We start from the raw sequence: 72,089 nt of genomic DNA on the forward strand, positions 1-72,089 counted from the left end.
CAACCTCTATGGAAAATAATATAGACATTTCTCAAAGAAATAAAACCAGGATTACGATTGGACCCAGCAATACCTGCCACTAGGCATCTACCCAAAGGAAAAAAAGAATGTTACATCAAAAAGACACCTGCATTTGTACGTTTATTGCAGCACTATTTACATTAGCAAAGACATGGAATGAACCCAGGTGTCCATCAATGGTGGATTTGATGAAGAAAACGTGGCATATATATATCACGGAATACTATGCAGTCATAAAAAAAATGAAATCATATCTTTCAGAGCAACATGGATGGAGCTGAAGGCCATTATCCTGAATGAAATAACCCAGAAACAGAAAATCAAATGTCACATGTTCTCACTTATAAGTGGGAACTAAACAATGGGTATACATGGACATACAAAGGAAAACAATAGGTAATGGGGACTCCAACAGAGGGGAGAGTGAGGCGGCAGTGAGGGTTGAAAAATTACCTATTGGGCACTATGTTCATTAGTCAGGTGATGCACATACTAGAAGCCCAAACTTCACCACTACGTAATATATTCATGTAGCAAATCTGCATACGTACCCTCTGAATCTATGAGAAATTTTATGAAGTATGCATATTTGAAAAAGACAATAACTTTTCCACGTAAAATATTACATAAATACTCACTACCTACACAGTCGGAATAGCTATAGGTATAAACAGCTGAAATTTGTCAGGTATAAATGAAGGAAAGGACAACTGAGCCAAAGGGAATAATGTGTGAGAAGGCACAGAGGCGGGAAAGAATAAAGTGTGCTATGGGAAGAGTAAAGGATGCTCTGTAGCTGAAGCAGAAGGTGGGCAAATTTGGGAAGAAAGGCTGGGATAAGGCTAAAAAGTAAGTAGGCTACGAGGCTTCCGAAAACTCCTGAATGCCATTTAGAGGTGTTTGGATTTCACTTTAAAAATCTTGTTATTCAAATAATATGCCAAAGCAGTTTTAAGCTTTATCAGAATTATATGATTTTTATTGTTTAGATTCTATTAGTTTCCATTAATTATGTTAGATGAAGGCATTTTGTGCATAACTGGTCACATATGGTTGAAAATGTTTACTTTGACTCCCACTATGGGAAGAGTAAACGGTGATTAGATTACACAGCTCAAACAGCTGAAGAAAAGGGTGAATGCTGTGAGCATTAATTTTTATCCTGCATAAGCAGGATGTGTCCTTCATTTAAGTGATGTCTGCAGGTTAGCACCTATGCTTTATGACATGCAAAGAGGCACTGTTTATGGCCAACAAGGAACAAGTATTATTTAGGGTAGCTGGTTGCCCAGAGAGAAATTAGATGAAATGAATAAGGCCAGAGAAGGGCGCTAACTTTGCTGAGTGCTAACTACATTGGCCTAGTCAGTTGCCTTACATATAGCATCTTGTTTAAGCCTCACGAGAACCCTGCAAGGGGTGTTATTTTCTCCATTTCAAAGATGAGGTGACTGGGGTCAAAGAAAAATTCAAGCAAATGGCCACCTAAATGCTTCTGAAATGTCAAAGCAAAATTTCACTTGTTATTTCTATAAGCAAATGCCATCAAGTTATTGAAAACTAAACTTGAGCATTTAAATTAACCCTAAAAAAATCATAAAGTTTAAGGAACTTTTCTCCATTTAAGGTGTTATTACTATATTTTAAGAGAAGAATTTGTTTTTGAAAGAAAATAGTTTGCATTTGCTGACCCTGATGATGAAATCTTGCTGCACAGATTTGGGAGGACTTCGTCTTTCTATTCATGCTCCTACTCTCAAATAAAGTGACTACCTTAGGTTGATACATTCCAGTGAGGGAGACCAGTTGGGACAAGGCCTAGGCTGCTCTCCTACAAATTTGCCATGAACAGGAGCCAAACTCTAAGACCTGATTCAAGTGGCCCAGCTGTCACTGGTGACACACTCAGGGGCTGGGCCTATCATGTTCTTATACAACCTAGTGAGTCAAGCTTTGGAAAATAACATTGTCCGGGAGGAACGTAAAAGTTACGTTATTTGTGACAGTTCAGTAGACTAATCAATAATTTTAATTTTTATCAGCCATTTTCACCTTTCTATGCCAGAACTTGTTTCATAAAAATGAAAATGTAATAGAAAGTGCATGCCTCTATAATATGTAAAATATCTAGGCAAAATTTTGCAATTACTTTGTGGGCAATTTCTCCCTCTTTTTTTTTTTTTTTTTTTTTGTAGTGCAATAGAAATGTCACATGGTAACTTGTAGAAGATTTGAGTTAGTTATATTACCTGATATCTTGCAAAACAAAATGCAAAGTCATGAGTAAAATACAGTTAAATTTTATATCCTTAGCTCTTTTAAGTTTATAATGTTAATGTGCAATCCTAGATGAAACTTCTATATTGGACACTATTTCCCCACCAATAACTTTTGTTTATTTAAATATTTTCCTCTCTCTTACTCTCTCTTTCTCTATATGTGTACAGTCATTTCCTACAAATTGCCCAATATATCAACTTTTCAATAATGGCACTGTGAGAAATGCTGCCAATATGCTAGAAGATAATTTGTAGTTAATCATTGCTCACTCTTTTTTTTTTCTGGCATTATTTATCTCAGTGTATACCTAACAGTTTTCCTTTTCAAGTGAACTCCAGAAATCTCAAAGTCTTGAACACACAGTTTAGAATTATCTGTTTATTGACGGAGAATTTTGAAATGTATAGGCATATATGCTGGAGTAAATCAACTAAGATGCAGATAGTAAATTTGTTGATGAGGTTTTTGAAAAATGTATTTGCAGAAAAATTTAGATAAAGTTTCTGAAAAACTTATTATGGCCTAAAATTACATGATGTAATATAAATTGTCTTGAAATTCTATTGACTTCTTATGAGAAAGTATAATGCAATACAAATCGTCATTTTAAAGGCCACACATCTAAAGCTATTAAATATTTCACTTTGCAAAGTTTACCTAGAATTTATTTGAAATTATGTGCTATTGTGCACGTTTAAAATTAATTATAAATAGCACCTTTTTTAACAAAAGTATCCTTCTATGCATAAATAATAACATGAATTTCTAGATCGTTCTTGGTATAAATGTTATTGTCTTCTCTGTATGACTATATCAAATAACATGAAATTTATTTACCAATCTTCTAACCACTCATACCAGAAAAAGAATATTTTAATGATTGAATGGATTGGTTTACTCATACAAATAATTATACATTTTATAAGAACTATAAAACATCTCCATTAACCACTGCAGTCTTTCTGATCAAACAGTGACAGATAGGAGCTCAGAGTTTAAGGGCATTTGTTTACTATGTTTGCTTGGATTTTCCGAACTGCCTTAGTTCCTGATTCCACACTGCTATTGTGTGGATCAAATAATCCCTTGTCACAAAAATACCCTGGGGAATGACTCCCCTGGCGTCCAGGTTATGAGTGTGGTCAGTCATTCCACATGCCTTAGGGATGAGCTATCTTTGCCATGACGAGCGATTTCCTTTTCGAGTTTTGTAATCCCCAAATACTAAATACTATTATCAATAAAAGTTAATTAAGGAAATGTATATTGAAATATTGTTCAAGATAGCACTGAAATTAGGTTTATCTTTCCTCATTGTCTTTAAAAAATTACTGAATTAAAACAGGAGAAATTTTACAATATACTCTTAAAATTGTAAATATCTACTACTGACTTTTTTGATATGAACCATAACCAGACTTTTAAAAATATACTTTTGTCATGTGGACACACTAGATATGCCACTTTTATTCTCCTTTGCATGGTTCAATGTATAAGCAAACAACTTAGGAGGGGGAGAAAAAAATTAAAAGTCATTCTGTAAATCTTTCCCTCTTTCTTTTCTTGCAATCTCTCATTGTATCTTGGAGAGCAAGACCACAGGTTTTAAGAAATATGACTTATTTTATGTTAGTGGCCTTCCAATACTTCAGAATATTCTTGATTTTTCATGAACAGAGGTACAGCGCAGGGAGTGTGGCTAAATCAGTCCCAGTCTCCAGCTCCGCGTGAACCTGGGATCCAGACATCTCCTGGATACCCGGAGCTCTCTGAGATCCAGCCCTCGGCTTCCTGCAAACCAAAAGGATCCGCTAGGTTGGGAAATGCCGCCTGGTGCGATTCCAGAGAGGGCCATCTCTTTAAGGATAAAGGACTTGGAGGGCCTCTTCACCCTCCCAGCCTGCTCTGGACTCTTTCTTCCCATCCTTTGCTCCTAGGATTTTAAGTGTCGCCTGCAAAGGGAGTCAAACTTAGGGGGCAGGCAAACGAACGAGTTCTTTCCAGCCTCTGTAACCGGATCGCTAGAGCGAAATAAACTCGCAGAAGTGTCCAGAGATCGTAGCCAGACCGCCAGCCTGCGCTTGAAGCAACTTTTAAGTGAGGCTGCAAGAGCCGCCGGGATGTAGATTTTAGTTCGTGGCCGAGCAAAACTACGACACCTTGTCCCTGCCCCCACCCCATCCCCAAGAATGCATGGAGGAAGTAGAGAGGAGGAGGTGAGGGCCGCCTGCATTTCTGCACGTCGGCGCCGGTTAGAAAGCCCTGCAGTTTTGAAAGAGAAGAAGAGGAGATGGAGGGGCCAGGAGCCACGACTCCTGGGAGAGCGCAGGGAGGGGCGTGGGTGCCCCTTCGCCCACCTCCGCCCCCGTCACCTCGACAGCTGTCCCGCTCTTGGAATTCATTGGCTTCCTCTACCCGCCCTCCCAAATACCACCCCAATCTAGTTTAGCCCCCCGCCCCACCCTCGCTGACCTAATATGGCCATGCAGCCTGCGGGGGGGAGCTACATAAAAGCGCAGGCTCGCGGAGACTCTGCACCACGCAGGGGTAGAGAAAGCAGGAGCCGTCCAGCGCGGAGGAAGGCGACCATGGCCAAGGAGTGGGGCTACGCCAGTCACAACGGTGAGTGCAGGCAGCCGCGACCCGGCCAGGAAGGGATGCCAGTCCAGGAGAGCCCTGCCATTGCACAGAAATGGGCAACTTTAGAGACTGCAGTGGAAAATGTAGGAGTAGGATAAGACCTAACATTTACTGAGGCTTTTCAACTGCCAAATTCTGCTGCTTCTTTTTTTCCTTCGTCTCATTTAGTTCTCCCTAGTATGGAGTTTTTATTTCCCTTGGAGAAAACTGAAGTGCAGAGAAGTTGGATCACTTGCCTAAGATCTCATTGCCTCTGAGAAGTCAGACAGCCCGAGGTCAGGTGTGACTGGCTCTTATTCTGTTACACTGGGCAAGCACGTAACCTGAGGGTGGTGCCGGTGTGAGAATCTCTGCTCTGCTTAAGCTTCTCCCTAATCCAAGGCAAAGGAATATGGGTGTGCTCTGAAACCCACAACATAATGCTCAAATGTAGGTGGTCAATATTATTTTATTCCAACTGTATGATGGAAGGTGGCATTGGTTAAAAAAAAATGTGATAAAGTTTATCTCAAAAATAAGTCTTTGAGCAAGCAGAGTGAACACATTGAGTTAAATAGTCTCCATGTGTGCTATTCACAAAACTACCAATAGGCCTGAAATGAATTCTAAGTCTCTTATTGCCCAGTCTGAAACATAAGACCTTTTTGAAATCACTGTCTAGCCTCTCTGTATTTTGCTGGTTTAGTCAATTAGAAAGAGGCCTTGGGTTGTGCCACCAAATAAATACATCCCCTCGACTTTATTTCCTAGGTCCCGACCACTGGCATGAACTTTTCCCAAATGCCAAGGGGGAAAACCAGTCGCCCGTTGAGCTGCATACTAAAGACATCAGGCATGACCCTTCTCTGCAGCCATGGTCAGTGTCTTATGATGGCGGCTCTGCCAAGACCGTCCTGAATAACGGGAAGACCTGCCGAGTTGTATTTGATGATACTTATGATAGGTCAAGTAAGTATGACAGTGAGGTAGAATCACATGGATATTTTCAATGTCATATTGACAAGATGTGGTTTATGACACAGTACCAGAATTAATGGGGAGAGGGAGCACTTTATCTCTTAAAATGCAGATGACATTTGACTTTGCTTTAGTCATGAATAATTATATTTATGTATTGAAGAGAAATGTCGCACCCTCCAAACTTGGTCTCTGTGAAAACGGCCCCATGTCTAAGCTAAAAGTTGGCAATGCATTCCCGAAATGGAACATGATAGGACAGAGATGACAATAAACTCAAATGAGTATTCTTCAGCCTATACCTGAGGGTTCTTGTGCTTCTTGTCCATGGTCTGGAGAACCAGGCTTCCACTCTAAATTGCGTAGATTCCATTCTACAAAGCCAGATATACAATAGAAACCCTAAATAGGCACTTTATTCCCTTGGTGCCTGTGAGGTGACCAATCTAGGGGAGAGAATAGGGCCATTGAAGGTGTCAAGATGACTTGCCTTCAAGCCTTCAGTGGGGTTCATCTGATTAATCATTTTGGTGAGTATTTTTGAAATATCTGACAATTTCTTCTTGAGTAGTAGTTGTGTGTGAGACAGCAACTGAAAAATACATGTTTAGAAAAAACAAATCTCTTTATTTCACCTACACTAGTAAGCAAATCAGTAAAATAAAAGAAGGCTAGTCAGAAATACTTTATTTCACGATAAATGAGGTAAGAAAGAATCTTCCTTTAATATTTTGGTGCTTGATGTACAGCAAAATAATTCCTTATAGCCCCATTTCTAATAAAGTTGTATTTATTGATATACATAAATGAACATTCTTAATGGTGTTGTCATGAAGAATGATATTCATAATTACTACCTACTAGGAGGTTCCAAGTTACAGAAATTTAAATTTTCTTAAACAGTGGTTTCGTATTGCTATTGTTTCCTTTTTTCCCCTTCTCCTTATATATTAAGTACCATTTTGAAAGCAACATAACAAAATTAACATATCTATTAGGTTGAACCATATGAAAATGCCATTTTTGTGTGCAAAAATAGTTGAATATTGTCAATTTCATATAGTTTATTCTAATAAATTGGACTCACATGTCCCTATAATAACTGTTCTGAGTGGTTGGACAGGAAAAATGCAATGAATTGAACCACTCCGCTTCTACATGAACAAACTCATATAGGCCTAGCCTCATTGTTTGAGGTCTATGTTTATGGCTTTCTCTGGGCCACTTATTGTGGGCAACCTCTTCCAAAATAGCTATGCTCTGAATTCTATTTTGATCTAGCTTATATTGCCAAATCTTGATCTTAGGGTTTCTGCATAGTTTCCAATATACTTTGGAAGACATTTGAACCTCTAAATCACTCTGCAATGGGTTGAGATGTTTATCAACAAGCCCAAATTAATGCTGCTGAGAATTATCTAGTTTAATCATCCACATTGATTGGTTTTCTGGGAAATTTCTGAATTTTCCATTTCATCTCATTTGAACAGACACAGTCTAAATTAGACATAGATGAAAGTTCTTGCTCGTTGTCTTAAAGAAAAGTGTAGTTGGAAGCAACACGTGGAGAAGAAATTCACATTTGCTCAGTGATCATCGTGCAGGCACTATGATGAGCACTTTAAGGTGCTTAATCTCAGTTAATCTTCACAGCAGCTCTGAAAGTTTGGTATTATTATCACCTTCTTAGAGACGTGAAAGTGGGTTCAGAGAAGTTTAGCAACTTGCCTGAGATCACAGAACTAGCAAGGGGTGAAGCCAGCATTAGAAACCTACATCCACCTGGTTCTCAACTGTCCAGTTCTTCCCACTGCACCACACTACTGACCTGTTCTTTGGGTGTATGCATCCTCATTTTCTATCTGTTGTTTTAATTTTACTTTCCTAAATGTTAAAATGATGTTTCAATAATAATGAAACAAGCAAACAAAATAAGAAAGACAGAAAAGAACAATCATTTATCTTGACATATCCCCAGACTTCATTTTGTGAGGAGTCCAGTGTCCTGGGAGTGGCACCATCCACCAGCAAACTGACCACATTTTGTCCATTAAGCCTTGGCTCTAAGAGCACTTGATTAAAGTAGGGCTCTGTAAAAGAAGCATGAATTCACTGTTGACCAAGCTTATCTGAATCACAGTGCTGAGAGGGGGTCCTCTCCCTGGACCTTACCGACTTCGCCAGTTTCATCTTCACTGGGGCTCTTCGGATGATCATGGCTCTGAGCACACCGTGGATGGAGTCAAGTACGCAGCGGAGGTAAGAGGAACTGCCATAATCCATTCTCAGTCTCATACAGTGAAAACTGCAAAATTAAAAATAAGAACCACAGCAACAAAGCATCATCCACTGCTTTTGTTTCAAGTCTATAGTTATGAAAAGAGCTGTACTAGTTTTAGCTAAACTGAAGCTGCCGAACATTCTAGGCTAGACAGGTAAAAGGGTATAGGTGAGTTGGCATCAAACATGAAGATTTCCAAGGTTACGTTAAGAAACTGGGGCGAGTGCAGTGGCTCACACCTGTAATCTCAACACTTTGGAAGGCTGAGGCAGGTGGATTGCTTGAGCCCAGGAGTTCGAGACCAGCCTGGGCAATATGGTGAAACCCTGTCTCTACAAAAAATACAAAAATTAGCCTGGCATGGTGGCATGCACCTGTGGTCCCAGCTACAAAGGAGGCTGAGGTGGGAAGATCACTTGAGCCTGGGAGGTCGAGGCTGCAGTGACCCGTGATTGCACGACTTCACTCCAGCCTGAGCAACAGAGTAAGACCCTGTCTCGAAAAAAAAAGCCCTAAAAGTTAGAAATTGGATAGCTACTTAATAAGAAAGCCCGGCGTCCTCAATGGAACTGGAAAAGGGATAGCTAATACTTCTTAAATGCTTACATGTATTAACTCATTAGATCCTCTTAGCTACCTTATGAGACAGGTTACAGATGAGGAAACAGAAGGCATAGAAAAGACACATAATAAAGTCACACGGCTGGTGAGTGCTAGTGCTCTACCTGATATAGACTGGCTTCAGAGTTCATCATCTTATCCAGTGCCCTATGCTGCCTATTTTATAAGAATATAGTGCTCTAGAAATAGCATTTAGAAATTCTGAATAATGCTTATGTTCCAATCTCTTAATGAACCGTGTGCATATATATGTGTGTGTATATCTATATATACACACGCATACATATTTACACACACATAGAGATATGTGTACACACATACCATTTAATCTAAGCACATACTACTCTCTGTCTCAGTTAACTCATTAAAGAAAAATATGAATTGTAACTCAGATCAACGCATCAAATTACAAGGGTTTAAGACAGGCCTCTGACATGTTCTCTTTATAAAGCCAAACCAATAAGTGGTGGCAATTGCCTTGGAGGTGAGGACCAATTCATTTTTCCTGCTTTACTCTTTTCCAAAGATAGGGTCTGGTTAACATAGGGGCTGTGACAGAAGCTCAGAAACACTCTATGAACATGTTCTTAAGCAGAATCATTAGGCACCTTAGTTCTTGGTCAAATTAAATTCTGCGAAACCCAAAGTACTTCACTGTGATCTTTCTGTTTCTTTACAGCCAATCTAGAGAGCCATGGCAAGATAAATTAAGTATTGAGAATGCCTTCTAGACATCTTCCCCAACCAAATGGGGAAAGTTGAGTATATTTCTTACAGATGCAGGCAAGGCTTTCAGTTTGACCTTTGCACATGGGATTATTTCATACTTTTGGTCTTGAATAAAACATTTTTTAACTGCTGCAAATGATTGTATCCTCTTGCCATTCTCTGTAACTCAGCATAGAAAGTTTGATTAACCTAACTGGTGCTCATGTTCTAAATTAAGATCAGGTTGCCACCAGGTTTCAGAGCTCTGGTTGATAAAAGGAGATAAATAAATAATTTTATATGCTTTTTATTTGAGCCACTAGAAATGTTACCAAAATATTACATGCTACTCTTTCAAATGTTCTCAGCTTTTATGAGAGTGCTCAGCAACCTTAGCCTGTACAATGATTGAGTTTATTGTGGATAATGTTGTACTTATTTCCATATTCCAGGAATTTACCTTCTAATCTGTCTTATGGTTTCAGCTTCATTTGGTTCACTGGAACCCGAAGTATAACACTTTTAAAGAAGCCCTGAAGCAGCGCGATGGGATCGCTGTGATTGGCATTTTTCTGAAGGTAAAGTAAAAATTGACTATATATTCTCTTCCAGACTTTATTTCCCTACTAATGCTTAGCATAGTTTGAGTTTCATTTCCTCATTTTTACCTTCCTCTTTCTATATGCATTTTATTATTCATTCAACTAATCAAGATATTTCTGCTAAGATCAGCTCAAAATGTCTTGCTTTTCTCTAAAAGTGTATCTTTTACCACACTCCAGGACCCCTAGAACTTCTAAATTTTCCCCAGATGTGGGATGTGTGTGTGTGTGTGTGTGTGTGTGTGTGTGTGTGTGTGTGTGTGTGTAGGTGTTGGGGACAGAGCCTTAGAGTGAGCTTATTACGGTGGTGGTAAGGGCAAAGGTGGCATATATTCATTTTCTTTTCTCACTGCTCAACTTCAATTGCACTGGAAACCAGAAAAGTCAGTGTTGGGAACCATATGATTCCAAGTCCCTGGCTGGACATCCCCTCGGCTTGAGGTGGTCACCACTCACATGATCCCAGGCTAAGACAGCACATGGATTGTGTGTGTTGTTGAGCCAGCCTTGCTTTAAAGAAGACTTAGTGTCATTAACACATGAGGTTAGTGGTAACATAATCTAGATTTCAAGCCAGAGGTGAAAATCTGGCTTCTTTCTCTTTGAATGACCTAATTTGTTTTAGGTTCTTAATTCATTGGGTCATTTTTGGTACCTGAGCACAGCAGAGCAGGAGGTGGAGTAGGTCTGAGACGAAAGACAATGAGTTTAGTTTGGGATACATAGGGTCCATTTTGGTTCTAAATCTGTTTTTTAGAAAAGTGGAATGACTTTGCAGAGAAGGTCAAAGACACAGAACTAGATGAATGTGTAATTTTGCGGTCCTGTACTTCAGAAGCCTGGAGTCCAAATTTAGATCAGAAAATATATACTCTAAAATCTTGAGGAAAAATAAACTTATGTTTTTGCCTAGTACGAGATATTCTGGCAGATTTATAAACACTAGTTGCAGATGGATGGATCAAAATCAGCTTTGAAGACAATCCTAAACTATGGAGAAGTAAAAGAACTATACTTGGATTTCTATTTTCTTACAGATAGGACGTGAGAATGGCGAGTTCCAGATTTTCCTTGATGCATTGGACAAGATTAAGACAAAGGTAAACAAAAATCATTTTCCCTCCTAAAACATAAAGCAGATTATGCAGATTTTCTTTACACATTTTCAAGTATTTTTTTCACCTAAAATCTGTTACTAAGTTTGATGGATATGCTAAGCATACATATAAAAATAAATGCTATTATATTTGTATGGCATACAGTTTTTAGAGCAATTTCACATATATCAGTTTTTTTTAATGGTCATAGTCATCCTGTCAGATAATCACTTTCTCAGTGGAGTAAGTGAAAGTCGGAGAAGTTGAGTGGTCACTGTATCCTTGCCCAACACACACACACACACACACACACACACACACACACACACACACAGCATATATGCACGCATACCATCACGGAGCTACTGAATGTCAGCTAGTGCTGGTCTTTTGAGTCTTGGTGATGAGCTTTCTGGGAAGCACTTATACATTTAAAATCTTCACAATAGACTCATGTAAGTAACAGAAACATTTTAATTGTTTTTTTTTGTGGCCGTTCTAATCAAATATTATTGTGTTTTATTAACAGAGAAAGTAAGTATTCCAAGTAGCTCATTCAATAAAAATGCAAGCCTGATATTTTTTGGTATCATCAAGAACAAAACATTAACTTATATGAAATAATTCAATTAGACTTGAGATATCAGTTTCTCCTTTTTCTTGAGTGACAGAATTATAGTTCTACTCACAGCTAAAACACTAAGGAACACAGTATGACAGTGATTGTGTCAGATCAAGTAATAATGTGCCAACCAGCTTCCCTGCTTTGATCTTTATTTCTGAAAGGCTTATACTTTGTTTAGAAGTTCTATTTTCTCTATTGCATTTGAAATCCATTCTCACAAATAAAGTGATGAGGGCATTGGGGTCGGTGGGCATGTGCATGCATGCACTCACTGCACCTGCAACCTGCTCTTACCCAGGGCAAGGAGGCGCCCTTCACAAAGTTTGACCCATCCTGCCTGTTCCCGGCATGCCGGGACTACTGGACCTACCAGGGCTCATTCACCACGCCACCCTGTGAGGAATGCATTGTGTGGCTGCTGCTGAAGGAGCCCATGACCGTGAGCTCTGACCAGGTGAGCAGCTTTGTGAACACGTGGGCTTATGTTGCTGTCTGCCTATGTAAGATACAGATGCTAAATCAAAAATACATAACTACTAACTGGATACTCATTGAACAGCTCTATAGCTAGCAATTTCATGGTCTGCCCTGGTTAATTACAACCAGCCTGCTCAGCTTTCTAAAACTTGGCCCCCAAAGGGTACCAGGAAAAATGCAACTCATTGAAAAGTAGTTTTAATAGAGTAGTTTTATGCTCTATAAACACTTTAAAGGGTTTAGATTAATATGAGTCTTTGTTAATTTGGATGTTGCCAAATACTGAGCACTGGTAAGGAGATGGGATGCTAAATACAGACCTGGAGAAGAGAAGGGTGCTAATGGAAAGGATTTAACAATTTTGTATGCTATATATTATTTCTGCCGTTTTACAGATACATAATTCAAGGCTCAAAAGTTCAGTAATTTGTCCGTGATCACACAGCCAAGTGCAGGATTCTAATCCCACCTCCAAACTGTTTCCAGTACTTTTTGGCATCTCTTCTCAAGGTTCCCTTCTTACTGTTCGATCTAAAGAGTGTCCTAGTAACATTCATTAAAAACACTATCAAGGAAAAGCTGTGTAGGAGAAAATAAGTGGGCAAGAACATGGAGAAAAACAGATTGAAGCAAGTAAGCAACACAGGGACTCACAACCTAGAGCATGCATGTACTTTAATAGTAAAATCAGTTTCCCAGTGTGTGTCTCTTGCATAAGGCAACAGCTTTCATATTTATGTCAGTTGTAAACTCAAGTTTATAAAGACATTTTTATTAAAAGATCAGATATAACAACCTTGTTCAGTGATATAACTATTTTGAAAGAATGAAATTTTTTCAAGGAGAAATCTAAAAATATTTTAATATAGAATCATAGTGTTATTAATCAGAATTTCTTATTTTCTTATCCTTTAAGAAAGAAAAGTCAATTTAAAATTGAAAATGTAGTATGAGTTTGATTTCTTTTTGCTCTTAAAATAATTGACTCCATAAACTTATACAATAAAGGTCTATTACATTTTATTTACACTGATATATGGATGTGGTCATCCTCTCCAACAAAGTATGTAGTTCATACTGACCCCTGAAATAAAAAATAAATGTTTCAGATTCAAGAGGAAAAGGTTGTGATCAGAGGGCATAGTGATCCTGTATAGAATGAAGAAAAGGGCTTTACAAATAAAGAAAAAATGTGTGTCACTCTGGAGCTGCTAGCTAAATAGCTCTGGACTGGACACTGGGGACAGGTTGTGTGGTTTGCTTGTTGTGTTTAAAACACTAGTATTGGCCAGGCACAGTGGCTTACGCCTGTAATCCCAGTACTTTGGGGGTCCGAGGCGGGTGGATGACCTGAGGTCAGGAGTTCGAGACCAGCCTGGCCAACATGGTGAAACCCCATCTCTACTAAAAATACAAAAAATTAGCCGGGCAAGGTTGTGAACACCTGTAATCCCAGCTATTCGGGAGGCTGAGGCAGGAGAATCGCTTGAGTTCTGCGAGGTGGAGGTTGCAGTGAGCCAAGATCACACCACTGCACTCCAGCCTGGCTACAGAGCGAGACTCCGTCTCAAAAAAAAAAAAAAAAAAAAACCAAAACCAACAACAAAAAAACCCCCACCAGTTTACACCTCTTTGTCACATAGTGTGTCCAGTTGATCCGAATGTCTTGTTAACAGTCTGCCCCCACCCTTTGCAGATGGCCAAGCTGCGGAGCCTCCTCTCCAGTGCTGAGAACGAGCCCCCAGTGCCCCTTGTGGGCAACTGGCGACCTCCACAGCCTATCAATAACAGGGTGGTGAGAGCTTCCTTCAAATGAGGCTGCTGGATCTTGCCCTCTTCAGGAAAGGAAACCTGCCGTTGGAGAGCTTGGTTCCTTGCCTCCTTCTGGTGCTCCTTACTTCAAGTGTATTTCATTTTTTCACACTGAGCAATGAATATGAGAGATGTGGTCACCAAGAAACCAAAGTTACTTTTGACAAGATCTAATATGAAAGCATAGATTTCACATTTGATCTCTGTAATAATCATCTTTCCTATAAAAGCAGCATTTTTAGTAAAGTTTAGTAAAGTTTCAAAGAAGAAGAAGATGTCCAGAGATGGAAGAGTAAAGATATTTTAAAAATGGCTAGCTATTGGGCACCAGTTTTTCTGTTATCTAAAATTTTACAGAACTTCATTGTTTTTATTTTTATATTATGAGTTGTCCATCTTAAAGAAATATGAGTAATTCTACATGTAGTAGAGGTGTATGAAGATCATATAACAATTAAACATAAGCCAGAAATTAAAATGACTATGGACAGCAAGAATTGAGCTAATGATATGTTTTAACTCTTAACACCAGCAAGAAGTCAGTCATTTATTGAAGTTTTAGCTACTAAGATTACTTGGTTTTGATTACCAATGAAAAGAAAACACAATACAATCAGGAGTTTTCAAATTTTTGATTCAGTATTTGAATTTCTTCTTCATAAATGTAGTTGAATTTATCCTAGTATTTTTCTTTACCTGAAGGAGGGCCATTTATTTTTAATTCCACTACATTTTTCTTTGCATGATTATTAAAATAAAAACTGACTCTGTTGTCTTTCTCACTGGAGGCTGGAATGAATGATCACTAGAACACAAAAGAGTGAATGATGACACTTGAAGTCAAAGCAGTTGTACTGATCACCAGAACCAATAAAGACATGAATGGAAAACGTTGAGTGTTGTGTTTTTTTAAATGGAAAGCCATCATAAATGACAAAAATGGAGTTTAACTAAGAGCAACAAACTTTGTAAGTTTGTTTTTTTAGCTGAAGGATGGCACTAAGGGCTGAAATTCTGAGTTTGGATGCTACATTCGTCAAGGAAGGCCAGAAAAAAAAAATAAAAAAGCAATTAGTGAAGGCCTTCTGAGGAAACTGCAGACCAGAAGAGGAATGTATGGCCATATATCTGATAGTGGGAAATACTTTCCAGAGGTCTCAAAATTGGTTTAGGATTCTGGGGTTCAGACTAGTGCAATGGGTTTTAGGGGCATGAAATCAAGTCAGACTGTAGCTTTTACATCCATATTTTTAAAAATTGTGCCTTTAGGATGATGCTGGCCTAACACTGCAAAAATCCATATATTTAGACCTTTAAACCATTTAATATAATATCTTTAGACATAAAGTCTAAGTTTACAGTTAGTGGCTTTGATAGATCTTTCATCACCTCACTGGCCAATATGTTAACTTACTTTAGAAAGTGACAGGAATAAGTTCATTACCCTAAAGAATGAAATAATATTGGGTCAAGAGAGTCCTGAGATGCCAGAAGTCAAATCACGTAACAGAGTCCTATGAGGCTAAAGTTATTTAACAGATTACCACCCAGGTGAAGTCAAGCCAGGTTGGTCAGTGCGAACTAGAAATGTTAATTAAATCCCTTGAAATTAGGAGGTGTGGAGCTTTGATCATGAGTGAAAATACACAAGCTGATTCTCTCAAGGTACTTACTTAGTAATGCTTATGCACTGTAAAAGATGTATCCAGTATTGACTCTATGTGGGGGAGGAACATATGACTTAACGCCAGCTACAAATGGTCCTTATTCCAGTACACAAGCTGAACAAGGTTAGAACCGTTTTGAGGGAAAATGCCCCATCAGAAGAGGCTATCTTCATAGACCATATGCCCTATGAGGGCACAAATATGCGTCTTGCATGCTGACGTTCACCTTGTTGTCTGATACTGTGTCTGGCACATAATAATTACTCAATTAATATTTGTTGAATAAGTGATGTCATGAATATAGATGAATTCGGGTAAAATACGTACCTTCTTGAACAACACATCACATGGTTAATAGGAATATTGTTTCTTGTTTATCTTAGTTTAAATTTCCTTGGAAAATGATCTCACTAGCTTCAAGTGGGAGCTTTCTAGTAGAACATACTTCTCCCCCTCCCTCCAGTCTGAGTCATTGTCAATGCTCACAATTATCGCCCATCTTAAAATTTCCTCACAGCTTCTCAAAGTGCTAAACTCAGAGTTCTGTGATATGTGATATTGTAGATGTCCATTAGAATATTAAAGACATACTGTGTCCTTATTCAGCAGGGGGATCATTTTCCTGATCATAAACAGGCCCCCAAACAATTGCATTTCAGATACACACAGCCTTACAAAGGGGCATGGCCAAGAACTGCTGTGGTAAAAAGATTTCAGCATCTGCCAACTTTTGTTCTTCAGGGTATAATCATTGTAGGTATTTTAAAATTTGAAAATAGGGCAGAAACTAATTTGAATTTGTGTTTCATAATATTCTGATGATCGTATCATTAAAAGCCTATGGATAGAGCAGAATTAACAAGAATTTATCTAACATAGGGTATTGCTAGAAGTATGCAAATATATATATTTACATATATATATATATCTTTTTTTTTTTGAGATGGAGTCTGACTCTATTGCCCAGGTTGGAGTGCAGTGGTGTGATTTTGGCTCACTGCCACTTCCGCCTCCTGGGTTCAAGCGATCCTTGTTCCTCAGCCTCCTGAGTAGCTGGGATTACAGGCATGCACCACAATGCCATGCTAATTTTTGTATTTTTAGTACAGATGGGATTTCACCATGTTTTCCAAGCTGGTCTCAAACTCCTGACCTCAGGTGATCTGCTTACTTCGGCCTCCCAAAGTGCTAAGATTACAGGCATGAGCCACCATGCCCGGCCAAGACTAAGGGTGCAAATATATTGTTAATATAATACCTGCCTTTTAAATGAGCAAACAGGATATATTTATGAAAAGGCAAATAATTTCAGGAATATTGATCCAAAATTCTTTAAACTGTACAGTCAGTGAATATTTATGTAGATGAGTGAGAAGTATTCTACATAGAACATGCAGAACTGGAGCTCTCAGGGTTTAACCATAATCATTTATGTAATTAAATATAGTTGAAATTGATCAGCTATTAACAAGCTTGGATACATGTGGAAAAAATTATATGACAGTTATTAAGATGAGAATTGGCACAAATAAAATTGGCCTAAGAGAAATACATACGGTCTAAACCCACATCAAAGACCACACATAAAGAAAATTAATTAGATTCTAGGTTCTTTTCTAATGCCTTCTTATCTGATATTAAAGACGAGCTCCAGTTATGAGCAAAATATATTATTTTAGCAGAAGAATAAGTGAGAAGAGGTAAGAAAAATGAATGATAACTGTGAATTTCAGATTTTTAAAATTTCATATTTGAGGTATACAAATTTAATGATTTTTTTAAAACCTACCCCTAAAGTCATTCTTAAAGTCTTAAAATGCAAATGGAAAGCAAAATCATGTTTGAATGTTATTTTCACTTAGGTCATTAGATGGCAGCAAAACATTTAAAAATTTCGTGTCAGTCACTAGATGGCAGCAAAATAATTACAAAAATGACTATGACATTAAAAGCCATGCTGTTCTTTATTCACACTAATTGCAGAGCAATAAGGTTTAAAAATTGTTTTTGGCAGCCTATTTCTGTTTTTCAAATGTTTAGTATTAGCCATTAATATCTATGCAAAAGAAAAGACAGTGAAGGATTCTTACATATTTTTGAGTCTTTACAGCGAAAAATAAGGCCTGACGGATAAAAGAATAGTAGGTATTGAACTGAAACTTAAATAATGGGAAATTAACATTTTAAAGCCCTCTTCAGTTCTCAGGAGGACTAGATTGAAGTCACACAACACTTGCTGAATGTGTGGCATCAGGCAAGTTAATTTCTCTATGCCTCAGTTTCCTCATCTGTAAACAGGAATGAGAGTAATACCTGCCTCCAGGGAGATTTTAAGAATTACTTGTAAACCACTTAGAATGGTCCTTCTGACATAACTCGCAATAAGAGTTGACGATGATCCTTTATTAATTAATTTTACATCAACCAAGAAAAAATCGGATGCCTTATTCAATACCTAAAATCATGTTTCTTTCTTTAGGTATCCGTTAGTAACATCATGAATCCACACCTCATCAACAGGTAATATTAAAAGAGTTTCTATAACAGGCTCACCTCTGCTTGTTATTGGGGAAAATGGTATTTTAAACAACAATAAATTTTGTCCCATATATATAGCAGGCAAAACAAGATGTGGTCACATTGGAAACCAGCACATCACTAGAAGCAGCGATTCAGAGGAGGACCAGATAACTTTTCCTGAGGAAGCTTCTGCTCCAGGAGTTCTGCCCCTCTCCTGAGAAGCATATGGAGTTAGCAAAACATCCAGAAAATAAACCAAAAAGGAGAGTTGGAAGAACCATAGCATTCATTTAGTTCAATATTGATTTTCAAATGTTGGCAAGATAGAATCCCTTGGAGTGCAGTGCGAAGTGGAAAAATCTATCTTAATAGTAAATACAGAAAGTCTCCTGCCATGAAATTAATTTTGGACTTGTCTGAGCATGCCATAAAGTCAGAATCCTAAATGAGATGCATAAGTCACACCTGAGGGAAGAGCTTGTACTTTGGGGGTGATTCGACTACAAAAAAGGAGATAAAACAGTCTAGGCATAAAATCTAGCATAAAGGAATTAAGTAGAGAGTTAAAGAACTACTTTAGATGTGAAGGTGTTTAGTAGGCACTGCCACTTGACAACTTGACCGCGTAAGTAATCACAGGTAATCAGCAGGAGTTAAGAGCGAATCTAATGGTGTAATCACAGGGGACCATGTGCACTGCAGCAGCATAAAACCCAGTGATTTAGAAGCTAATTTTAGCCAGGTTAGAATTGACTCTGCGCAGTAAACAGGAATCAGATCCTCCCTTGTATTTAAATCTTTCTCAGGTAGAGGAGACTGGAATTCCAGGGAAATATTTTGGCCATTAAGTGTACACATTTTCTGTTCAAACATGTCCATACATTTCTATAATATGTACTCAGCTCATTTGAAATTTGGATGGTTCCAAATGCATTTGTTCAAGGGAATTCTTACCCTAAAAGGAACCTGGCTCCCATGGAACTATAATACAAATGGAAGTGTTTGAAAATACTGCGCTCACAGAATTTACACTTCTGCTCTTGTGAGATCAGTTTACAGCAAGATCTAAGGCATCACAAGGGGCACGTGGATGGATCAGGACCCCAAAGAAGGGGGCCTATTAAGGGTAGGAAAATTGTACAAGCCAAGCACAGCAGATGTAAGGGCAAGGCCAAGTGCTGGGAAGAACTAAGAACTGAGAAGGCTGCACATCAGTGAATATATAGGAGCTCAGATTCTCACACTGGGAACTTTAGGAGTAACAACAACACTTTTAAATTATGTTGTTGGGGTGTGTGTGTGTGTGATAAGTAGTGGTGACAGGGAGGTTTTATGAAGGTAAAGACTTTATTGGTTTCATTACACTATTGAAGCCCCAGCACTTAACACAGTATCTGGAACCTAGAATGGAGCTCAAAGATGTTTGTTGCATGGTTGAAGGAATGAATAGATGGATGGATAAATTGATAGAGGGATGTATGGATGAACAGACAGATGGTGCAATGAAATTCCTAAAATACTGAATGCCAGTCTAGGTCCATGAGCTACTGGGAGCTGTGGCCTCATCTTAGGAAGGCCAGAGACTGGCTTCTCAAAGAGTTCTTGCAGAAATATACAGATGTCTGTTGCTGCAACACAGGCTTCTCTATAAAAAGAGTGTGCATGGAAGAAGAGAAGCAGCTTTACATATATCCAAAGCTTATCATTTGCAAATTTTAATTTTAATAACTAATTTCACTTAGTATAAAAGAGACATGTTTTAGGAGATATAACAGCAGAGTCTCTCCCCACATATTTATCTCTTTTAGCACTCATGCTTCTAAAGTGCAAGTTGAAGAGGTAGATTAGCAATGAGTCTGTGGCATTAGACTCTGATGACACTAATTGGCATGATTCATGCTGGTACTTGAACTTACCCACTCTCTCTTTTCTCTAAGTTTGCCCTAATTTTCTCATTAGTGACTTTAGTTCTCCATTTCATTCAGTTTTGTGTAGAGATGCTTATGGCAAGTTCACATACGTAATAAAGATACCTCTTCCTAACACAAATCTTTGTTTCACAGTCATGATTAGCAAAGTATGATACTTTTGAAAATCCAAAAAGCATTTCCAACTGACACATTCCAGTCCATACCAGCCAAATAGATGGTAAATTCAGGTAAATTTCCTCCACAAACAATATAGGCATATACACCCCATGTATGTTCAGGTACCGATAATTACTACCTTGAGCTTTATAGGAGAGCTGAGAATTTTTTTAAAAAAAGCTTTACCTCAGACAGTAAATTACTAGAAGTCACGGTCAATTATGATGGTGGTGGGTTGGGGAGTGGCAGGGTGGAATAGTAAGTACTTTGTGGCTTAACTTGTAACTTGGTATGTAAATTTCAGAGAGCCTATTATAAATATTTCTTAATTAAGAGAGTATTTTAATGACACCTTATCTGAGAAGGTCTAATTCATTCCTTTTAATTTGTTTTCTCTAACAAAGGGCCTGTTGTCAAGATTGTGAGGTGTACTAAGTCTCTTATTCTTGGGAGCTTAATTGATATGAAACATTGATTAGGCCCCAAGAGGAGTGGAGAGTTGCAGAGGAATTATGAAATAACCACAAGGCATAAAGAAGAAAGTTTATAGCTCCAGGGTAATGCTTTCAGCTGGGCAAAAGTATTCACTATTTGGTATATAATTTAAAAAGTATACACAGATGGCTAAAGAAAGGCTTTTTTTTTTTTTTTTGAGACACAGTATCACTCTGCTGTCACCCAGGCTGGAGTGCAATCAATGGCGGGGTTTTGGCTGGGATTACAGACACGTGCCACCATGCCTGGCTAATTTTTGTATTTTTAGTAGAGATGGGGTTTCAGCAGGTTGGCCAGGATGGTCTCAAACTTCTGACCTCAAGTAATCTGCCACCTTGGCCTCCCAGAGTGCTGGGATTACAGGTGTGAGCCACCATGTCCGGCCATAAGAAAGGCTCTTTTTGAAAAATTTTCATGCTTTTCAAAAGTGTTTATGTGTCAAGCACGGAAGAGATAAAAGCAGGTTAAGGAACTACCTAGAAGCATCAAGGAGAAGAAAAAAATTGAAAGATAAAGGCGACTTCCAAACATTGCTCAAGAGAAATGATACTAGACATGGCTGTGAATACTGAAGGAAAGGGCTTATCGGGCACAAGCACAGTGCCCAACACACTGGGCATGAAATACATGTCGAACAGTGATATCAGTGCCATAGGAAAGAAGGAACAGATAGCAGGACTGAAGGTACAGGCGACCTGCAAAACACGGTTCTGGGTCACCTGGGTCTCTGGGTCAGCAATGGACTCCAGACTCTTTTTGAATGATGTAAGGCCCCTGGGACACAGTTTTTCCACATGTTCCCAGAACATTGCATTTTTAAAAAATAAAGTATATATTCACAGTATTTTATTATTTTATATATTATAAAATATAAACAAAGTAGAAAATTTTAGAGGCTAAAAAATTAACTATAAGTAGGATTTCTCATATTTTCTTCCTGTCATGGAGCAGTCATCATGTGCACCCCTGAAGTGTGTGCAGGGTCATGTGGGGGGCAGCTGGTGCAGAGTTGAATGCTAACAAAACAGGCTACAGAGTCTCCTGCCAACTGGTCCACTTTGTTCTGTCCTGCGGTTTCTCACCAGCCATGCTGGCTTACTGTCTTATTCACTGACTCACCGAGTGGGGATTAACTGAGAGTGGAAGTAGAAGGAGATAATTCTATAACAAATCTTTAAAAAGAAAAGAGCCATTAAGACTGCTGTGAATTGTTGCATGGTTGAAGGAATGGAGGGATGGATGGATGGACAGATGGTGCAATGAAACTCCTAAAATACTGAATGCCAGTCTAGGTTCATGAGCTACTGGGAGCTGTGGCCTCATCCTAGGAAGGTCAGAGACTGGCATGTCAATGAGTTCTTGGAGGAATAGCACACATTTTTGACTCATCAGTTTTGATCTTGGGTTGGGTGGCTTTTTGAATTTGGTTGTAACTCTTTCGGCTTGGTCATAGACAGCAAAAGATAAAAAAAAAAAAAAGAAAAAAGCAATCACAATACATTGGTCAAGGGAAATATATTGTAGTAGTCCTTCTGTTCATTAAAATATTTAAATGACATTTATTCATTCAAGTGTGTATTATTTTCTAGCCATTGTACTCAGATGGAAGAGAGAGAGGAAGAGAGATAGACACTAATAGAAGCACAGAGCTAATGGTGTGGAATAATCTTTAAAAGTTTATGTGAAATGGTAAAAACACACACAATCTAACGAGAAGCAAAGAAGTGCAAAGAAAATGCCATGGGGCTTCACAGCCAGTGGCAATTTTCTTAGGTTATATACTATTTCTATTTCCCCAAATCTTAACTTTGAGTAGTTCAAAACTTTTTAAGACATCTTTTCATGTATATAGATTTTCATTCTTCTTTAGAATCAACCTGGATAAACACAAATGAGAAAACTACAGAGTTATAAAATGTAATTATCTTTGTTTCCTATAGCCTATCCACATATGTTATAGGATTATAAAGTGCTGATTTTCCACTTGTATACTCTTAAGACTGTTGTCAGTTAGTGACACCGGCGAATGAGGACTCCTGCCCTTGAACAGGAGGAAAAAACGTATTTGTAATGCCTACAATTCCCGTTGCATGGAAAATGTTAAATTGTTCTTATAACTAAAGGGAAGTCAGAAATTCCCCTATACAAAATGGTGATTTATAAGCAAAAGAGAAGTTTAATCATGTGGCAAAGCTAATATTAACTTAACCAAACCACTATGATTTAGGTGGAAAGCCATCATTGGAAATGTGTTGAAGAAAAGTGAATAGACAATAATCTTTAGGCGTAGAGGCTGGATTTTGTTCTTTTTTACTCAATCCAATAAACAAAAGATGAGTGAGGGAGTATTATGGGCAAAGCCCTGTCCTAGGGCTCACATGTTGCTGGATACATATGCAACTCTAACACAGACCTTTCACAAAAGCATTACCTTATGTATACTCTTAAGGTAGGGTTCCAAAATCTTGGTACTGTTAACGTTTTGGACAGAAAAATTCACTGTTGTCAGTGGGTGATTCTCTGCATTGTAGGATGTTTAGCAACATCCCCGGCCTCTATCCACTAGAGGCCAATGGCACACAGTCCCTCTCTCACCCAGCTGTGAAAACCAAAAATGTGTCCAGACATTGTCAACATCCCCCTGGGGAGCAAAACTGCCTCCAGTGGAGAACCTATGTTCTAAGAAGAGGTGGACTTTTATTTTTATTAGATTGATTATAGTATCACATGTGGCAGCTGTTCTGGAATATAAAATACTTAAAATGTATACTTTGCATATTTTTAGTGTAATTGTCCCACTTAATATTTCTTCCAGTTCTGGCTGAAAGTGAAACTAGGTAATGAGCTTGGAATTTATCCACTACTCTTCAAAACTAAATAGATTCTATTACTTATAGAAGAGTTAAGTGTTACTAGTTATTATGAAAAAACAAAGACACATTCAGAAACTAAATTTTTAAAGGTCTGAAAAGCTGTTTACTAAGGGAAGTTGAATTCAGCTGTTTATCATATGTAAAGTTATTGTTATCCCCTGCTACCCTAAATAGTTAAAAGGAGTTTCGCAGGAAACCCTAAAAATGGCCAGCATTTTGATAGAACATTCTATTTTATAGAGGAGTACTGCTCACATAATCTTAATGCATTGCTATTACATCACCACGAGGCAGTTGCCTTCATAAGCTCCTTGAAGGTATTTCGCTGGCCCTCAGGGAGACCACATAGCAGATGGCTAACAGTTCAAACTGTTTGGTTTCATACCTGGCCCCATCACTTCCTAGCTGAGTTACCTGGGGTAATCTGACCTACCTCTATGCCTCAGTGACACCAGCTGTAGAGTAGGACTATGTGAAGCATTCAGAACTGTGTTGGTGTGTAATCAGTTTTCAGTAAGTGTTAGCTATTTTTATAGATCAGGAACTCAAATAATGTTAATTAAATACATGTGAATTTTCATCCCAGTTAGAGAACTAGGAAAGTCAACCTGTTATTTGACAATGGAAAATATTATATGTAATGACAATCATACCATTTATTCAACAAAGAAAATATGCCAGGATTGTATCTAGCATCTTCCAGACATTCATTCTCATCACGCTGTAGAGCTAGAATTCCCTTCACACCGTTCCGCCCAGTCCCCATTTACAAATAAAGCACATGAAGTTCAGAGGGATTGCTTAGTTTGCTCAAGGTGATGCAGCAAGTAAGTGTTCAAGTCAGAGTATGAACTCGGGTCTGTCTTATTACAAAGTCGATTCTTATTTCACAATTCTATGGTTCTTGACTACAATAACAATAATCCTAATGGAGCAGCTAACAATATACCAGGAATCATGTTCATTCACACGATCAATTCACACAAACTAGTCCATTTACCACGATCAGCAGCCCTGGGTACTCTTATTACATTTCACCTTTGGAAACTGAGCTTTGAGGAGGTGAAATAAGTATATAAGATCATGTAGTGAAGAAGCCCTCAAAGCTGAATCCAAACTATAAAACCTGGGCTCTTGGCCACGTGTGATGCTGCCTCCCATCTTACCAAAGAAGGATACTGAGATTCAGAGTCCAAGAGGGAAGCCAGAGACAGGATTAAATAGTTTTATAGTCAGAAGAAGAAGTTTGGATCTTTCTGTAAAGGAAGTTGTCAGACGAATAAAAGCAAGGAGCTAGGCAACAGCGTGTTGTATCTGGGGATTTCTACAAGTCTCCTCATCTATAAAATAAGTAGTTGGACCAGGTAACCTCCAAACTTCTTTTAATTCTACAATGAGATATTGTTATGGTTTGTATTATACCCTCCCAGCGCATAATACACCTGTGCATAAGCCACTCCCTAGTGGCTTCCCTGTGCAACTAGTATAAAATCCTTTCTTGCTACCTGTCTGCAAGGCTCTGCAGGCTGTAGCCCCTGACTGTCTCTGACTCCACTACTTGTCTTTTCTTCCTCAGTCACCATGCTTCAGTCACAAGCTTTTCTGTTCTAGAAACTTCCTTTCTCAGGGCCTTTATACTTGCTGTTTCCTCTGCCTGAAATGCCCTCCCCCAGATCTTTTTTCAGTGGTTCCTCAAATGTACTTCCTTCAACAGGTTTTCTATAACCACCGCATCTAAAGTAGGATTTCCTCACTCATTATTCTTTACCTCGTTCCTGTTTTACTTTCCTCATACTAATTTTCAGTATTGGAAATTTACTTTTGTTGTTTATTTTGAGTCATTTATTGTATAGTACCCCCATGTAAACTCTGTGAGGGCAGGAGTCATGTTGATTTGGTTTATGGCTATAGCCTCTGTGCTGATGCCTGACACATAATAGCATTCAGAATGATTTGCTGAGTGAATGGATGATGAGACAAGTTATCTTGTGTAGCTCACCTAGCACATAGAAAATATTAAGCACAAAATAGGAGCTGAGAAACACGTAATGGTAGTAATGATAACTGACATTGATCAAGCTCTAATTATTGGCACTAGGTTAAATCCTTCACACACTGTATCATCTCAGTCCTCACCACAACTCTGTGAGGTAGGTATTATTATTATCCTAGTTTTATAGATGAGGAAACTGAATCTTAGCACAATCAAGCAATTTGCCCAAAGTCACAAAGCTAGTAAATTAACCCAGATTCAAAACCAACCTAATTTCAGCATGATGTTATTTGCTAACTATAATCTGTAACAAAATTATTTACTAACTTCTGCAAAGTGAAACTGCCATTATCTCCATTTGGATTTTTCAAAGTTTATAATTTCAAGGAGTACTATGTGAGTAACTACTATATGTATCTTGGGACTCAGGCTAGGTAAAGGGTGCTAGGTGCCTAAGATACAGAGATAAATAATGTGACACAGTGCTCAACTTCAGGAGGCACAGTTTAAGAAGAAAAACTTAAGTGTGGTAGAACCGACATCTCCATGACCCAAACACCCCTCTGTCCTCTCACAGAAAAAAAAAAACCACCTCCTGCTGTGGAGACACATTCCTCTTAAATGTTTCCCATGAACCTGGCCCAGGTGTTTAATTTTGCATTCCTTAAATTATATTCTAACTGTTTAGCACTGTCTAGGAGGGACTGAATAGCCATCATTTACTGAGTGCCTATACGTGACAGGTGATTTATCTATGCTCACTGACTGAATTCTTACAACAATGAGGTGAGTGTCATTATTCCTGCTTTACAAATGAGCAGTCAACAGCTTATTGGGGCATTGGATTATAACCCAATGATTACAATAGAGTGTCTGATTACAATGCAGAATTGCCAATATTAGGATAGAAGGATGTGTATGCAAAGACCTATGAGAGCCCCAAGAAACAAGTGGCTCTTGGCCGCCATAGATATTTATTTATTTTTATTTTGTTTGAGACAGTGTCTTACTCTGTTTCCCAGTCTGGAGTGCAGTCGCATGATCATGGCTCACTGCAGCCTCGACCTCCTGGGTTCCGATCCACCCACCTTAGCCTCCTAAGCAGTTGGGACTACAGGGGCACACCACTATGCCTGGCTAACTTCTTATTTTTTGTAGAGATGGGGTTTTGCCATGTTGCCCAGGCTGGTCTTGAGCTCCTGACCTCAAGCGATCCGCCTGCCTTGGCCTCCCAAAGTGCTGGCATTACAGGCGTGAGCTACTGAGTCCAGCCACAGATATTTACTTAAACACTATAATGGTAACAAATATGAGAATATCTGGCTTTTTATTAGCGTTTTAATTAAATATTTAATAAATAATGTATATCTCACTTTGTAAAATATTTTAACAATATCTTTATTTTTTTGAGAAAAAGCAAGTACTTTTACATTTTTACTAAGAATAATATGTTAGAAGCTTTTTTATTACAATAATTGGAACACAGACTTTAAGTTTTTTATATTACATTTTCCTGATATACTGTCTGAATTTTTTTTTTTTTCTGGGGCAAAGAAAAGTACTTTTCTTCAGCTACTGTCAGTTCCTTTACTTAGGATTATTCTGAAATGAACCCATCCTTCCCTCTAATGGAAACATAGGTACATAATAAGATAAGCACTTTTTTTATTTCAACAAATCCAGTATTAGAGTAGTCTTTTGCAGCCAGTGAATCATGACAGCCTGCTAAGAAGAATGCCTTCAGTAAAATAAAGTTAGATTGGGACTGACCGACATGAATGCATAAAGTTAACTCTTAAAAAAAATTGACCAGGAAAATAAAACAATGCTAAGCCAACCACTGTAATACCAAAAACGCTACTAAAAAATTTAGATTGCTTCTGAGTAACCAAAGGTGAACCACTCTCCACCCTGTGGTGAACATGTGACACTCTCCCTAACAGCAGCTCTGTGGGGAGAGCTTGCTCCCACTGAGAATTAATTCACTTTCCAGAAGTGAGAGATAAGGGAAAATTCCCATAACAATAATCCATTTGGTGAACTGCAGTTTGGTGGTATTTGAAGTTTTACACATATTTAAGAATCAAACATGCTCTTACTTCATCCCTGTTAGGAAAGCCACAATCCAGTTTCACGGAAAATGAAAGACAAGGATTCCTGCTGATCAAATCGCCTGGCTCCCTCCACAGAATCCCGGGAAGCCACTCTACATTCATAAACTTTGTACTCAATTCTTGGCACCTATCAACGCCATATCTCCAGAGCCAAGTGAGGGTCTCATAGCAACTAAGTTAATATTTGAAAATTATGTAAAGAAACAAAATTACATCAATGGGCCCCAACAGATACAATGCACCTACAGAGGCACAAATAAAAGGTTCTTCTTTGCTACAAACTCCATTTTGTAATGGTCCTAACAATTTAAAAAGTTTATTGCTGCTTTCTTGCCTAAGAATTCCCTGTGACATCAACCCAAAACCCACACGAGCAGAAGTACACAATTTTCTAGAATCTTAGAACAAGAACAAGTAAGTCTAAACATGAATCATATTTGTTTGGGTGAAATTGACTGAAATAAATAGTAAAGAGTGATTTTGAGATAGATATTGCAAAAAGGTACACTAATAACTTATCCTTTTATTTATCTGTATATTTTCAACTGTAAGTAATGTGATGTCAAGGCCGACACAATCACATTAAACTGTGTCCTGCTTCCCCACCTGTAACTCTAATACTATTGCCCTCAGAGATTGCAGAGACCACAGAACTGAACTCCTTCCCACGGATTTTTCTGTGGCAAAGTCCCTTGTAGGAAATGAATTCTGTCTATATCTCAAAACAGCCTCACTTACCCAGCAGGCCCTGTAAGCACAGTGCCTCAGGTCCACAACAGATTTAGATGCCCAGGAAAATGTTTCCTTTTAAAATAAGAACAAAAAAGAAAAAAATTAGGTTTTGGTTAAGGACAATGTTTAAATATATAATATTAAGATATTTATCTTTATGTCAGTGTGGGTATAAATGCGTGTTTATGAAAAAGGGACCCACCAAGGTGAAATGCCGTAGGACCCACAAATGTCATAATGCTGGCTGGCCTCAAAATGTCCTTCCTATTAAACTATTTTGAATGATTCCTAGGTATGCCAGATGCCAAGTTTTCTTGGCCAGCCAGGGAACTTCTCATGTCTTTGGAAGAAATTATCTTTCTCTTACTAGATTCTTCTGAGAAAATGATTTGTTAAAAGTTTTGGTTATTTCAAATCAATATGTACTCAACTAGGACGTCTCCTCACCCACGTTAATTTTTTAAAGAGGAGGAAAGTAGGAGAAGATAAGCACTTCATGTAAGGCTCTGCCAGCCTACGAGGAAATGCAATCCTCCAGGTTCGCCCGAGCGTGGGCTGCGGGCAGGGGACTGTGGCGCCGCTGTCTCGTTTTATTCCACGGCCGTGCAGCAGAGGGCGCGTGGCTCTCAACACTCAGTGCTGCGCGCTCCCCTGCGCCTCTAGGATCGTATCCCTATTTGCCCCAAGGTCATAGCTCCTAACCCAGCTTGCCAGCCCCAGGCCGGGGACACCAGAGACTGAGCCCTTCGCGCTGGAGACCCCGGCGCGGGTGGGGCGGGAGGGCTCCGGGGCCAGGAGACACATCACAATGGGGACAGGGGATGACGAAAGGCGCCGGGGGTCCGGGTCCCGAGCAGTCCCCGCCGCCGCCAGACTCCGCGGCCGGGAGGGGGATGGGGTGCGCGTAGACGCTCCGCGGCCCGGGTTGGACTGAGGAGCCCAGGAACCACCGCAGCCGCCGCACGCCCAGAGCTCCGAGCTTCGCTGCCAGCCCAGAACACCGGGGCCCTGCTGCTGGCTGAGGGGAGCCGGGCGGCGGGAGAGGAGCCCCGGAGCCCCGCCGGGCGCCAGCCGAGAGGGCGTTTTCCCCGCCCCCGGAGCCTCGCTCGCCCGGCCCGCCCCGAGCGCGGGGAGATCACCTCCGCCCGTCACCTCCTCCCCTTGTCGCCTAGGTCCACCCGAGCCCCCTCCCCCGGGCCGCCCCCGAGCACGAAGTTGGCGGGAGCCTATAAAAGCTGGTGCCGGCGCGACCCGCGGACACACAGTGCAGGCGCCCGAGCCGCCGCCGCTAGATCGGTGCCGATTCCTGCCCTGCCCCGACCGCCAGCGCGACCATGTCCCATCACTGGGGGTACGGCAAACACAACGGTGAGTGCCGGCGGCGGCAGGCGCGGGGGCGCCCAGATCCCGGATCCCCGATCCGCGAGCCCGGATGCCGGCCCGGGGCCCGCAGCGCCCGCACATGCTGTTTACCGCGGCCGCGGGGAGTGCTGGAGGCTCAGGTGCGTCCCGGGCGCTCGCTCCGCTTGCGGCTCCCCGGCGCCGGGGATGCCCCCTTGCCCCAGCTGCGAGGCCACTGTCGAGGAATCCCCGCTTCCGCCCGAGGCGCGTAGGGCCCGAGGGAGGGGAGGTGCAGCCTTGGCCGCGGGACCCGAGGACAGTCCCTCCCGGGTCCCGACCTGGGGATCATTTTAACTGGACCTAGGAGGAGGCGGGAAAGGGTTGTAACGGAAAATTCTAGTTGTTGATCGCAGAGAAATTAAGAGACTCCCCTCCCTCCTCTCCCACCTTCCACCCCCCCACCCCTCCAGCTTCACCACCACCTGTGGCTAAGGCGCTCAGCACGAACTGTCCCGGGGCATTTTCCAGTGCCGGTTTGAATCCATGGCTCTGACTTCCGAGTTTTCCCTTCATCTCTCGACTTCTAATGTTAGGGGGTCGGACACCAGGAATCGGGTTTTATCTTGGCCTCAGATCTGGTTCTTCGGAGCCAGCGGAGCAGAGAAGCATGCGTCTGGCGCACCTAGCTCATCTTTGGAGGGTGTGGGGCTTCCCAGGTAGTGCGGACCCTGACGGTTAAAGGGAGGGGTGGGCCAGGGCCTGGGCAGTGAGGAAAGGATCCGGACCTCCTTGAATGTCTTAAGTGAGCTTGCATATCCCAAAATCGCAACCACAAGCCCTGACATTAGTGTCTGCCAGATTTCAGTTGCTGAATTTCAGTAAAACGACTTTAAAATAGCTAATATTTATATGGCACTCAGTGATCTAAGAGCTTTACATATATCGATTCTAATTCTTACAGCGACATCTATGAGGTAGATTTCTAATTATACCATATTACAAATGTGGAAACTGAGGCACAGATTACGTGTTTTCCCAAAATTTACCCCATTGTTAAGTGGTGCTTCTAAAATTGGAACTGAGCAGATTGGCTCCGGAATGATTGCTCTTCTCTAGGGGTCTGGGTGTACCTTTCCCCACAATGGGGGATTCACACGCCTTCTTTCCCCCAGGACCTGAGCACTGGCATAAGGACTTCCCCATTGCCAAGGGAGAGCGCCAGTCCCCTGTTGACATCGACACTCATACAGCCAAGTATGACCCTTCCCTGAAGCCCCTGTCTGTTTGCTATGATCAAGCAACTTCCCTGAGGATCCTCAACAATGGTCATTCTTTCAATGTGGAGTTTGATGACTCTCAGGACAAAGCAGGTCAGTGTTTAGAAAATAACTTGTGTCTTTTAGCCAGTAGCTGTTTTCCGAGCTTAATGGAAGGAGCCAGGAACAGTGGCAGAAACCCTCTTAATAGTACAGTTTGTCTCAGGACTCAAGGATGCCACCCTGATCATTTTCATTAGGTCTCAGATTCTGAGAAGTAGGCTAATTAGTTTGAAGTGTCCCAGGGCCGTTTCTCCCCTGTAAAATCCTTGGCTTCTATGTAGGCCATTGAATAACTGCGATATGCTTGTGAAAAATCACAAAAGGCGCCAAGTTCCCTCGCAATAAAGATCAGTCACGATGAGATTTGCACTAATTGAACTTTTAAGATTGTAAAATATTTTGTCTTGCAGAGCTGATGTGTATCCATTAAAAAGTATACCTTAGTGAGCCTTATCTTCAAGTTAGCAGCGAGAAGAGTAACAAAAACGTGCCAATTTAAAATACTGAAATTCTGGGAAAATGTTTTACTTATGAGTATTTCTTAGTATTGGGCTAGTGTGATAAAGATGGCAGCATGTTTTGATATCTACTCAGAAATTCATTTCACAAACGAAGATGTTTTAGAGTTGGTGGACGTACCTGGCCCATTACTGACAAATCCAATTACTGTATTTATTTGTAATAGAGCTGTTTACAGGATGCTCACTGTAAAAAAAAAGAAAAAAGAAAAAGAAAGGAAAAAATGCTGCTTTTTTTTTTAATCTCTCCGTCTTTTGAAACAAGAGAACAATCCCATTCAGACATAGTAGCTGCCTTCTTTGCTAAGCAGTTAATTTAATTGCCAGTGCCCTATTTTCCTGAGTGCTTTCCTCTGAAAGTCATAGAATGAAATGGTGCTGCAAACACATTTTGTTTGGTGGTGGTGTGGGAGTGAGGGGAGTGGTGGAACAAAATGAGAAAGTTTTCGAGTAGTGACCTACGGTACTAATATATTATATAACATGTAATTATAACCATTTAGTCAGGTAGACTATTCTTTGTCAGCAGCTATCCTATATAGTCAGCTTGGTTTTGAAAACAGAATTCTTCCCTCCTTTCAACTTTAAAAAAGTTTGCAAACACCTGGCTTTCTGAAATGGTGATTCTGGAAGACAATTTGATGGGGGATAATGTGGAGATCATCTGAGAAATGTTTTCAACCTACCTGTGCCTGCCTGTGTGCACCCCTCCCCGGTACACACATACATACATACATACATACATACAAACACACACACTTACAGTCATACTCACACATTCTGGCATAGTATGATGATTTATTAGAATCAAGTAAAGGTTGTACATTGAAGGCAGTTCAGTGATTCTGCTACATTGCTTTCCCAAGCATTCCTCTCACTGCAAAGGAACAGTGCTCATATAATTAAATTAAACAATTTTTTCTTGTAAAGAATACTGTATATTTATAACACGACAAGGCCAAAGGTCTCAAGGTATTACACACACAGAAAGAATACTATAACATTTCATGTCTAGTCATTTACAAACCAAAAGAAGTGAGCTACTTTAGTCTGTAGCTGTACTTTTTTAAAGAGCCACAATGATTTCATTGTTTTCAATAGATGTAATGTCTGCCAAATTATGTATCTCATTGGATGCTACATAGAAATTGGATAGTTTAAGTCTTTTTTGGAACACTGAAGAAACAAATCTCCAACAAATGAAAGCAGATGAGGTTCCTTATAGTCCTTAAAAAATGGATAGTGAAATAAGTTATTCCAGTAATATATATTACTGGAAAGTGGATTTGAACATATGGTCTGGTGGCTATCAGCATAGACTGGGGTCAGAGAGACCTGGATTTGAGTTCTAGCACTGCCGACAACTAGCTCAGAGACTTTGGGAGTAATACTGTCTAGGTTTTAGTTGTTTTTAACTATAAAGTTGGAGTAACAATAGTGTCTGCCACAGTGGAAGGATGAAATGGGACAGTATATGTAAAGCCCCTAGCCCAGTGCCTGGCGCATAGAAGTTCCTCAATAAATGGCCTCTGTTGTTGTCACAACTTGAACCCTTCAACCACCTCTGTTAGACCATTGCTGTAGATGTTGCACCTGAGATGAGATTTCTGAATAAAGTTTTTCTTTAACAGCTTTAAGATTAGTTCCCATCATTTGATGTATTTTAAAATTTTATTTTTATATTTTCTGAAGCATACTGTTTATCATACTGAATATGTACTTATTTTATGTATGAAGTTATTAGATAGTTATACATTTTACCATGAATCTGTTAAACTTTGACAGATTTCTCCATAAGCAGTAACTAATTAGATCTAGCTACATTTTTCCCAGCTATTTCTTCTGGAGAGCAATGCATACATTTTTAAAGAAGTTGGCCACATTTAGATTGTGAAACAGATGAAAACCACAGGGTTTAGGTAGGAGCTCCCACCCATGCCTTTAGAGACACATGTATTATCCACCTAGTTCTACAAAAAAGTCATTCCTAACACCACTTAAATGCATGGGAAGCTAAGCATCATGAAAGCAGGGTGGAGGCCTGGTCCCTCTCCTGTTCCCCGGAGCCCATGCTGGAAATATCTGAAGTAGAAAGACATAGAAATAGTAGACCCTGACTGCCACTTTGACAAGTGCAGAAAGGAAGTATTCCAAGGAACTATGGAAACGTGAAGGAGGCTTAGCAGTTTAACTGATAAGACAGGAAAGACTTTCCAGGGTAAATAAGGCTTATGTGGAGGCTTGAAGGATTTTGATGTCTTGGACGAGAGTCCAGGCAAAGGGAGATAGGAAATACCAGGGGACTTAAGAGAGCACAGCACGTGCTCCAGGAAGGACTTGCCCTCCTTTGCATATGAAAGATTCCTTTGTAATTTTGCCTCTCTTTTCCACATTTTCAGTTACTTTGGTTAAACAAGGATGCAGAATATATTAAAATGTCAATATTAAGGGAAAAGACATCTACAGAATAAATTTTTAAAAATCATACCATGTGGGGGCCAGGCACGGTGGCTCATGCCTGTAGTCCCAGCACTTTGGAAGACTGAGGTGGGCGGATCACTTGAGGTCAGGAGTTCAAGACCAGCCTGGCCAACAGGGTGAAACCTCGTCTGTACTAAAAATACAAAAAATGAGCTAGGTGTTGTGGCATGTGCCTGTAATCCCAGCTACCCAGGAGACTGAGGCAGGAGAATCGCTGGATCCCGGGAGGCGGAGGTCGCAGTGAGCCGAGACCACACCACTGCACTCCAGCCTGGTGACAGAACGAGACTCCATCTCAAAACAAACAAACAAAAAACCACACACACACACACACACACACACACACAAAAACCATGTGGAAAAACTCCCTTTAGACTTTTCTTTCTTTTTTTTTTTTTTAAAAATAAAACAATCCTACACTCTCAAAGCCAAAACAAAGAGTAGAGATACTCTAGTTAAATTCGCCTTAATAAACATGAAGAAACAGAAGCCGAAGAGTTTAAATAACTTGCTAAGTCGTCTCCTTGCTAGTTTGCTGGAGGGACTAAATAGCAATCACTTAAAAATAGAATTTGAATAAAAATATTTGAAGGATAACCTTATCTGACATTTAATTTGTACATACCATGTTTTTTAAAGCTGGCATTTTTTTTCTGTACACTTAAGTCAAAAAGTTATTTATTTTAGTCACTTAATTTTAAAAAATCGACAGTTTAACATCTCTTTTTATTAGGAGTTATTTTTGTGGTGGTAACATTTTTAGATTTCCTATACCTCTTATTTCCTGCATTTAAATGCAGTTCATTTACCTGTCTTCTTTGCCTCAATGAGATTTCAGCCTTCTAGAACTTCTCATAGATTGAGGTTTTCCAATATGCTTTAAATGTTCTCTTATATCCAAATTTAAGTACTTGGGTATCAGGAACTGAGCGGGTTGACTTTATTGCTGATTTAAGCTTGAGAGAGTTTTTTAAACTATGGAGTTAATAGGATTTAACTAGAAGCTTGGGTTAGAGCTCTCATCAATTTTCTAAATTCCTTTGAAAATAAGCCACCTTAAATTCACCTTAAGTTAATGAAAAATTGCTAATCCCTTTAGGTTTTTAAAAAACTTATTAAAAAATAACTCACCCTGCTTGAGATGTTTTATTAATGGCCTTATCTGGGAGAAAAGAATAGTAGTCAAATTATTAACTCCTGCTAACTTATTAACTTTTATTAATTTATTTGCTTTATTGCAAAGTTAGGGACAAATATTGAAAGCCAATGCCAGAATTATTGGGCCAACTCTTATCCAAGTGTTACATCATTTCTGTTTTTCAGAAATTGGAATTTTTAAAATCTGTTTGTTATTTCAAGAAAAGAGTAAAGGAAGCTGGATGAGTTTACCTGTGCTCTTTTTAAGTGACCCATTGTCTGTATGACATAATGGATCTTCATACATGGATCCTGCTTGACTTTCAGGGACTTGCTTTTGAAGCTCTGAAAGTTTTCTTCCACAGCAGTCCTAAGTTAAAAGAAAGCATAACAACAAATGAAAGGGCTTGTCATGCACACAATAATGGTGTCAGCCGAACCTTAAATATCTAGAAAAAGGACCAACATATTCTAAACACTGTAGTTACTATAGTCACATCAAAACAGCTTCTTTTTTTACTCCTATATAATTGCCACATAGTTTAAACCACAACTTCTGTTGAATTTCAACTGTTTACTCTAGCGAAAGTGACAGCTAAACATCTTATTGCTTTAAAACAAATGTAATACGTGTATTTTTTTTCCCCAGATTTGTCTATATTGGCATGTAGCCCTAGGATTATTGGCTGCTGCCAACAGGCAAAACAGTAATGCTTGATTTAAAATTTTTCAGGTTATTTATAGAAAAGATGGTACCAAAAATGACATGTTTTCTGTAGAATTAATCTTTTGCTTTATTAGTAGGAAATCATTTAAATTTTATTTTTAAACTAAACATTACTGGGACTAGTTTATTTATATTTTGGTCTTAGGAGAAACTGTTGACATTCATTAGGGTCTTTAGTCTGTTACTCCAGTGCATCTTAATTTAGTTTAAGTGATTAGGGAGAAAAAAATTAAAAAATATTAAATGTTCAGCTTTTAATTTGTATAAGTAATGTGATTCATTTCAATATTACTGGATCTCTTATTTTTCTCAAAAAGTAATTTATATAATTTCCTCAAATAATATGTATAGGAAGAAAGATTATTCTATAACATTATACTTAGTGCTTGTTTTGTGTTATACACAGAGTATGTATAATTGATGACAATCATGAAAATTAAAATTAGCTGGAGCTCTTGGTGTTGAGATTTGAATTTAAATTAAATTGTGGGGGGTCTTGAAAAAAAAGTTAGAATAGAAAACTGTATTTATGTCTCCATCCCTCACAGAACACATTTCTGGGGCACAATGAATCATTGACTCTTTAAAGCACCACTGCCATGGCTGGATTTTACAGAGAAAAAATTTGCAGTTAGCAATTTCTGCTATTTTTAAAAATTATTTTTACATTAGAAAATAGATTTCATTTTAAACCGCAACAGTTTAGAAAATGGTGTGTAGTCATTTAAATAAATAAGTAGATCCAGAATATAGCATAAAGTCCCTAACTTAAACCAAGATATTATCTTTTATGTTTCTCAAATAAAAAGTTTGAGTTTATGGCAATTTATTATAACAATGTTTTTGAAGGACTTCATTGACTAAACTCCATGCTAAGAGTTTGCCAGAATTGCTGCCTTCTGTAGCAAGTAAACTTTAAGGATTTAATAACTTTTTCTAGTTACAGTAGGTTTCTAATCTTCATAGGAACAAGTTTTATTTTAACAGGGGCTAAAACAGGTATCTGGTGATAATAGATTAGCACTGAATGTGTTTAATCATTGAGCCCAGAGCACTTTATCTTTTTTTTTTTTAGTGTTAGCTGTTAGCAAGTATTGTTTAATAAAGGTTTGCACACACTCTTGCCTAATTCTAAATGTTCTTAGAAACAAATTAAGATGAAATTTTAAGATTTGTAAGAGAAAGAATAAGAAATAGCAATAAACTTTATTCTCCTTAAAATGTAAGATCCTGCTATGATTCTTCATTGGGGGGAAAGAAGATACATTTAGAAAATTGGTTATCTCAGATTCTTAGTATGATTTTAGTTAGTTAGTTTTACCACTTGGTAGAATTAATGATTTGACAAATGACATTTGCTTCTTATTATCAGCCAGTTGGTTGCTAGCTTTAAAGAGTTATTATAAACGATTTTTTTCGGTATTAATTTATTTCATGAACATACATTTAATTTTTATATATTATTATGAAAAAAGGGAATTCTTTCATTCTTTTAAAAAAAAGTCTAGAATTAGAGGCTAATATTTCCTTATAGAATTATCAGGAAACAAGCTGTTGTAAAAAGTTGTTTTTGTGTTCCAAGAGAAGTGACTTTGTCAGAATACATCCAAATTCATATTTCTTAGCAGATCTTTAACATAACACCATTTATAATTCTTTCTGTTTTCATTCTTCCTTTTTTCTCCTGGCCTATTGTAAAGCAGATCTGGCAGCCAGAGGTTTTATCAGGAACCATAGAAAGACCCCACTGCTTAAATACCTTCAAAGCAGCCTTTCACTTTGAATAGATGAATGGCTATTGCTACCATGTAAGCATATTTAGGTGAAGCTCATGAACAAATCTTGTTGTACAGAAGTTATCCCTTTGTTCTGCAATGCCAAAGTAAATTTGGGCTCATTATTTCATGGAATTATAAAGTAAAGCTAATAAAATACACTTATAGCAACAGATGTTTAATTCCCAGTACTAGAAAAATAAAATTTAAATTGTAGAACTAAACTACTTTTAAAAGCTTTTGAATATATTGGTTAAATCCCATTAATACATATAAAGTTAGGTACCGAGTTTCTTGGTGGATGGGAGAAAGAGTGATTCCACACTATTTTAATCCTCTGTCAGGACGCAACTGATTAATTATGTACAGATAGTTTGTAGCCCAAGGATGTGATTTTTAGTACTTATTTTGCTTAATAAATTTACATTAATGCCAGAATAGTAGAATCGTGGAATAGTTATCAAGTTAGAATTTTAAGTTCTTGGAGATAATAGAGCACATTACACTGCATATAGAAGATGATCCATAAATTATTAGTGAAATGGTAAATGATTTAGTGTATCCACTTTACAAATGAGTAAATTAAGGTCAAAGAGGTTTAATAAAAATTTTTGGCCAGGCACGGTGGCTCATGCCTGTAATCCCGGCACTTTAGGAGGTCGAGGTGGACGGATTACTCAAGCTCAGGAGTTCCAGACCAGCCTGGGAAACAAGGCAAGACTCTCCTCTACTAAAAATACAAAAATTAACTGGACATGGTGGTGCACACCTGTAATCCAAGCTACTCGGGAGGTTGAGGCACGAAAATCGCTTGAACTCTGCTTGAGGCGGAGGTTGCAGTGAGCTGAGATCGCACCACTGCACTCCAGCCTGGGCAACAGAGCAAGGCTCTGTTTCAAAATAATAATAATAATAATAATAATAAATGAATAAATAATAAAAAAGTTAAGGGAACAAAGCTAGCCAGCAGCAGTGACAGTCCAAATTCTAAAGAATTTGGGAAGCGTATATAAGGATAATTGGATTTTGCAACATTAAGATCAATGGAATACTGATTTCACAAATTCAGGTGTGTAAGAACTGGTATCAGAGGTTAGCAAAGCAGGCTGTATGGCAGCAATCAGGCCTTGGTAGAAGAGAGGGTCTCACATTTGCAAGTGTGTGTAATGACCAATTTATTGGCCAGTAGCTGCATGGGCACTTCCTAAATGTTTCACAGATTATTAGTTTCACTTAAAATTTTCTCTCTCTGGACCTGAATCTATGACTCTAAAACAAACCCAGAAAAACGAATCAGTATGCTCAGAAAGAAAGATGTGAAAAGCATCCATTCTCCAGACAACGCATATGAGGAATAAAAACCGGTGAAGTGATTTTGTTCAGCACCATAGACTAAACTTGACTCTGGATTGAATTTTCAGAGTAAAATGTGATTAAAGGCAAACATTTAGTACTGTAAAACAGAATTAAGATTGTAATATTTAGACGTGTGTTTCGTGTGTGTGTATGTATGAGTGTATGTGTGTATACATATGTATATATGTGCATGCAGACACATACGTATATGTTACATATATATATGTTTTTAATTTTAGTGCTCAAGGGAGGACCCTTGGATGGCACTTACAGATTGATTCAGTTTCACTTTCACTGGGGTTCGCTTGATGGACAAGGTTCAGAGCATACTGTGGATAAAAAGAAATATGCTGCAGAGGTAAGATATACTTTTTTTTTTCTTTCCAGGGAAAAATGTTTATAAGCTGATATTTAGCATTAATTTCAAAAGCTTAATTTGTAAATTCAACTTACGCCCAGTGAACCACTTCTTTTACAAAAGATCTTCACATTTGCTTTTTATAACCTTTAATTGTGACATCATACTTAATGGTGCAAAACTTTCTCTACTGTCTCCAACTCCACCATTTGCAAAAAGTAAACAGACTCAAACTGGAGGATCCTGTTTTAACAGAAATTTGGAAATAAAATGTGTGCCTTCTGTCAAAACTGTACATTTCTTTGTCTTAGAGTTATTGATGAAAACACTTGCTGTTATATCAAGTACTGTGTGGACGGTTAGAATTAAAATGAAAGGAAAGTTTTGATTTAAAATTATCCATATTTTCAATTTCCTAAGTAACCTTTACTGTGAGAAAAAGACCATTAAATAAAATCTGTCGGCTTTGATTATGTAAATCACTCACTGTGGCTTTGTCTCTTCGGCCTTAGCTTCACTTGGTTCACTGGAACACCAAATATGGGGATTTTGGGAAAGCTGTGCAGCAACCTGATGGACTGGCCGTTCTAGGTATTTTTTTGAAGGTTAGTTGATGACCCAATTCTTTTTTTTCCCTATTTTTAATAAAGAATGACCAGACAGAACATTTGTAACATACAGGACATTCTACAAAAGAGCTTAGGAAATGCCTTTGTCCCTGAAATGTTTTCAAGTTTATCTCCTCCTTTCGTATCTGCTAGTTGCAGTGGAGATGGAGGGCAGAAAGACAATAGGAGAGTTATTTATTTGGTACTGTTTGGATGTAAATGTGAAGAACATAAAGAGATCAACGTGGGTGACTGCTAGGTGTTTGTTTGTTTTCTTTTCATTTAACTTGAGGCTAGACAGTACTATATCATGACAAAGTAAGATCAGGTTCTGAAGAGGGGAAGGACAGTGAATTTCAGGCAACACTGGGACAGAACCGGTTGAGCCGCCCTCTAAACAGTGGTAAAGGGGAATGGAGAAAGGTCTGGGCTGGAGATTTATGAGCTCTGATTCATATGTTGAGGTGGAAGCTACAGGTGTGTATGAAATCATCCAAGTACAGCACGAAGAGGGAGATGAGAAAGCTGCCCAGGGAGCAATCCTGAGAAACTGCAAAATGTAAGGCCTTTACAAGGGGAGAGATGCAAATTAAACGACTTAAAAGGGGCCAGGCGTGGTGGCTTAAGCCTGTAATCCCCGCACCTTGGGACACCAAGGCAGGAGGATAGTTTGAGGCCAGGAGCTCAAGACCAGCCTGGGCAACATAGCGCAATTCCATCTCTACAAAACTTTTTTTAAAATTAGCTGGGCATAAAAAACAAACTAACAAACAAAAAACAAAACAAAAACAAAAACAAAATTAGCTGGGCGTAGTGGTGTACACCTGTAGTCTCAGCTACTTGGGAGGCCAGGGCAGGAAAATCACTTGAGCCTAGGGGTTTGAGGTTGCAGTGAGCTATGATCATGCCACTGCACTACAAGCTGGATGACAGAGCAAGACCCTGACTCAAAAAAAAAAAAAAAGCAAGAGTCAAGAGAGATTTGGGATGCTGGAAGGCATAGGGAAAGCCAAAGAAGAAAATAATTTTTAAAAAGAAGGGAAGACCATAGTGTAAAGTCCTACAAGGAAATCAAGACAAGCCCTTGAGGAGTATCCTTTGGCAGTTAGAGGTCACTGGGGACAATTGAGCTGGTGGTTTCAGGACTACTATCTGAGTGGAAGTCAAGGCAGATTGAAGATTCAGTGAAAGTAGGCAAGTCTATGGCGTCAGTGTCATCAAGCCAGTACTGACGGGTGTCATGTATGAAGTGGAGAATTTGAGCTCACGATTTGGATGTTTTCTAATAGAGCTACCCAAATAAAAATAAAAACTGGTACAGTACCAACTGGGTGATAGTATCTTGCCCTTTATGTTTTTCTTTAGGTTGGCAGCGCTAAACCGGGCCTTCAGAAAGTTGTTGATGTGCTGGATTCCATTAAAACAAAGGTAAATTTGAATTTTCTGCCACCTCCTTAGGATACCAATTTTCAATACTCCATTGGTTTTAGAAATTTCTTTTGATCAAATTGCACAGTCTCAATGACATGTGGTGTTTGGATGAGCAGTTAGTAAAGGTAGAATATTACTTAAATATTTAATTAACATTTCTTTCAACAAAGTTGATCCTAATGCTAGCATAATTCTAAGACTTGTATTTATTTAATCTTGCTCCCCCATCATTTGAACATCCATATGTAAGAGTCAGAGAATCTTATGACTGCAAGGAGGTTCAAAGGTCGTCTAGTCAAATTATTCACTCATTCATACAGCAGATATTTGTTAAGTATGTACTATGTGCCAGTCGCTTTGCAAACTAGTAGACACAATGGTGAACAAGATAAACAAGGCCCTGTTTCATGGAGATTTCTATTCTATGACCTCTTTGCATTCATCCATCCTGCATTTAAATCCTCTCTACAGCATAGTTGTGTTGAGGTCGTTGAGCATCTGTTTAAACACTACAGTCACTTCCGGTGATGGGGAACTTATCACCAGGGGCAGTCCTGGCTTTATAAAGCTGATCTTCACATTGAAGCAGCATCTATCCTCTGAAATGCTCACTCACTGGCTTGAGCCCCTTGAATTCATAGAATAAACCTGATCTGTTTTCCAAATAAGTCTACTCTCTCTCTACTTTGTTTTTTCACCTACTCCAAGCTAATTATCTTTAGTTCCCTTTAACTATTCTCATATGACACAGTTTTCTCTCTTTGCCACCACCTTGTCATTCTTCCAGTAAATCATTCCTGTTTGCTTGAAAAGTGTAGTGTCCAAAACAGAATGTAGTTATTTGATTCTGACCTAGAGCAAGAAAATCACCTCCTCATCAGGATACCCTGTTTCTGTTATCGCAACCTGAAGTCACCTCATTTTAGTGGCAGCAGTCTCACTTTAAACACTGGGTGTGATCAGCTAATGACTTAATGGAGAATGTAAGGGATCATTTTAGATAAAAGGCCAAGATGAAAAATGGACATGTGAAAATAGTTGTTTTTTTTTTTAAGACTTGCCACATATTTTCAAGTTGAATGTCTTCTGTTAATTTCTTTTTATTTTGTTTGCCAGTGAATATAGGACCTCTTTTTAAAAAACTGTTTTTGACCATCAGAGGGGAGTATACCTATTTGTGTCTCCTGCTTTCCTACCTTCCTCCTACTCTGTCGATGTGATAGTTTGAACCTGCATATTTGCTTTGTTCTAGGGCAAGTGTGCTGACTTCACTAACTTCGATCCTCGTGGCCTCCTTCCTGCATCCTTGGATTACTGGACCTACCCAGGCTCACTGACCACCCCTCCTCTTCTGGAATGTGTGACCTGGATTGTGCTCAAGGAACCCATCAGCGTCAGCAGCGAGCAGGTTGGTTTTCTAATGACAGGTCTGTTTACAGGTGGAGCATTTAGTCAAGGCAGAAGACCTTGGCCTCCAGACTGAGAGAGACCTGAGATTTCATCCTTCTCCTGCTACTTCTGACTGTGGAAATAGTGCCTTTGATGGTGCTTAGCAAATAAACAGCATTCAGTAAATCTTTGTTGTTATTAACTATAAACTTAGACAGTTTGTTTAGTCTGTAAAATTGAATAGTCATTGTAAAGATTCAATGAGAAAGATGTCTGTCACCTAATAAATGCTTTTTTTTTTTTTTTTTGACAGTTATGAGGAAACTAAGGCTTAGAAAAGTGAGAGTTCATGTTCAAGGTTACGTAGGTATCAGTGAATTCCCAGTCTACTACTCACTCACATAAGGGCTTTCTGCCATTTTATTTATATCAGAATGCATTTCTGAATCCTGACAGGTGAGAGTCATCCCTTGGAGAACATGTATCTATTAAAACTCACTCCAGGTTGCTTTAGAGGCTTAGAGCAGGTATTCTTACATTTCCAATACAATGTAGTGTGTGATGTTCAAGTGATTAGTGCAGCTTCTAAGTCACTGATGAGCAGCCACAAAAGTGGATACAAATGAATTTTTCCTAGACTTATCTGTTAGCGCACAGTTGAAATGTAGAAAGTGAACATTCCTTAGGATTCACAAGAGGATGGATCCTGAATAATTTAAGGATAGCTTTAGGAGCTAACAGTCTTGAAGATGGTAACTATGTGAGTAGTGGTAGTGTGATTTAAACCTACAAAAATGCTGAATAATAGAGGTTTAGAGCTGCAATGTGCAATAGAGATCATGTTGTCCAACTTTCTCATTTCACTGGCTTGAATCACATTGATCAACAGTCTGAGATGCAGGAAAATTGAAGTGTTTTCCACTCAGCTACCTTGGGACAGAATCAGGTCTGGGAGCAAGGATTCTATTCCTGTGTCCTCCCTTAGAATATGAACTTATGAATGCTGAAGGTACTTCATATCTTTCTTTAAAGGAAATATGTATCTGACTGGAAAATTACTTGTAGCATATCAAAGTGGGCCTAAAAAATAGCATGCTTGGTATGTCACTTGAAGATTGACCTTATAGTAATAACATATTTGAGTAAGCTTCTTGAAGTGTAGCATAAGGAAAGATTATAATGCCCCTCTTTTTGTAGATGCAGTGTTTACATTATAATTTAAAATATGAAATATTTTTTCTTCTTTCACTGAAAGCAATCTAACTTTAAAGCGATAGTCTGACATTTAGAGCCATTATAACAAATGGATTTATGGTGTATACACACCCATAGGCAGAAATACACATATAGATAAGGGCAGTTGAACCTACTGCATTAATCCCTGTACCCTTAGTTTGCTCTTTAAAGTTGAAAGTGGTATTAAACTAATAATGTTAATTGCATATATTGGCAAAATACCAATAGGGCTATTTTTCTTGTCCTATAACATGGAGTCTGGAGGGAGGGTCATGCTCAGCTCAGGAAGCTAGGGCTGCAGGTCCTCCTCTATCTGATTCCCTTGCTTGGCCTTGCCAATTGGTGACTTCATCCTCAAGGTGGTTGTAATAGCATTTTAAGCATCACATTTAAATACAACCATTTCTTGAGGAGGAAATGAATACCTCTTCCATTGGCTTCCTAAGAGCAGAGAAGCTTTTCCCTGAAGGCCCCTAGCAAGCCTTTCACTTCTCACTGGCTAGAATTGTGTTTCTTGCTCAGTCCCTAGCCTGGGAATGTGATCATCACGGTCAGTTAAGACCTGCAGGTTTACCCCACTGAGGCTTACAGGGAGAGGGCAGATGTCTGTTAATGAGGAAGTATGGGGGGCCGTGGATTTTAGGTAAGTAGTATAAATGGGTCTGCTAATTCTGCTACCTTTATTTTCTGTACCCAGGCTCTGTCTCTGTGATACTAAAACAATGAGTCAAGTTGACTAATGTGACAGTGTAATTTAATTGGTGCAGTGAGGAGCAGAAATCGGTTATACTGGATTGATCAAAAGTTTGACCTGATTACACTTTATGAACAGACTCTCTTTCAGATTGCTGGAATTCTGTTGTAATGAATCAACCCTATATATTCTTAGAATACTCCCTTGCATTCAGTAACCACAGCTGTGCATGTTATAATGTATGTGCATGGAAGGTGGCTCTACGGGAGTGATTGAGGGACTATTACTGGACAAAAGAGATCAGGTTAAAGGCTGTTGATTCATGGGCTGCTATGCTATATTACTGTCCAAACCACCCTTTTTCATTTGGATCAAGTCTTGGTTAGAGGGAGGAAAATAGCACTTTTTGAGAACCTTGAAGAAGTGGGAAACTGTTTAACAGCTGCCTATGTCTCAGTGGTGGCCAGTAAACTGAAACAAGTTTATAAGGGAATAAAAATCAACCAGTGACAAGGGGTTCTAATGTTAAATGCATATATTGGCAAAATACCAGTAGGGCTATGTTAGGATGATGAGCACTCACAATTGTTCACTAAAATGCTGTTTTTAAAACAGGAAAGTAGAATGGTTGAGTGCAAATCCATAGCATGAGATAAATTGAGCTTCTTAAGGCAAATCAGCCTAGGCAAATTCATTTCCGTGTTTTTGTGAGATGCCAGCTCGTCACTCAGCCCATAGAGCTTACAGGTCCTGATCACTTGATCTAATTGTATAGATGTGGTAGTTTGTCTTCCCTGGGGCAGAAAACAAAGCTTTAATTTGGAACTAAAATTGTTATTATTTTGCATCTAAAGGTATGAGTTTATAGACTTTTGATGTTAGATTTTTAAACTAGAAGGTCACTGAAAATTTCCCTTAAAAATGACCCCAACGAATTTGTGTATTTTGTATAAATTGGTTTGTTATATTAAAGCATACATACATAGTCTATATGTGATTATGTATTTATTAGGAATCAAATTGAATTTTGGGCATTGATGCACAGCACTGAATGTTGGGGAATGTAATTTTTGTTTGTTTTTGTTTCTGTTTTCTGAGGCAGAGCCTCGCTCTGTCGCCTAGGCTGGAGTGCAGTGGCGCAATCTCAGCTCATTGCAATCTCTGCCTCCAGGGTTTAAATGATTCTCATGCCTTAGCCTCCTGAGTAGCTGAGATTACAGGTGCTCCACTATGCCTGTCTAATTTTTGTGTATGTTTTTTTGTTTGTTTGTTTTGTTTTTTTTTTTTTTTGTAGAGACAGGGTTTCGCCTTGTTGGCCAGGCTGGTCTCGAATTGCTGACCTCAAGTGATCCACCTGCCTCAGCCTTACAAAGTGCTGGGATTACAGGCATGAGCCACTGCGCCTGGCTGGGGAATGTATTTAAAGATGTAACACAAGTATATAACTGAATACTATTGTGAAACGTTAATTATCAATGTTTTATTGTGTCTTTTAGATGTTGAAATTCCGTAAACTTAACTTCAATGGGGAGGGCGAACCCGAAGAACTGATGGTGGACAACTGGCGCCCAGCTCAGCCACTGAAGAAGAGGCAAATCAAAGCTTCCTTCAAATAAGATGGTCCTATAGTCTGTATCCAAATAATGAATCTTCGGGTGTTTCCCTTTAGCTAAGCACAGATCTACCTTGGTGATTTGGACCCTGGTTGCTTTGTGTCTGGTTTTCTAGACCCTTCATCTCTTACTTGATAGGCTTACTAATAAAATGTGAAGACTAGACCAGTTGTCATGCTTGACACAACTGCTGTGGCTGGTTGGTGCTTTGTTTATGGTAGTAGTTTTTCTGTAACACAGAATATAGAATAAGAAATAAGAATAAAGTACCTTGACTTTGTTCACAGCATGTAGGGTGATGAGCACTCACAATTGTTCACTAAAATGCTGCTTTTAAAACATAGGAAAGTAGAATGGTTGAGTGCAAATCCATAGCACATGATAAATTGAGCTAGTTAAGGCAGATCAGGTAAAATAGTCATGATTCTATGTAATGTAAACCAGAAAAAATAAATGTTCGTGATTTCAAGATGTTATATTAAAGAAAAACTTTAAAAATTATTATATATTTATAGCAAAGTTATCTTAAATATGAATTCTGTTGTAATTTAGTGACTTGAATTACAGAGATGTAAATGAAGTATTATCTGTAAAAATTGTTATAATTAGAGTTGTGATACAGAGTATATTTCCATTCAGACAATATATCATAACTTAATAAATATTGTATTTTAGATATATTCTCTAATAAAATTCAGAATTCTATTCTGGATTATTTATTTATTTTTATTACACTTTAAGTTTTAGGGTACATGTGCACAACGTGCAGGTTTGTTACATATGTATACATGTGCCACGTTGGTGTGCTGCACCCATTAACTCGTCATTTAGCATTAGGTATGTCTCCTAATGCTATCCCTCCCCCCTCCCCCCACCCCACGACAGGCCCTGGTGTGTGACGTTCCCCTTCCTGTGTCCATGTGTTCTCATTGTTCAATTCCCACCTATGAGTGAGAACATGCAGTGTTTGGTTTTTTGTCCTTCAGATAGTTTGCTGAGAATGATGGTTTCCAGCTTCATCTATGTCCCTACAAAGGACATGAACTCATCCTTTCTTATGGCTGCATAGTATTCCATGGTGTATATGTGCCACATTTTCTTAATCCAGTCTATCATTGTTGGACATTTGGGTTGGTTCCAAGTCTTTGCTATTGTGAATAGTGCTGCAATAAACATATGTGTGCGTGTGTCTTTATAGCAGCATGATTTATAATCTTTTGGGTATATACCCAGTAATGGGATGGCTGGGTCAAATGGTGTTTCTAGTTCTAGATCCCTGAGGAATCGCCACACTGACTTCCACAATGATTGAACTAGTTTACAGTCCCACCAACAGTGTAAAAGTGTTCCTATTTCTCCACATCCTCTCCAGCACCTGTTGTTTCCTGACTTTTAATGATCGCCATTCTAACTGGTGTGAGATGGTATCTCATTGTGGTTTTGATTTGCGTTTCTCTGACGGCCAGTGATGGTGAGCATTTTTTCATGTGTCTTTTGGCTGCATAAATGTCTTCTTTTGAGAAGTGTCTGTTCATATCCTTCGCCCACTTTTTGATGGGGTTGTTTGTTTTTTTCTTGAAATCTGTCTGAGTTCATTGTAGATTCTGGATATTAGCCCTTTGTCAGATGAGTAGGTTGCAAAAATTTTCTCCCGTTCTGTAGGTTGCCTGTTCACTCTGATGGTAGTTTATTTTGCTGTGCAGAAGCTCTTTAGTTTAATTCGATCCCATTTGTCAATTTTGGCTTTTGTTGCCATTGCTTTTGGTGTTTTAGACATGAAGTCCTTGCCCATGCCTATGTCCTGAATAGTATTGCCTAGGTTTTCTTCTAGGGTTTTTATGGTTTTAGGCCTAACATTTAAGTCTTTAATCCATCTTGAATTAATTTTTGTATAAAGTGTAAGGAAGGGATCCAGTTTCAGCTTTCTACGTATAGCTAGTCAGTTTTCCCAGCACCATTTATTAAATAGGGAATCCTTTCCCCATTTCTTGTTTTTGTCAGGTTTGTCAAAATATTCTGGGTTATTTTATTGTGTACTGAGTGGTAGGTAATACAGTAATGGAGGAACAAATGTCTACTTTTCCAATTCATAATAATTCCTTATTAATAATGAGCCATCTTAATTGGCTTACTGATAATTGAAGAAGTCTCCGTAAAAGGAAAAACTCTGGAAGTCATTTACTTATTATGCCAAGTACTGTTTTAAGTGCTTTCTGAGCATTCATGTGATCTTCATGACAATCCTATGAAGATTAATCCTGCAAGAGAAATTATTACATTAAAAGTAGCAAGGTAGAGAAGGGGGAAGAGTGTGCACACTGAATCAATATAAGCCCCTTGGGAAAAAAAATAAATAAAAGTTCATTTCATTCAAAAAGGGAATTCAAGTGATACCCAGAAGTGAAAGAATAATTTGAATTTTAAAAAGAGAAATTAAGCTGAGCATGGTGGCTCACTCCTGTAATCCCAGTACTTTGGGAGGCTGAGGCAGGATGATTGCTTTAGGCTGGCAGTTTGAGACCAGCCTAGGCAACATAGTGAGGCCTTGTCTCTACAAAAAATGTAAAAATTATTTGAGTGTGGTGTTGTATACCTATAGTCATAGCTACTTGGGAGTCTCAGGTAGAAGGATCACATAAGCCTAGGCATTCGAGGCTGTAGTAAGCTATGATTGCATCACTGTACTCCAGTCTTGGTGATAGAGTGAGACCCTGTCTCTAAGCAAACAAACAAATAAAAGATGAGTTATACAACTATTACAGATAGGAAAGAGTGAATAAATGAAATAAAAATCTCTTACTATTATGCTTTTCTGGATTTAGCTCTGTGCCTTGACCATGGAGTCTTTGGCTAATGAGTTATTCTGGAAAACCAAATAGAACACATAACTCAGGTTCTACATGTCAGGGAATAAAAATTCATTGTTGCTTTAGATAGAAAATTTCCTAAACTCACCTTAGATCTTTACCTAACCCAAGCTTACAAAGATTTTATTCTGTGTTTTCTACCAGATCATAGGTCTAAGAGCCAATTTGAGTTAATTTTTGTATATGGTGTGAGGTAAGAATTTAAATTCAGTTTTTTGGCCTGAGGATCCAACTTTCCCAGCACCATTTGTAGAAAAGACTATCGTTTCCCCACTGAATTGTTTTGGTATCTTTGTAGATCAAGTAACCAAAACAACTTACATTCCCACCTGTTTTCCTAAAGAATTATACTGAGTTTGATTATTTGTTTTGAATCCCAGCTCTTCGCAACCTCTCTGGTCCTGGGTATATATAGAGAGTGACACCCAGGATTGTTGCTCTTATTTTTTTCTTTGAGGTAGGATCTCACTCTGTGGCCCAGGCTGGACTACAATAGCACAATGGCTTGATCTCAGCTCACTGCAACCTCTTTCTCCAGGGCTCAAGTGATCCTCCTACCTCAGCCTCTCTGGTAGCTGAGACCACAGGTGTGCAGCACTACACCTGGCTATTTTTTTGTATTTTTGGTAGAGACAGGGTCTCACCACGTTGCCCAGGCTGGATTGTTGTGCTTTATTTGCTACAGCTCATCTCATCTTCCTTGGGCCCACCCTCATCTCCAATCCCCACTCAGTGGTGGCAGGGTGGCCGGCAATTAAAGCCTGTCAGTAAAGGGCATTTCAGTCTGTTCAGGTTTCAGCAGGTTTTTTTTAGGTTTTTATTCCCCACTCACACCAGCCCACACAGATGGTGTCTGGGTGACAGAGGAGAGGGCCCAGGATCTGTATAATGCCCCCTAGATCCTTGCTAGCCTCTGTTGTTGGGTGGCCTAGGCTGGCCCTGGCTCCATCTGTGTCTGCTGGTGTTCGGTCTGTTCCATCTGGTCTTTGAAGGTACTAATAGCTGAAGGCTTATCCCCACCATTGCCTCTAGTTGCAAAGTCTAGTACTCTTCATTTATGACCCTGGGGAGGGGTCCAGGTGAATCTTATTTCCAGAAAGAAACAGTAAAAGGGAAGCCTCTGTCACACAAGAAGAATCATACAGAAGCAACCTATCTTCCGAGGAAGAACCAGTTTCCTTGCTTTTCCTCATCACCCAGATTGCACCCTTAAAGAATGGGGGCAAAGAAGGACACTGGTACCTGACATCTTTGCTTAATTCTTCTCTCTCCTTCTTCACACACGGTCAGAAAAGGTTAGTTTGTCCTTGTGTAATTCTTCCCTGTGTGGAGGCATATTCTCTTGTACCCTGTTTCTTTCTGAAAGCAGCATTCACCTGGTGCCTTCCCCAGAGTCATAATAGAAAACAAAATGCACAGAAAGAAAATTGGTTTTACAATAGGAGAAGGGCCATCAGAAAATATTTCAAAATTAGGACCCATGTTACACTTAGCAATGTGCTGCTGCCAAAGACTCAGTGGGATTTCTTTAGCCCATTTGGTAAAATCTAGAAGTTCAACTTGTGTTTCTCCTTTCTCCATCTCCTCTCCACCCCTGACCTCTGCTTCTACTATAAGTAATCTATAGTGCTTCCATATGTTTAACAAAGGTAGCGTCATTACTTTTATTTTATTTTCTTAATTTTCAATTTTTAATTTTTAATTTCAATAGATTTTTGCGGAACAGGTGGTGACATGAATAAGTTCTTTAGTGGTGATTTCTGAGATTTTGGTGCATCCATCACCTGAGCAGTGTACACTGTACCCAACATTTAGTATTTTATCCCTCACCACTGCCCCGCCCTTTTCCCTGAGTCTACAAAGTCCAGTGTATCATTCTTATGCCTTTGTGTCCTCATAGCTTAGCTCCCACATATGAGTGAGAACATATGATGTTTGGTTTTCCATTTCTGAGTTACTTCATTTAGAATGATAGTCTCCAATTCCATCCAGTTTGCTGCAAATGCCATTATTTCATTCGTTTTTTTGGCTGAGTAGTATTCCATGGTATGTGTGTCACAGAGGTATGTATGGGTATATATATATATTGCTTTATTTGCTACAGCTCATATATATATATACCCATACGTACCTCTGTGACACACATACCCATACATACCTCTGTGACACACATACCATGGAACATATATATATATATCACATTTTCTTTATCCACTTGTTGATTGATGGGCATTTGGGCTGGTTTCATATTTTTGCAATTGCAAATTGTGCTGCTATAAACATGCATGTGCAAATATCTTTTTCATATAATGACTTTTCTCTTGGTAGATAATTAGTAGTGTGATTGCAAGATCAAACAGTAGATCTACTTTCAGTTCTTTAAGGAATCTCCACACTTTTCCATAGTAATTGTACTACTTTACATTCCCACCAACAGTGTAAAAGTCTCTTCTTTTCACTGCATCCATGCCAACATCTATTATTTTTTGATCTTTTGATTATGGCCATTCTTGCAGGAGTGAGATGGTATTACATTGTGGTTTTGAATTGTATTCCCTGATAATTAGTGATGCTGAGCATTTTTCCATATGCTTACTAGCCATTTGTAATTCCTCTTTTGAGAATTGTCTATTCATGTCCTTAGCCCACTTTTTGATGGGATTATTTGTTTTTTTCTTGTTGATTTGTTTGAGTTCTTTGTAGATTCTGGATCTTAGTCCTTTGTCAGATGTATAGATTCTGAAGATTTTCTCCCACTCTGTGGGTTGTCTGTTAACTCTGCTGATTATTTCTTTTGCCGTGCAGAAGCTTTTTAGTTTGAGTCCTAACTATTTATCTTTGTTTTTGTTGCATTTGCTTTTGGGTTCTTTGTCATGAAGTCTTTGCCTAAGCCAATCAGGGTTTTTCATGTTATCTTCTAGAATCTTTATGGTTTCAGGTATTAGATTAAGTATTTGATCCATCTTGAGTTGATTTTTTATGGTGTGAGAGATGAGGTTCCGATTTCATTCTTTTACATGTGGCTTGCCAATTATCCCAGCACCATTTGTTGAATAGGGTGTCCTTTTCCCACTTTATGTTTTTGTTTGCTTTGTTAAAGATCAGTTGGCTGTAAGTATTTGGCTTTATTTCTAGGTTCTCTATCCAGTTTCATTGGTCTATGGGCCTATTTTTATATCAGTACCAAGCTATTTTGGTGACTATGGCCTTATAGCATAGTTTGAAGTCAGGTAATGTGATGCCTCCAGATTTATTCTTTTTGCTTAGTCTTGCTTTGGCTATGTGGGCTCTTTTTTGGTTCCATATGAATTTTAGGTCCTTTTTTTTTCTAGTTTTGTGAAGAGTGATGGGGGTATTTTGATGGGAATTGCATTGAATTTGTAGATTTCTTTTGGCAGTATGGTCATTTTCACACTATTGATTCTACCCATCCATGAGCATGGGATGTATTTCCATTTGTTTGTGTCATCTATGATTTCTTTCAGCAGTGTTTTGTAGTTTTCTTTGTAGAGGTCTTTCATGTCCTTGGTTAGGTATATTCCTAAGTTTTTTTGTTTGTTTGTTTGTTTGTTTTGCAGCTATTGTGAAGAGGTTGAGATATCTCAATTTGATTCTCAGCTTGGTTGCTGTCGGTATATAGCAGAGTTACTGATTTGTGTACATTAATCTTGCATCCTGAAACTTTCCTGAATTCTTTTATCAGTTCTAGCAGCTTTTTGGAGGTGTCTTTAGGGATTTTTAGGTATATGATCATATCATCAGCAAACAGCGACAGTTTGACTTCCCCTTCATGGATTAGGATGCCCTTTATTTCTTTCTCTTGTCTGATTGCTCTGGTGAGGACTTCCAGTACCAAGTTTAACAGAAGTGGTGAAAGTGGGCATCCTGGTCTTGTTCCAGTTCTCAGGAGGAAAGCTGTCAACTTTTCCTCATTCAGTATAATATTGGCTGTGGGTGTATCATAGATGGTTTTTATTACCTAAAGGTATGTCCCTTCTATTCTGATGTTGCTGAGGGTTTTAATAATAAAGCAATGCTGGATTTTGTCAAATGCTTTTTCTGCATCTATTGAGATGATCATGTGATTTTTGTTTTTAATTCTGTTTATGTGGTGTATCACATTTATTGACTTATGTATGTTAAGCCATCCCTGCATCTCTGGTATGAAACCCACTTGATCATGGTGGATTATCTTTTTGATATGCTGTTGGATTTTGTTTGTTAGTATCCTGTGGAGGATTTTTGCATCTATATTCATCAGGGATATTGGTCTGTAGTTTTCTTTTTTTGTTATGTCCTTCCCTGGTTTTGATATTAGGATGACACTTGCTTCATAGAATGATTTAAGGAGGATTCCCTCTTTCTCTATCTTTTGGAATAGTGTCAATAGGATTGGTACCAATTCTTCTATGAATGTCTGGTAGAATTCAGCTGTAAATCCATCTGGTCCTGGATTTTTTTTTTTGGCAATTTTTTTATTACCATTACAATCTTGCTGCTTGTTATTGGTCTGGTCAAAGTTTGCATTTCTTCCTGGTTTAATCTAGCAGCATTGTTTATCCACCTCCTCTAGGTTTTCTAGTTTATGCATGCAAAGTTGTTCATAGTAGCCTTCAATAATAATCTTTTGTATTTCTTTGGTATCAGTTGTAATATCTGCCATTTTGTTTGTAATTGAGCTTATTTGGATTTACTCTGTTCTTAGTTAATCTCACTAGTGGTATATCAATTTTATTTATCATTTCAAAGAACCAGCTTTTTGTTTCATTTATCTTTTGTGTTATTTTATTTTGTTTGTTTGTTTGTTTCAATATCATTTTGTTCTGCTCTGATCTTGGTTATTTCTTTTCTCTGCTGGGTTTGGGTTTGAATTTTTTCTCCAGTTCCATGAGGTGTGACTTTAGATTGTCTGTTTGTGCTCTTTCAAACTTTTTGATGTGGGCATTTAATGCTATGAACTTTCCTTTTAGCACTGCTTTGGCTGCATCCCAGAGATTTTGATAGGTTGTGTCACTATTATCATTGAGTTCAAAGAATTTTTTAGTTTCTTGATTTCATTGTTGACTGAACGATCATTCAGGAGCAGGTTATTTAATTTCCATGTATTTGTGTGGTTTTGATGGTTCTTTTTGGAGTTGATTTCCATTGTTATTCCATTGTGGTCTGAGAGAGTACTTGATAGAATTTCAATTTTCTTAAATTTACTGAGACTTGCTTTGTGGCCTATCATATGGTCTATCTTGAGAATGTTCCATGTGCTGATGGATAGAACGTATATTCTGCAGTTGCTGGGTAGAATGTTCTTTAAATATCTGTTAAGTCCATTTTGTATGGGATATAGTTTAAGTCCACCGTTTCTTTGTTGACTTTCTATCTTGATGACCTGTCTAGTGCTGTCAGTGGAGTCCCCCACTATTATTGTGTTGCCGTCTAACTCATTCCTTAGCTCTAGTAGTAATTGCTTTATAAATTTCGGAGTTCCAGTGTTAGGTGCCTATATATTTAGAATTGTGATGTTTTCCTGTTGGACTAGTCCTTTTATCATTATATGATGTCCTTCTTTGTCTTTTTTATCTCTGTTACTTTAAAGTTTGTTTTATCTGATATAAGAATAGCTACTCCTGCTTGCTTTTGGTTTTCATTTATATGGAATATCTTTTTCCACCCCTTTACCTTAAGTTTATGTGACTCCTTATGTGTTAGGTAAGTCTCCTGAAGACAGGAGAAATTTGGTTGGTGATTTCTCATCCATTCTACGATTCCGTATCTTTTAAGTGGAGCATTTAGGACATTTACATTCAATGTTAGCATTGAGTTGTGAGGTACTATTCTAGTCATCATGCTATTTGTTGCCCTCATTGGTTTTTTTTCATGGTGTTATTGATATACAGGTCTTGTGTGATTTATGCTTTAAGGAGATTCTATTTTTTTGTATTTTTAAGGATTTGTTTCATGACTTACAGCTCCTTTTAGCAGTTCTTGTAGTGCTGGCTTGGTAGTGGCAAATTCTGTCAGCATTTGTTTGTCTGGAAAAGACTGTATCTTTCCTTCATTAATGAAGATTAGTTTTGCTGGATACAAAATTCTTAACCGATAATTGTTTTGTTTAAGGAGGCTAAAGATAGCACCCAATCCCTTCTAGTTTGTAGGGTTCCTGCTGAGAGATCTGCTGCTAATCTGAAAGGTTTTCTGTCAGGCCTCTGAGCCCAAGCTAGGCAATCATATCCCCAGTGACCTGCACATATACATCCAGATGGCCTGAAGCAACTGAAGATCCACAAAAGAAGTGATAATAGCCTTAACCGATGGCATTCCACCATTGTGATTTATTTCTGCCCCAACCTAACTGATCAGTGTACTTTGTAATCTCCCTCACCCTTAAGAAGGTTCTTTCTAATTCTCCCCACCCTTGAGAATGTACTTTGAGAGATGCACCCCCGGCCTTCAAAACATTGCTCCTAACTCCACCATCTATCCCAAAACCTATAAGAACTAATGATAATCCACCATCCTTTGCTGACTCCTTTTTTGGACTCAGCCCACCTGCACCCAGGTGAAATAAACAGTCATGTTGTTCACGCAAAGCCTGTTTGGTGGTCTCTTCACACGGACACGTGAGACATTTTCCTTTATAGGTTACCTGATGCTTTTATCTCACAGCTCTTAAGTTTCCTTCCTTTGTCTTGACTTTAGGTAACCTGATGATTATGAGCCTATGTGATGATCTTTTTGTGATACGTTTCCCAGGTGTTCTTTGAGCTTCTTGTATTTGGATGTGTAGATCTCTAGCAAGGCTGGGGAAGGTTTCCTTAATTTTTCCCTCAAATATGTTTTCCAAACTTTTAGATTTCTCTTCTTCCTGGGGAACACCAATTATTCTTAGTTTTGGATGTTTAACATAATCTCAAACTTCTTGGAGGCTTTGTTCACTAAAAAAAATTTTGTCTTTGATGGACTGGGTTTATTGGAAAGCCTTGTCTTCAAGCTCTGGTGTTCTTTCTTCTGCTTGTTCGATTCTATTGCTGAGAGTTTTCAGTGTATTTTGCATTTCTCTAAGTGTGTCCTTGATTTCCAGAAGTTGTGACTGTTTTTTAATTATGCTATCTATTTCACTGAAGAATTTTCTTTTTGTATCCTGTATCATGTTTTTGATTTCTTTAAGTTGGACTTCACCTTTATCTGGTGTTCTTGATTAACTTAGTAATCAACCTTCTGAATTCTCTTTCTGGCAATTTGGAGATTTTGTCTCGATTTGGATCCATTGCTGGTGATCTGCTATGATGTTTTGGGGGTGTTAAAGGTCCTTGTTTTGTTCTTTTGTTCTATTACCAGAATTGTTTTTCTGGTTCCTTCTCATTTGGGTAGACTATATCAGAGGGAAGATCTGGGCTTCAAGGCTGCTGTTCAGATTCTTTTGTCTCATGGGGTGCTTCCTTGATGTGGTGTTCTCCCTGTTTCCCTAGGAATGGGGCTTCTTGTGAGCCAAACTGCAGTGATTGTTTTTGCTCTTCTGGGTCTAGCCACCCAGCAGAGCTACCTGGTTCTGGGCTGGCACTGAGGAGTGTCTGCAAAGAGTCCTGTGATGTGATCTGTCTTCAGGTCTTGCAGCCATGGATACCAGCACCTGTTCCAGTGGAGGTAGCAGTGGAGTGCAGAGGACTCTGCGAGGGTCCCTGGTTGTGTTTTTGTTTAGTGTACTGGTTTTGTGTTGGTTGGCCTTCAGCCAAGAGGTGGCACTTTCAAGAGTGCATCAGCTGCAATCCTATAGGGATGATGCAAACTTGCCCTGGGGACACGTGGTTAAGTATTCAGGCTTCTTAGGCAATGGGCAGGGCCATAGCACTCCCAAGAGATTATGACCTTTGTCTTCAGTAAACAGGGTGGGTAGAGAAAGACCACCAGGTGGGGGCAGGGATAGGCATGTCTGAGCACAGACTTTTCTTGGGTGGGGCTTGCTGTGTCTGCTATGGGGGATGGGGGTGTGGTTCCCAGGCGAATGGAGTTATATTCCCAGAGGGATTATGGCTGCCACTGCTGAGTCATAGGATTCACCAGGCAAGTGGGGGAGAGCTGTCAGTCAAAGGCCTCACTACACTCCCACACAGACCATAGTCCTAAAGGCCAGTCTCACCCCCACTGTGACCCCCCAGCAGCACCGAGTCTATTTCCAGGCAGCCAGTGACCAGGGCTGAGAACTTGCCCCAGACCACAGGCCTCCCTGTTGAGAAAGAAAGCAGACTCACAGTTTTTCAGCATCTCAGGGAGCCTGCAGCAGTGATCCAGTTCCTTCAAAGGGTCTGTGGATTCTCTCGGCTTTCCTGGTATGTTCCCGCGGTAGTTCTTGGAGCAAAAGTTCATGATGTTAAGGAGGGAGACCACCACTACTCCTGCTGCCCTCCTCCCCCCACCTTGCCTAGTTCACAAGACAGGAGGAGAGAAAAAGCAAAAAGTTGGAAAAAAACAAAAGTAAGATAAATAGCCAGACAAACTGGGCACCACCACCTGGCCCTAGGAGTTAAAAAAAGTAATAATAATAACATCAACCCCTGACCTAAACTACTTGTGTTATCTGTAAATTCCAGACACTGTATGAAAAAAGCATTGTTAAACTTTTTTTCTGTTAGCTGTTGCATGTAGCCCCCAGTCACGTTTCCCACGCTTCCTTGATGTATCATGACCCTTTTGCGTGGACCCCTTAAAGTTGTAAGCCTTTAAAAAGGCCAAGAATTTCTTTTTTGGGGAGCTCGGCTCTTAAGACGCGAGTCTGCCGACGCTCCCGGCTGAATGAAAACCTCTTCCTTCTTTAATCTGGTGTCTGAGGAGTTTTGTCTGCAGCTCATCCTGCTACAGTGTGAGTCTCCACACGCTGCTCTGTCCTTCTGAGCAGGAGCTGCAAGCTAGTCCTGCCTCCTATCCACCAACTTAATCCAAAAAATACATTATTACTTTTCATCTGGTATCTTTAACAATTTGTTTTATGGAATGAAACAAAAAAGAACTCTGAAGGCTCTGATACTGAAAGGTTCATGTTCCACAAATAGAACAGTGCACAATTTCCTTGTGTAGGAAACAGAGATGGGGCAGAGATGGTCCCTCTGTGGGACTTGTGGGAGAATCTCAACCGTTGGCTTGCGGCTGGATGCAGCACCCCTGATGGAGTTACATTCTGTAGAACAGAATGGCCCCCCACCACCAAGGATCTGTTTTTCAAGTAGAGATGCCCGGAAAGAGGTTTAGGAACAGAAGGAGCCCTCAGCTAACAGGGGCCTGCAGGTGCAAGTGGAGAGAGTGAGTCCAGCACAGTCCTGGGCACCTTGCATACTCCAAACCAGGACCCAGACATTGAAGATTTCTCCCACATACCTTTGGTCTTTGGAAGAAAGATTGTCCCTGATGTTTTTAGAGAAGTATTTTCACCTTCTCTTAGAAGAATGATTCTGACATGTTTGGCAGAGGGCAACCTGCCCTCCCAGAAGGGGTCCGTCTACTGCTCAATAACTGGACTGTCATTTATTTCCTCTTTTCACTCCACCTGTATTTCTACTTTCTGAAGAATTCAAGTCTGCATGCTTGGAAAGTTCTGGCAGATGCAGTGATGCCTTTCAGCATATAGAAATGTACACGGGGGACGGGCGCAGTGCCTCAAGCCTGTAATCCCAGCACTTTGGGAGGCTGAGGCAGGCGCATCACCTGAAGTCAGGAGTTTGAGACCAGCCTGGCCAACATGGTAAAACCCCGTCTCTACTACAAACACAAAAAAACTAGCTGGGCATGGTGGCGCGTGCCTGTAATCCCAGCTACTCAGGAGGCTGAGGCAGGAGAATCACTTGAACCAGAGAATCAGAGGTTGCAGTGAGCTGAGATGGCGCCACTGCACTCCAGCCTGGTGACAGAGCGAGATAAAGGCTGGCAATATGTGTGTTTATGATATGTAAGATGTTTTATACATGGCTACCTTGATGAGCCACCTGGTTCCTTCAGGAGCCAATGTTGAAGCAGGATTTATTGATTCATCTCTTCCAACATCACCTTCTAGCCATATAGCCCCAAAAATAGAAAATGTAAGTATTGCAGAACAATGTAGACTACAGTTGCCATGAAAAAGGAATGAGGTTTCATATCACACAGTGTGCAGCATTTCATGGCCCAAATCCTCATTCACCATCCTCTCTCCTACCCCTTCAAGGACTTGGAATCTCCCCTGGCTGCAGTTCCCTGTCCCTGGAGCCTCCCTTGGGGCTCATTTTCTTCTTTATTTCTAACACAGAGCAATTTAGTTACACCTTCCCTGCCTCCTCGCTCCCAATACACACATACACACTCTCACACATACACCGAGAAACTCAGGCACATGTGAATGCACACACACACGTGCACATACACATAGCTGTCTCTTGTTACTTTACCACACTTAAGCATGCTAAAGGCTAGCAAAGGTAATTTCTTCCAGTTTCAAGGTCTCTCCATAAAGGTGGCAGGAGAATTACAAATATTTATTTTTCTTGTCAGCAATCACTTTTGTATTATCTGTCATATTCTCAACAAAATAAATATTATTCCTTTTTTTTTTTTTTTTTTTGAGATGGAGTTTCACTCTTGTTGCCCAGGCTGGAGTGCAATGGCACAATCTCGGCTCACTGCAACCTCAGCCTCCCAGGTTCAAGCGATTCTCCTGCCTCAGCCTCCCGAGTAGTTGGGATTACAGGCACGCGTCACGACGCCCAGCTAATTTTTTTGTATTTGTAGTAGAGACGGAGTTTTGCCATGTTGGCCAGGCTGGTCTCAAACTCCTGACTTCAGCTGATCCACCTGCCTCGACCTCCCAAAGTGCTGGGATTATAGGCGTGAACCACTGCACCCAGCTGACATTATTCCCATTTTACAAATGGAGACTTGGGGGCTCAAAGAGGATAGGAAATATGCCCAAATCCCATAGCAAATGAGGCAAAAAGGAGATGCAAGCCCAAGCTTTAGTGTTCACGTCCTCTCTAGAGCACCACATGGAGGATGACACTTGATGGCCCAGGGCCTATTCTTTAACTGTGTCAAACCGTCCCCCCATTCCCACCCTTTCAATTAACTACTGGTTTTGGTGACCAAACTATAAGGACTAAGGCTCATCAGGCGGGGCCAGCCAGCCCTGTAAGGGGAATTTGTGAAAGTGAATTGGGCCAGACTTTGCCCAGCATCTGGCTCAGAGCAGAGGTTCAACTGGACTTCAATAGCACTGCTGAATGAACAGATAAATGTGTTTTAAATTCAAGCGTAATGAGAAGTTGGAGATGGATGTTGGTGATAGTTATACAACAACGTGAATGTACTTAATACTACCAAACTGTAAGTTTAAAAATGGTTAAAATGGTAAATTGTTTGTTAAATATATTTTATCAAAAATTTTGAAAAAGTCAAATGTGCACGGGGAGACTGGAGAGGGTCATATAAAGCCATATAAAGTAATTTACTTTATATTATCAACTATTTTATTATTCATTTATTCCCTGCCAGTTGAAAGCAGTCATATTTTGCACAAAACAAACTGATATATACAAATCTAACTTAAAAAGATGGATAAGATCTTAAATAAGATGTGGCATCCAGATGACCTGGATTTAAGGGTGAAAAATGTTGTGGTTGACCACAGTGAGTTCTGGAATTAGATTGTCTAGGTGTAATGCCTAGCTTTCTGTCTCTTAACTGTATGAACTGGGACCAGTTATTTCATCTCTTTAAACCTCTTTTTTTCTCATCTGTAAATGAAGATTGTAATACTACCTAACACATAAGATTCTTGTGAGCTAATCCAGATAAGAGAGAAACTATCGTGCTTTGAAAGCACTCAAAAAATCCCAGCTATGATTAGTAAGGCTCCAAAAGTGACTAAAAATGAAGGGCCTTCAGCATCAGTCTAACTCAAACCAGGCTCCTGCTTGTAAACAGCTATGAGTGACTTCGTGTGTCATCTTTCCTCTCTTTTTCCTAGGTATAGAATACTCTCTGTGCTGCCCTCTTGAATAATGCCCCAAGAATGCATGCCTTTCCTGATCATTCTGTGAAATATTGCTGAGTATAGGAATGAGTGAATTGTAGATGGATAAATATCTAGTATGTTCTCCATTTATTTCAAAGTCTAGAAAGCTTTTATGTAATCAGAAAATAAAATCCAATTGCTTCCTATTACATTGTCTTCCCAAATACATTACAGATTATATTTTAAAAATTTGTATGAATCAAGTAAGCCACACTCGATTTCCCCAAGTGGAACCTGCAGAACTATTCCAATGCTCATGGGCAAGGTGGTATTGAATACAAACTCCATATTGCCAGGATTCCCTCTCCCCCTTCTCTCACTTTTGCTTTAATTTCTATTTTTTGAAAGGGAGATGATTAATCTATTTCGGATTGGCATTTTAACTTGTTTTTACTTACTGACCACTGTGGTGAAATGAACTGAGAGCAATTTCTCAGCTTATCTTAGTCTAATGTAATATGAAAAGACAAATATCATATTTGAGGAAAAATATTTCATATGCAGCATTATTATTAATCAGGGATAATAGGTAAAATATCAGAAACTGATTAAATGAGAATTTTTTAGTAAAAGAAGGAAGTTAGAGTGGGAAATGTAGTCTTTAGAATCCGACTGAGAGGCTTGTATTTTAACTGTGTGACCTTGAATGTGTTACTTAATGACTCAATGACTCAGATCTGCTCCTTCATGTATAAAATGAGGAGAGTGATACATTTCAGTGAGTCAATGTAAGAAGCAAATGGAATTATGCACAAACAGCAACAGTGTAGTCTGGCTCGTAGTAAGTGCTCAATAAATGGTTACTCTTATAAATATACTCAAAATGAGATATATTTTCCAATCAAACAACAGTCTTACTTAAGGATCACATCAGCCTCTTTCTGGCTGACTCAGGTACAGTAAGATGTGAGGTCAGCCAGACTGCTGACGATTAAACACTGGCTTAGCTGTCACTTTCCTGGGCTCCAGTTTCCTCATCCATTCAATGGAAATGATAAAGGTACCTATTTCTTAAGGGTTGTTTTGAGGATTTAAAAAAGATAATTTAGGTAAAACTCTTAACACCAGTAAATGCTATCTGAGGTTACTAAAAGTTCATTGAATCAACCATGCAGAAATTCACTTCACGATGTGGCAGTTGGGGTTTTTTTCCAGGCTTCTAGAAATGTGTAGCCAAATAAGTGAATATATGGCTGCCTCCAACAACCACGTTGAATTTTTCTTTTACTTCAGAACAAACTTCGGTCATGCTGCAAGCCTAGTGGAATGCCTGATTCTTCTGGGTATAGCTCAAGGAACACTCACCGTAGAATGGAAGTCATTTAGCAGGTAATGGTCCCTGTGGAATCCTTAGAATGAGTTTGTGAAGACACAAGTGTCTGATGCCTTCCTTGGCAGACAGTGCTGTCAGGGGCTGATAGGCTCCACCATTTATTTTTTCAGCGGATCCTGTAGAGTTCAAAACGCACTTTTCTTGGGACACTCCCAAGCATTTTCATAGGCTTTTCTACTGTGCCAGTAGCAAGCAATTCAATGTCTTGCTTAGTTTTCATTTACCTATCTCTCAGGTAAATTTACTGAGTAACTACAAAATGGTGGCTATAGCCACGAGAACATAATATATGTTTTCTAAAAATGCCATTGTCCTTGAAATCATTAATTTTATATTTGTACAGAAGACAAGAAATTGACTTTACATGTACACTAGTGAGACTGCTATATCTAAATTTGCATACAAATCAGAAAACATTTACATTGAGTTTTACCTTTTTGATGTTTCAATCCTACCTGAGAGACTCACAAGAAAGTTTGATCTGCGAAAGATTCTTTCTCTCCAGAGATTTCTTCAGATCTGAGAGGTATATACATCTCTTCAAGAAACATTCATTGGGCATAATTCACTATTATTGCCTGCTGATAAAGTAAGAAGTCACAGACATTTCTTGTGGGCAAATTCCGCAGGTGATGGTCCCCTGAAAGGTCTCTGATTCTGTCTTCTCCCATCACTCCTGCTACCAGTGAGAGAAAGGGAGATCTGCCATTGTCCTGGGGTTAGGGATCCACTCACATCTCTGGTAGCACTGTCACCATTGCCAGGGCTTCTAGCTGAGCCTTATAGTCTCATGACCTTAGTGCATACCTCCTTCAACTCACACAAGTTGTGATGCTCTTGAAAAAGGGGTGAGCACAATTCACAATTGCAAAAATGTGGAACCATCCCAAATGCCCATCAATCAACGAGTGGTTAAAGAAATTGAGGTGTGTGTGTGTGTATATATGATAAATATATATATATGATAAAATACTACTCATCCATACAAAGGAATGAATTAATGGCATTTGCAGCAACCTGGATGGGAAAAGAGATTATTATTCTAAGTGAAGTATCTCAGGAATAGAAAACCAAACATATGGTTTTCACTCGTAAGTGGGAGCTAAGCTATAAGAATGCAAAGGCATACAAATGACACAATAGACTTTAGGGACTCGGGGAAAGGGTGGGAAGAGGGTGAGGAATAAAAGACTACAAATCAGGTTCAGTGTATACTGTTCTGGTGATGGGTGCACAAAAATCTCACAGATCACCACTAAAGAACTTACTCATGTAACTAAATACGACCTGTTTCTCAAAAACCTACAGAAATTAAAAAAAAATTATTTTAAAGACACAAGGAATTAAAAAAAAAAGAAAAAGAGGTGAGTAGAATCCCTTCTTGTCTCTTTCTATATTATCTATATTATAATGTATTGGCTTAGAACTGTCTGTGCCCCTAAATGCTGGCAGGCACAATTCTTTCACACACACACACACACACGCACACGCACACACACACACACGTCATTGTCTCTCTAGTGCTCCCACAGCACAGGCCTCATTTGGCCTTCACACTGAGGACAGCCTGGGGTCCAGGCATCATCTTCCCTGTTGGTGCTTTCCCTTTCATGATGCAATCTGGTTTCAATCACATATCACCCCAGTTTATGCATTTTTACAGAGCTGAATCTCAATGAGGTCAGTGTTCCTGTATCTTTTTCAAAGGCGGGTAGATTTTCAGCTCTTATATACACTAATTCATTCTAACAGACGCTTGGGCTATTGTCTAACTCTGCTCCTCCTCAGCATATAAGCTTAACCTTCTTACGGATTCACTGAGTGAGAGGGGATTCCTATATTCTCTTACCAACTGTGGTTGACCATGTATTAGTTTGCTAGAGTGTCTGTAACAATGTACCACAAACTGAGTGGCTTAAACAATAGTTTATTGTCTTGCAACTCTGTACCCTGGGACCAAGATGAAGGTGTTGACCAGGTCTGTGAAAGTGCTAGAGAAGGCTCTGTTCCAGACTTGTCTCCTAGTTTCTGGCAGTTTCTTGATTTGTGGCAGCATACCACCAGTTTCCACAGGGCATGCTCCCTGTGTATCTATGTCCAAATTTCCTCTTTTTATAGACACCAGTCATATTGGATTATACTATGGAAAGCCCACTCTACTCCATTACTTAAGATGAGCTCATCTTAACTAATTCCATCGGCAATGAGTAGGACTCTAACATTATATTATTTTGAGGGGAGAGACACAATTCAACCCTTAACACCATTCAAAATATCTTCCGCACAAAAATTTGTGTTACATGACAAAGGGAAACTTTATTCTTCACTAATTGCTAAACGTGTCTTAATTGGGCCTACACTTTATTTCATTGTTGCTTCCTGTTAAAAAACATCATAAAATATATATGGCATGTTTTAATTACTGTGACAGATTCAATATAAATTTTAAAAGGAGAAAAAAAGCACATTTTAATGTACCATGTGTTTATACTATATGTAAATCTTTCACGATTGGCGAAAATTTTTACGGAATATTTGTGGAGGTGCCAAGTTAGAAATATTAAACACTTTATCAAGCTGCACTCATGTCCCTGATGTCTTCAAATGTATGTTGTTACAAACCTCATTTTTCAGGAAGCAATGTGCGTCTCATTCATGTCCTGTGTTTCACCTGTGTGTTTGTTATCCATATAAAGTTATAGTTATAAGACTTGTTCTTTTACAATGAGAGCAAAGTTACTTCCTTTTTTTTTTGAGAGGAGTTTAGCTCTTGTCACCCAGGCTGGAGTGCAGTGGCGCCATCTTTGCTCACTGCAACCTCCACCTCCCGGGTTCAAGCAACTCTCCTATCTCTGCCTCCCAAGTAGCTGGGATTACAGGTGCCTGCCACCACACCCAGCTAATTTTTGTATTTTTAGTAGAGACGAGGTTTCACCATGTTGGCCAAGCTGGTCTCAAACTCCTGACCTCAGGTGATTCACCTGCCCCGGTCTCCCAAAGTGCTGAGATTACAGGCGTGAACCACAGCGCCTGGCTGCAAAGCTATTTCTATACATGTCAGAACATGACATTGTTATCAGTGCATCAAATTTCTTTAATCTTTAGTAAAATAAAGCTGTCACAGTCTTGTTAGGTGACAAAAGTACTTTTTGTATAAAGTAAGCATGAATTGGGTTTTGTGTCAACTCATCGATTCTATACACAGAAACAATTCACTTTCAAGCTTTTTTCTTCAGTAACTAATACTCTGGCATATCTGGAGTTCAAATATTATGTTTTTTTTAAAGAATTCTGAAGCAACACTTCTTATAATTTTCCATTGTTCTTCAAAGACTGGAAAAAAATGAGTTAGACTTGTATTGAAAAGGCTTTGGGCAGAGAGTTAGGCAAACTCCTTGCTGTTGATGCAAATTAAATCAGATCATTAGGTTAGAGATCATAGAAACTAATGCTGTGGTATTCCATGTTGGGCAGGTCTATGCAAACCAACCCCAAAATTCGAGGAAGCTGAGAGGCCAAAGGAGGAGTGACAGATCAGTTTCTTAGAAAGAAACAGTTAATAGGAACTTACGATCAGAAGCTGTGTCTGGTCTGTATCTCGGGAGGTGGTGGGACAAGATGGTGGAACCTCATGCTATTACCCCACCAACCCAGGGCTTATATACCACAGGGAAAGGATAATTCCAAAAGGATGTGTAGGACATCTGAATTATGATAACTGAAGTATATTAGGTTGTTTGACCTAAGGGTAAGATTTACGGTAAATACCTCTGCTTACGCAAGAAGCAATGGATAAACTGGAAATCTTAGAGGCCCTCCAGGAACAGAGGTTGATCAGAAGCCAACATGGCAGATTAGCATCCAAGATGGAGTTGCATTAGCCTCCACAATTGGTCATAGTCACCTGGCCAGGCCCCCTTCCAGCTAAAGTTGTTTCTCAATAATTTCAGGAAAGCAGTGGTCTGCTCTTCTCTGAGCACCATTGACCACTTATTGGATTGTGGAAGAGACCTAACTCAAATTTGGACCAAGAAGTGACTTGAAATCAAGATCTCTCCCCAGAAGAGAACAATGAATAGGTGAGCCTATCAGGTAGTCTTCCTTTACAAACAGCCTGAAGGCTACAAAGAGGATGGTGTAACAAAGAAGGGAAAACAACACAGCACAGGGAGGCTTCAAGACAAAACCCCCAAAACTCAGAGGGGAGGATGAAGAAGCTAGTCCTCAGAGCTGTCTGGGTCTCTCTGACAGCTCTTTGTTTCTGTCTGGTCTGTTTATGTAAATTCTTAGCCTCCCATCTCTTAAGGTGGCCTGACTTATTATTTCCTTTAAATAATCCAAAGTGTCTACATATGCATAATCAAAGACCACATTATCTCCATGAATATTTACCGAGATCCTTCCTCCCATCCCCACTACCCATTAGGTGCTGGGCTCTGCGCTGGAGATTTCCAGTATTCCGGGAGTACACAGAAGAAATTTTTTAATTAATTTTTTAAAAATCGATATAAGAGACCACTTAAATTTGTCTCTTCTATTAGCAAAACTGTACTCAGTCTCTATTTCTGTGTTCCAGAAAGATTTTGTGAATGAATTACAAGCCCATTGTGAGCCAGGGGTGCAAGGATTTCTTCCCTTATGTGACAGGTTCCCACAAACAGCACATGACAAGCAATTACATCTAAGGTTGAATGGAACATTGTTGAATACCGTTCTAAGAATTCCAGCCATTATTTTTCTTTTTCAAAATAAACTTGAACAAGAAATAACATAATACGCCATAGATGATTGACAAAGTTTTTGCTAGTGTATGATGGTATTATATTTAATTGCTAGAACTAGAATTTAGTTAGACCATGCATTGGCTCTTTAATTCACCTATGTGGTTTTAGGGAATTAACCTCCCTGAGCCTCAAGTTTACCATACTGAAAAATGTAGATAGTAACTTTAAAAGGTCTTTTGTGAGGACTGAAAAGGATAATGCATTTTTAAGTACTTAGCATAGTGCTGGGGCACATGACTAATCAATAACTGTTGGTTAATTTCCTTTGCTCCCTCCCTCCTTCCCTTCCTCCTTTCAATTCTTGTTATCAGTAAAGCCACATGCAGTCTTAAAGTCTCCTTTTAAGTTTTACATCAAGAATCACATCCCCAAACCTAGATGCCATATATTTTTGTTATTCTGAGTCAGTCCCACTTCATGTGATGTTCACTTCCTGTGTCACGTATAACTGGCAGACCTTAAATACAAACTGAAGAGCAATCATTTTCTTGGTCATACAAAAGCTTTCAGACAAACTATGATGAAATCATTTTTAGCTCTACTTTTTCTACAATAAAGTATTGCATGCAGTTGGGAAGTGGGAATTATTTCTCTTTTGGAAATTGGAAGCCAATAGTGTACAATACACATTTAAATCTTCCTGTGACAGACATGGATCTCTTCAGTGATACAATCTGCGCCACACTCTGGCATTCTTTGGGCCCCTCCCAGCTATCTAGTATTTCCAGACTTCTTATCTAGGAATTGGCAGCATCTCAACATCAGGCAACTGTCTCAATGACTATAGTAATATCATTTTCTAAAAATTAAAGAAACAGTTAAGTAAATACTTTTAGAAAGTGCTCTTTAGATACAAATCAAAACAGTATATTTGGTTAAGAGCTTGTCAGAACATTTTTGCTTCCAAGTAAAGATCTGAAGGCTTGCTCTCTGTGCACACCTGGACAAGTTATGTCAACCAGTTCACCTATAAATCCATGTCATTGTTCACAGCAAATCTCCTCGAAAGTGTTGCTCATACTTGCTGTCTCAACTTCCCCATTCTCTTCTTTCCTTGGTTCACTTCAATCAGCATTTTGTCTCTGCTAGACCATTGAAATAGCACTAATTTAAGATCACAAAGACCTACACACAAAAATCACAAAGATCTAAATGAAGCAAACTCTCCCTTCTGTGTCCTAATCTTACTTGACATCATGATGCAACTGATACAGCTCATCACTCCTGCTTTTTCTGTGTTTAAATGTTTTTTCAGTAGCTTCATTATCTAGTTTCTGGTTTGCTACCCACTTTCCTGGCTTTTCCTTCTCTGCCAGACCTCCTACCAATGGAGTTCCCTATGCACCTACTCTTTGTTGTTCCTCCTCTAGCTACACTGTCTACCTGAGTGATCCAGGATTTCCATTTCAAATGCCACCTGCGTGTTGAAGACTGTCACATTTGTATCCTTCCTCCCTGCTGAACCACAGCCTCTCATGTCCAATTGTCTATTCAGCTTTGCCACTGGGATGTCTAAGAGGCATCTTAGACTTTAATATGACCAAAGAAGACCAACTGAGCTTGTCTGTGCAATCTTCTTCATTCTCAACGTTCTTCAAGTCAGTAAATTGCATCATCTTCCATCCAGTTTCTGAAGCCAAACACTTGCAAATCACATCTGATTCCTCTCTCTGTCTAACATTCTTCATGCAACCCTATCCAAACTATCATTATATCTTCCGTGAACTACTGCAATAACAACTCAGCATGTCTCTCTCCCTCTACTCTGGCTACTCTGAAGTTTATTTTCTACACAGGAGGCAGAGACCTCAAACAAGCATTAATCAAATCATATACTCCCCTCCATGATAGCTTTCAGTGGCTTCCCATTGAATCAATAAGGAAATCCAAACTCTTTCCCCTGCCCCCAAGGCCTTACATGATCTGACCAGCCTTCGTCTTTAAACATTTTGACCTCCTCTCTTTCCCTGCATTCCAGAGCCTCAAGGGCTTTACACTTGCTATTCTTTCTCCTTGGAATGATTTTCCCTGAGATTTTCAAATGGCTATTCCCTCTCATTTGAGGTCTCAGCTGAAATGATGCCATTTTATTAAGATTTTACTTTACTATCCTAGTAAAAATAGCTCCCCCAGTGCCCTACCTCCATCACTTTCTTGTGTATCATTCTATTTTATTTTCTGCAAAGCACCTACTGTTATTTGATATTATTGTACTTATTTACATGTTTTGTTTATGTTGTTTCTCTGACCTGTGCTATGTGAGATCCTTGTATTACCAGTACGCAGAACAGTGTCTGGCACTTAGCAGGAGCTTCTTTCATTTGTAGTTGTTGGCTGGCTGACTGGATGCTTTAATTCTCTGTAAGATCCAGACAGTAGCAAGGCATAGCTTATGAATGTTTGTAAAGTGTTTAACTGTACTTATAGAGTGGTACTCTATAAATGTTAGCCATCGTAGTTATTAAAATGTAAATTTTCTTCTAGAAAATTAGCTATCCATTAGATAGTAGTAAATGCTATTTAATGCTGAATTGGGTATGGTGAAATAGACAGTCTCATACATTGCTGGTAGAAATGTAAATCCTCTTAGAAAGCAATTGGGCTTTGTGGAGCAAGACTTTAAACCTGTTATGAAGGACCTTAGTAATTTTCATATCCTTTGACTCATAAATATCCAAAAAAATCTATATTTTCAGAAAATAAACTTAACAAAAAAGATATTCACTTATTTATAAGAGTATAAATCTAAAAGCAACCTCAACAGGGTAATAGTTAAGTACAATATTTAATTAAAAATAGTTAACTATTTCCTTAAAAATAGTTAAAATTATGACAAAACTGTAGGAAAAATTGCTACAAAATGTATACAATAATATGGAAATTGTAATTATATATTCTTAAAATAAAAACTTACACAAACTTGTGCTACACTGAGTGCCCCTCCCCAAATGAAAATCCATTTAAGAAGTGAGAATAGAAATACATAAACTGGGGTGCTAATATTATGATGCTTTGGCTGTTTTTTTCCTTTTTCTCTAACTTCTAACTTTCTTTAATTATTTATATTTTTATTATGAGTATCTAATTTAAAAAACAGAAGTACATATTCATAATAATTTTCATTAAAGCTGATTTTTAGTTCAACTTTGTATGTCTAGTAATCTAGCTTTCATCTGTCAATTATTTAAAGGTTTTATAAATAGTGAAAACTAGAAAAGTATTCAAAATATAATAAATACCCATATCTCATCATCTTCTACTAACAATTGGTTTCCTTCATATTGTTTTGTTTAGACAGGGTCTCGCTCTGTCTCTCAGGCTGGAGTGCAGTGATATGATCTCAGCTCAGAGCAACTTCTGCCTCCTGGGCTCAAGTGATCCTCCCACCTCAGTCTTCTGAGTAGCTGGGACTCCAAGCGTGTGCCACCACATCTGGCTAATTTTTGTATTTTTTGTAGAGACAGGGTTTCACCAGGTTGCCCAGGCTGGTCTGGAACTCTGAGCTGGAGTGATGGAGCGATCCGCCTGCCTTTGCCTCCCAAAGTGCTAGAATCACAAGCGTGAGCCACTGTGCCAGGCCCTAACACTTGTTAATATTTAATTATTTTTGCTTTGTCTTTTCTCCTCAGTTACTAATTTAAAAAACAACACCAGTAAGGTTTGTATATATGCAAGTCATATTGTTTTTGTTGATTCCTGGATACCTTTTCACCAATGTTAATAACTTCACTCACTTTGTCTCTATAACCAGTCAACCAAGTACCTTCAAGACCCAAAACTGAATTGTTCTCTCTGGGTCTTTGATTTTGATAGGAACTCTTTACCTCATCCTTGGCTAATATACTTTCTCATTCACTACTACAGTCACCCCAAATACCCACCTGTAAAAATTCCAACCATACCCTAACTTTCCCTTTGATCCAATAACTTAACTTTCTATTTCAATGAGAAAATAAAGGCCATTAGACACAAATATCAATGTTCCTTCCCATCACTGAGAACTGATATGTAATGGATGTGAACCAATACCTTTACATACATGGGTTGTTTGCATCAATCTGTTTCATATGATTGAAGTCCATGTCAAACATGGCAGGCATTCTGGTGTGGAGAGGTGAGAGGGGCCCACAAGAGGAATGTTCTACGTCTTTTAGTCTACAAGGGACTTGTGTGTAGGAACTGGCAGGCCTCCCAAATCTGCTGGAACTAGCTGGATGCTGTGAAGTTGCCAGCATGCTGTTTCATAACGAGGACCAGTCTGCATAAGACTGATTTGTGTAATTCAATTCGTTTCCAAGCTGATTTTGACTATCACTATTGTGCTTATTAATCAATATTTTGACTATCACATCTGTTACCATTTCAAAATTTACCAATATATTTATTCATTTTTATCTCTCTCTTGTTTCAGAAAAAGAAAATTTTCATTTCAGTCCAACAGTAACTTTTATGTTCCACCTCCTCATCATTTTGCACTAAAAATTATTTTGCC

The 72,089-nt window shown here is 39.0% G+C and overlaps 2 protein-coding genes and 2 long non-coding RNA genes across 5 annotated transcripts in view; 3 read left to right on the forward strand and 1 right to left on the reverse strand.

Annotated features, from left to right (window-relative positions):
* The first annotated feature begins 2,218 nt into the window (after positions 1–2,218).
* Positions 2,219–15,011, forward strand: CA3 (carbonic anhydrase 3). Its single transcript, XM_002819237.6, has 7 exons — positions 2,219–4,923; positions 5,692–5,889; positions 8,039–8,157; positions 9,994–10,086; positions 11,148–11,210; positions 12,131–12,286; positions 14,006–15,011. The coding sequence occupies exons 1-7, from the start codon at positions 4,779–4,781 to the stop codon at positions 14,123–14,125; spliced, it is 894 nt and encodes a 297-aa protein (XP_002819283.2). The 5' UTR covers positions 2,219–4,778; the 3' UTR covers positions 14,126–15,011.
* On the reverse strand, positions 7,838–30,631 carry LOC100940073 (uncharacterized). The gene is made up of 4 exons (XR_008528058.2): positions 30,426–30,631; positions 28,609–28,674; positions 8,071–8,203; positions 7,838–7,988 (listed from the first exon to the last, which is right to left on the reverse strand). It is a non-coding gene; the product is annotated as an uncharacterized LOC100940073 (long non-coding RNA).
* On the forward strand, positions 29,437–46,748 carry CA2 (carbonic anhydrase 2). Of its 2 annotated transcripts, none has more exons than XM_002819240.6 (7): positions 29,437–29,970; positions 31,116–31,313; positions 39,496–39,614; positions 40,127–40,219; positions 41,588–41,650; positions 42,906–43,061; positions 46,469–46,748. In XM_002819240.6, the coding sequence occupies exons 1-7, from the start codon at positions 29,937–29,939 to the stop codon at positions 46,586–46,588; spliced, it is 783 nt and encodes a 260-aa protein (XP_002819286.1). In that variant the 5' UTR covers positions 29,437–29,936; the 3' UTR covers positions 46,589–46,748. The 2 variants fall into 2 exon arrangements, with proteins under 2 accessions (XP_002819286.1, XP_054417791.1); XM_054561816.2 differs by lacking the exon at positions 29,437–29,970 and adding an exon at positions 30,139–30,659.
* Positions 46,749–62,713: 15,965 nt separating this feature from the next.
* LOC129061077 (uncharacterized) overlaps positions 62,714–72,089 on the forward strand; it is an 11,509-nt gene continuing 2,133 nt past the window's right edge. The window contains exons 1-2 of the long non-coding RNA XR_008528059.1: positions 62,714–62,809; positions 66,764–66,892. This is a non-coding gene — a long non-coding RNA (uncharacterized LOC129061077). The remainder of the gene's footprint in view (positions 62,810–66,763; positions 66,893–72,089) is intronic.

The sequence above is a fragment of the Pongo abelii genome, chromosome 7, assembly GCF_028885655.2.
Source record: "Pongo abelii isolate AG06213 chromosome 7, NHGRI_mPonAbe1-v2.0_pri, whole genome shotgun sequence".
Taxonomy (NCBI): Eukaryota; Metazoa; Chordata; class Mammalia; order Primates; family Hominidae; genus Pongo; species Pongo abelii.

Excerpts from the sequence above, each read along its gene's own strand:
- CA3 (XM_002819237.6), top strand. The coding sequence starts at position 4,779 with ATGGCCATGCAGCCTGCGGGGGGGAGCTACATAAAAGCGCAGGCTCGC. Across the intron at positions 4,924-5,691 it reads GGGCTACGCCAGTCACAACG|GTCCCGACCACTGGCATGAA; the intron begins GTGAGTGCAGGC and ends TTTATTTCCTAG. Across the intron at positions 5,890-8,038 it reads TGATACTTATGATAGGTCAA|TGCTGAGAGGGGGTCCTCTC; the intron begins GTAAGTATGACA and ends TCTGAATCACAG.
- CA2 (XM_054561816.2), top strand. The coding sequence starts at position 30,530 with ATGTTAGGGGGTCGGACACCAGGAATCGGGTTTTATCTTGGCCTCAGA. Across the intron at positions 40,220-41,587 it reads TTCTAGGTATTTTTTTGAAG|GTTGGCAGCGCTAAACCGGG; the intron begins GTTAGTTGATGA and ends GTTTTTCTTTAG. Across the intron at positions 43,062-46,468 it reads TCAGCGTCAGCAGCGAGCAG|ATGTTGAAATTCCGTAAACT; the intron begins GTTGGTTTTCTA and ends TGTGTCTTTTAG.